Source organism: Oncorhynchus mykiss, chromosome 19, assembly GCF_057628025.1.
Source record: "Oncorhynchus mykiss isolate SJ-2025 chromosome 19, ASM5762802v1, whole genome shotgun sequence".
NCBI classification, from domain to species: Eukaryota; Metazoa; Chordata; class Actinopteri; order Salmoniformes; family Salmonidae; genus Oncorhynchus; species Oncorhynchus mykiss.
The window spans coordinates 64,305,912-64,375,596 of record NC_143040.1 but is presented as its reverse complement, the minus strand read 5'-3'; the positions used below and the strand labels follow the sequence as shown (position 1 = coordinate 64,375,596).

The following is a 69,685-nucleotide window of genomic DNA, read 5'->3' as shown; positions in this document are numbered from 1 at the left end:
TAGATTTGGTATTCACTACCCAAAACAGCTGGAATACAATTACACACACTGAAATGATTCAGCAATAAACCCAGCTTAGTATCAGTCCATGTCTACTGCCTGATGTAAGTTGCAAAATTCCTGAAACTTTCATTAAATTCCCTGTTGTTCCCAAAATCCCAGTTGGAGGATTTCAGGAATCAGGAGGGAATACGCAAGAAATCCGGAATCCTCCAACCAAGATTCCTAGAAAACCAGGGAAATTATTTAAAGTTCACAGAATTTTGCAGCCTTATGACTGGTCTTTGCAGTCAGATCAGTCTAGCAGTTTGTCAATAAAGTCGCACTAACATTGATGCCCGACAGATCAACCAATCTCAACTCATTAAAATGTTTCACATTACAATATTTTGAATGTGGACTGGGACATGATGTCACGTTCTGACCTTTATTTCCTTTGTTTTGTATTTATTTAGTATGGTCAGGGCGTGAGTTGGGTGGGCAGTCTATGTTTGATTTTCTATGATTTGGGGATTTCTATGTTTCGGCCTAGTATGGTTCTCAATCAGAGGCAGGTGTCATTAGTTGTCTCTGATTGAGAATCATACTTAGGTAGCCGGGGTTGCACTGTTTGTTTGTGGGTGATTGTCTATGTTAGTGGCTTGTGTCAGCACAGATCTCATTTGGAGCTTCACGGTCGTCATTGGTTTATTGTTTTTGTATAGTGTTGCAGTGTTCAGTACTTTCTCTAATTAAATATTCACTATGAACACATACCACACCGCATTTTGGTCCTCTGATCCTTCTCGCCTCTCCTCTTCAGATGAAGAGGAGGAAGACCGTGACACATGAAGTAATAACCATGTAGATGTAAACAGCAGGAAGTAATAACCATGTAGATACTTGTGTTTGTAATATGTAATAAAATGATTAATCATAAAAGATGGTACGTCAGTACCAAATCTCAGGACATAAAATTATGCCAGGAATTCACTGAATGTTTCACCTTAAACCCTAAAATATTGGGTAATAATATGAGTTTAAATCACCATACGTGATACACAGAACAAGAACAGAGTAGACAAAAGTCAGACACAGCAGAGTTAAATTAATTTTTATTGATGTATGACTTATGGCTTTCACTCCGACTTGAATAAAAAAACAAGTCTCCTCTCAAACTGAACTTTGTGAGTACTGCTAAATCTGTTCAACATTTTCATGAAGGAAATTTGAGTTTGGCGAGAATCGTGGGAAAGACCCCCTCCCCCACCCTCCCTTTGGAAAATCAGATCACACCTCCATTCTGCTCCCCCCCACCTGTAGGCAGAAACGTAAAAAGGAAGCACCCGTGGTAAGGACTGTTCAACGTTGGTCTGAACAATCGGAATCAAAATTGTTTTGATCACGTGGACTGGGAAATGTTCCGGGTCGCCTCTGAGAATAGTATCGACGTATACAGACTCAGTGACAGGGTTCATCAGAATGTAGAGGATGTAGCTCTCACTGTGACGATTAGAACTTATCCAAACCAAAAACTGTGGATAGATGGCAGCTTTCACCCAACCAAAACTGAAAGTGCGAACCGCCACATTTAAAGGTTCCGAACAGTCATTCTGATTCCCATGTAAAATAAGCCTTTTGACTGACTAAAATATCACCCATAATCATTTGGCATGTGTCTTGTGATGCAGTTCACAGCAGCACTGACGGATGTGTTGATATGAAAACAGCGTCAGAGTTTTGAACGACTCTTTCCCCCTTTTGTTCCATGCTGACTGAAGACTTATTTAGCCAGTAACTAGCTAACTCCAAACACAGATGAATGGCGAGACATATAATTACAGAATCTTTGCCATGGATGAATAGTGTAAAATTAAAATTATGTTTGTTGACACCCTACAGTGAAATTTTGGCACCAGTAGAGTAGCTATCTAGATATATAAACCCAGACCCTCCGCAAACACGCCTTCTTTGATGTTGGTTACAAGGCGGTACTTATTTAAATTAGGTAAGGGAATATCATGACACTATTGGTGTATTAAAATGAGAGTTAGGGTGATGTCACCCTATCCCCTTAATAATCCAGCCTCCTGAATCCAAGTGTTTGACATGGGGGAGGGGACCAGTCACTTTATGATCAAACTTTATCAATGAGGAAGCAATAGTAATTTTTCATACTTTGGTCATCATACTTTATTTGATCTGGTTTCATCCAAATATCATCAAACTTCATGAAAAACATGATTTTGACTGTTCGTGACCTTTAATCATGGCAGGGTGACTGGGTACATGGACGTGTACAAAAATACTAACTACGAGCTCCATAAGGCAATCAAAGAGGCAAAACGACAGTACAGGGACAAAGTGGTTGCAATTCAACAGCTCAGACACGAGACGTATGTGACAGGGACTCCAGTAAATTACGGATTCTAAAGGAAAAGGCAGCCACGTTGCGGACCCCGGCGCCTCATTCCCGGACAAGCTAAACACCTTCCCTTGCCCACTTCGAGGAAAACAACATTGAGCCACCGACGCGGGGCCCCCTGATGCTCACAAGGACAGTGTGTGTTCTTAAGAGACCACTGCAAAATTATCAGTTTATCTGGTTTTACTATTTATAGGTCTGTGTTTGGGTAATATGAACATTTTTGTTTTATTCTATAAACTACTGACAGCATTTCTCCCAAATTCCAAATAAAAATATTGTCATTTAGGTCATTTATTTGCAGAAAATGACAACTGGTCAAAATAACAATAATAATAAAGATGCAGTGTTGTCAGACCTCGAATAATGCAAAGAAAATCAGTTCATATTCATTTTTAAACAACACAATACTAATGTTTTAACTTAGAACGAATTCAGAAATCAATATTTGGTGGAATAACCCTGATTTTCAGTCACAGCTTTCATGCACCTTGGCATGGGGTTCAGGTCTGGAGACTGGGCTGGCCATGACAGGGTCTTGATCTGGTGTTCTCCATCCACACCTTGATTGACCTGGCTGTGTGGCATGGAGCATTATCCTGCTGGATCCGCCACCAAATTTCACAGTGAGTGCGAGACCTGGAGAGGCCGACAAGCCACAGTGTCTCGCACCCACTGTGAAATTTGGTGGAGGATCGGTGATGACCTGTGGGTGCTTCAGCAAGACTGGAATCGGACAGATTTGTCTTTGTGAAGGACGCATGAGTCAAGCCACGTACAAGCTTGTCCTGGAAGAAATCTAGCTTCATTCTGATCTGACAATGTTCCCCAACTCTGAGGATTGTTTTTTCCAGAGAAACTGATCATTTTGCAGTGGTCTCTTAATTTTTTCCAGATCTGTATTTATATTAGGATCTCTGACATTGCTCCTTCTGATACTTTTTTATGTGTGTATCGTTGTTGTTTTTGTATTGCTAGGTATTACTGCTCTGTAGGAGATAGAATCACAAGCATTTCTCTGCACCTGCGATAACATCTGCAAATCTGTGTACGCAACCAAAAAACTTTGATTTGATTTGAGATGAATTGAACATGGCATTATCCAGGATACAATGTGCACCAGTCTGTCTATGTGGTCTAAAACTGGATTTAAAAGCTTCTGTTCCTGTTCTGGATCTGCTTCCAGCAGTTCTGACCTACATTTCTAATCTACATTTAAAGAGCTTTAATTAATGCAATTGGATTCATGCAAACCATGCAAGTCATAATTGAAATTAAATGTAAGTAATTAAACCTGATAATGTCTCAAACATAATAATCTGATCTTCATGCACAAGTGCCATGCATGTATAGCCGTGGTAAAAATGGTAAAACTATGCAAGGGAGTTAATTTTTCCACAAGCCTTTTTCTCATGACAAATTAATTCAACTGTAAACACACTCGCTAGCTAGCATACTCGAGCCAGTAGCACACCGGACAACTAATTGAAATGTTTAAGCCTGTCTTCTCGTCTTAACGGAAAAACACTTAAGCCTACTTGAGTTGTAAGGTAGCCTACCTAATTTGCTGAATGAAGGACTGCAAATGCCATTTGAGTTGAGCCACGACTCGTGTTACCGAAACAGGTGTGACTTTCTCATCAATAGGCCTACAACTATTCACTGTTTACTTCCTTTTAACAGGGTGTAATTGACTTAATATTGGTATTGGTATACAGTTCAGCATTAGAAAGCTCAAATTCTTTCCCTTTTAACTATTACATCCTCTGTGTTTGATTTGTGAGCTTAAACTTGATATGATGGGCAGGCGTCTGTTAAACATGAAACAAAGTAGTAGACTAATGAATACGCTATTTGCCTTCATCAAAATATTATTTTTGTTGCATATTTTAGTCTGGATCTTGCCCAGGTTTAGGGGGGTTGTAACCAATGATGTATACAAACCCTAGATTGTTGATGCTATGTATTGGCCAGTGACATATATATATGTTTAGCTCACAAAATATAATTTAAGAGCATGCATTAAGGTGACTGTAATAGTATAAATGTGGCAAAAACAAATTTACGCAGTGGGCCTAAGACCTGATAAAGATATACCACCGTTCAAAAGTTTGGGGTCACTTAGAAATGTCCTTGTTTTGAAAGAACATTTAAAGAATTGTCAATTAAAATAACATCAAATTGATCATAAATACAGTGTAGACATTGTTAATGTTGTAAATTATTATTGTAGCTGGAAACAGATGCCTCACAAGTCCTCAATTGGCAGCTTCATTAAATAGTATCCGCAAAACACCAGTCTCAACGTCAACAGTGAAGAGGCGACTCCAGGATGCTGGCCTTCTAGGCAGAGTTCCTCTGTCCAGTGTCTGTGTTATTTTGCCCATCTTAATCTTTTCTTTTTAATTGTCCAGTCTGAGATATGGCTTTTTCTTTGCAACTCTGCCTAGAAGGCCAGCATCTCGTAGTCGCCTCTTCACTGTTGACGTTGAGACTGGTGTTTTGTGGGTACTATTTAATGAAGCTGACAGTTGAGGACTTGTGAGGCGTCTGTTTCTCTAACTACACACTCTAATGTACTTGCTCAGTTGTGCACCGGGGCCTCCCACACCTCTTTCTATTCTGGTTAGTGCCAGTTTGCGCTGATCTGTGAAGGGAGTAGTACACAGCGCTGTATGAGATCTTCAGTTTCTTGGCAATTTCTCGCATGGAATAGCCTTCATTTCTCAGAACAAGAATAGACTGACGAGTTTAAGAAGAAAGTGCTTTGTTTCTGGCCATTTTGAGCCTGTAATCGAACCCACAAATGCTGATGCTCCAGATACTGAACTAGTCTAAAGAAGGCCAGTTTTACTGCTTCTTTAATCAGGACAATGGTTTTCAGCTGTGCTAACATAATTGCAAAAGGGTTTTCTAATGATCAATTAGTCTTTTAAAATGATAAACTTGGATTAGCTAACACAATGTACCATTGGAACACAGGAGTGATGGTTGCTGATAATAGGTCTCTGTACGCCTATGTAGATATTTTTAAAATTTAAAAAATCTGCCGTTTCCACCTACAATAGTCATTTACAACATTAACAATGTCTACACTGTATTTCTGATTAACTTGACGTTATTTTAATGGACAAAAAAAAGTGATTTTCTTTCAAAAACAAGGACATTTCTAAATGAACAAACTTTTGAACAGTAGTGTGTATTTTTCTGGTTGAAAGTCAGGATGTCTTATAACCAGATCACAACCAGAATAAGAGGTATTTTCTTTTATTTTGGTTGACGTCTGGTTTATGGTTCAAATCTGATGGAATTACTGACCAGTTACCTAAATGCTACACAATTTATAGACACTAATCTATATAAACATGTGCATAGTGTTTGTGGGCCATGCACCAGGGCTTCCTTTAGCCGGTAATAGCCAGCTTTTTTTTGGATTAAAAAAAGAAAAAGCCGATAAATACAATTGGCACCGAAAAAATGTCATTGCAAAATAATGCTTTTTAGCCAATTCATTGATGGGAATACCAGTCGATGGAAATACATTTGACAGGTTATGCTTATCAGTCTATAAATTAATTAGCATATTTTTTTGCTAATTAAATTGGCGCGTGTGTACAGTATATTCGTTATGTATCTTATTTATCACATGAGTAAAGCATTCAGATACAGAGCCTTCGAATGGAAAATCTGTCAAGACAGCGGGAGAGCTGCTGCTTCAGCATCTCAAACAGCAAATGCACACTGAAGGCCGACTTCATCAACGTGTCACACACCACTTTGCAATGAGCCGGAGGCAGTACGCATTATGAAAACATATACTTAATTGTTTGAAACCTGACTGTTTTACTACATATTTTGAGGCATGTCTTACCTTGTTTCTAAGTGGCCTAGCCAAAATCTGACCATATCTGTGAAGGCAATTATTTTATATCAACTTCATTTAATTGTCCGGTGGTCAAAGGCACAATCTAATCATATTGTCAACCCATGCTAGTTGTTGCATATTAGATCTCCCTGCTTTCTCAATTTTTAACAGATATTTTCATCCCTGTCACATGAAACCGCTCGCATGTGTGGTGCTGTGGTGCAATGTTGTTTTCCATTAAATTGCATTATGGAATGAACATTCGTGCGTAGCCTACTGCCTTGTGCGCATTGCTGTGCTTATAATGTGAAGAAATAATAGTTAATCAACATTTTAAGCTAAATCAGACTCATTGCTTTTTAACGTTTTTTAAATTATTTTTTGCTTAGGCCTACTAGTTGTATGAATTTGGGATCTATCGTCTCACAACTGTCCTAGAGTCTGTTTGGAATTGGCTATTTCTTTCTCAACAAACTGACCAATAAAATAGGTCAACTTTTCTGTTGTTCTGTTCTGTTGCATGTTCTGTTGATATTAATTACCATAATTGAAATGTGATTTCGGAGAACCGTGGGTGGATGCCCTGATCAGGTTACGCACCCAATGCATCTAGGTCCGGTAAATTCAAATGCTGCCGGTCTAATGTCCAGTGCCACATTTTCTTAAAGGAAACTCTGCCATGCACCCATTGGATATAAGACACTAGAACCTTTACAATTATTCAAATCGTATTTTTCAGCAGGTTTTGCATGACTCGGCTTAACACAGTTGGCAAACAATAGCTGGCAGAGTGCACCAAATTGGGTTAGGGTCTCATGGCATACTGTACCCAGTCAACACACTGGGCTCGAGCCTATTCCGTTTGACACTCAGGGGACTAGGGATGGACTCGGACTCAAGGAGCTTCATGCGGGCCGAGCACTTCCCGATTCCGGTAGAATCATATTACTCTGGTCTCCGCATTGATGCGAGTAACCAGTCTTGTTCAGTACATTGCAATAGATCCGGATATCTCAAGCACACTGGTAAAAACACTGGAGTTGAAGTAATTAACATTTACCAACAGATGGCATCACCGTGCCATTTTACACCTATACCTTCTTCCCATTTATAAAATAGGACAGGAGCTGTCAATTCCTTAACAAAACAAACCTAGTAATAATTTCCACCATGAACAGAATACAGATTCAGTATTTTTGGTGGCTGGGACAGACACCCGTAGCTTGAAAAGAAAGGGGGCTTGTCTGCGAGGACACTTGGTTCCCGCACAGGCGTGTCACCTGACTGTCTAAGGGGAGCATTGATGGGCGAGGGAGCGGCCGACCTGTGATCACCTGGCTCTTCGCCCAGTACCTCAGGCCCCATGTGACTTGCTGGGGTTCTGTCTTTTGTCATGCGACCCCTATGAACATCAGGGTTCTGAGTAGGTGTAGGCTCTGCAATCCGAAGGTCAACCCTGTTACGATGGTACAGTGATCCATTCACTTTGACCAAGTAGGAGTATGGTGCCAACTTCTGTACACAGGATCCGAGTCTCCAGAGGCCTGTCCGTTCCCCTGGTAGTGGCTTCATTCGCACCGTTTCACCCACCCTGAGCTCAGGTAAGTCTTTTGTTGATTTGTTATAGATGAACTTGGGAGACCTGTCTTCTGTGAAGTAGCTTCAACAGCACATCTGTCACCACACATGGCTTCAAGAGAGTGCTGGCTACTGGCAGAGCTGCCAGTAGCCAGTGTCATGAGGCGCTATCCATGCCTTCTGTCGGGTTATTGTCGGGTTATTGCGCCACTGCAGGATTGCTTTCCAGGCATCTTTGCCCTATCGCAGAGCTTTTTTGCAGAGGTTCTTTGCGATTTTGAATGCCGACTCCGCCTTCCCATTAGGTTTTGGGTGTCGTGGTGATGAGGTGACGTGCTCGAATTCCCATTCTGCAGCAAATTCTCAGAACTCAAATTCAGAGAATTGGGGTCCATTATCTGAAATTACCCTATCTGGATGACTATAACTGGCAAACTGAGCCTTGCAGCGTTTGATCGTTGTCTCTGCTGTTGTCTCTGCTTGAGGTTGTAGTTTTGTAGGGCCAGTAGCATGCTCTGCAGTCATATCAGGGCATTCAGGAGAGGCTTGCTGAATATAGCAATAAGGGGCTTGTGATCTGTCTCCGTGGTAATGTTGTCGCTCCCGTACAGGTAGTGGTGGAAGCGTTGGCTTGCAAACACAATGCTGAGGCACTCCTTCTCTATCTGGGCATAGTTCTGCTCTGTTGGAGTGAGTGCCCTAGGGGTGAATGCCACAGGCTGGCCCTCCTGCTTGCCTCATAATATATAGTAAAACGTTCAGGTTCCAAACAATTAACTATATGTTTTCAAAATGCATACTGCCTCCAGCTCATTGCAAAGTGGTGTGTGACACATTGATGAATTTCCAAGACAGCGTTCACTTTCTCAGGATCCGCCTTCAATCCGGTGGAGGACAAGATGTGCCCATGAAAGCGGATCTCTGGCACTTTAAACTGAAGCTTTTTTTTATGCTTAGTCTGCATCTGTCCATCAGGGCCAGCAGCTTGGCGTCATGGTCACATTCTGCCTCCTCCTCACTGTCGTCATAGCTCACTACGAGGATATCAATCTGCCATGGGTTCCACGCCACTGAGTCCCACCAACAGCTCGTGCTATTTCCGCTGATACACCTCTGGAGCCACGGAGACACCAAACGGGAACTTCAACCACCTCTTCCAGCCCCAGGGTGTCCAAAAGGCAGTCATGTAGCTGCTGGGCTCGTTGAGCTTGTACTGCAGGAAGGCATCTCTGGCGTCCAAGAGCGTGAAGACTCTGGCCTTCGGGAGCTTGTAAAGAACATCCTCCAACGTGGGCATAATGTAATGTGAACGTCGCAGCCCGATTACCTTTTTCAGGAGTAGTGCCATTTGACCATTAACCATGATTATCTAATGGATAATCATGGTTAATGGTTCATCTATGTTTTTACAGTTCCTGAAACATGTCAATGACCTTATGCCTGGCCTCTACTGCAGTGCTTAGCCACCCACTCAGTTACCAGGGACCTATTCTGCCACATCCCAAGGAAAGGAGAGAGAACCACCCCTCCTTAAATCTATAGCCATCGACTATGATACACGCTAAGAAAAAAAGAACGTAAAATGGTTCTTCGGTAGACCCTACAGTAGAACCCTTTAAAGAATCCCTTTTTGGTTCCAGGTAGAACCCTTTTGGTTCTAGGTAGAACCCTAACCTGGAAACAAAAAGGGTTATCCAATGGAGACAGCCAAAGAAGCCTTTTGGTTCTAGGTAGAACAGCCAAAGAACCCTTTTGGTTCTAGGTAGAACAGCCAAAGAACCCTTTTGGTTCTAGGTAGAACAGCCAAAGAACCCTTTTGGTTCTAGGTAGAACAGCCAAAGAACCCTTTTTGAAGCCTTTTTTCTACTGTAATCTGATCTTCAATGTGGACAGAGGAGAAAGGGCCTTTGCTATCACTCGTGTGCACACTAGTGCAGTTGCTAAGTTAAATGTGAGCAGTTGAGACATTTAACATAGACAATGAGACATTTTTTGTAGATTCTGACTGTTAAATATACAGCATTTTACCGTGCGTTACTGTTCTGTGGTGTCTTGCATGTCTACATTATGCCAATAGGTAATTTATTGTCTTCTTTTTTTATGCTTACAGTGTCATGAAAAGCCAGAAAACTCAGGAGGTTGATTTGTTGTGGGCCCTCTGGACTGCCGTGATAAAGCTGATTCTCTTCACAGCAGATCTGACTCATTGCACCACTCTTGAAGAAGGCCACTACGCTCACGTTCGCCTTCTGTGCTCAGAGATCCTTGATGAGGATCTACCCCATCATACCATTCATCATTAATACAAAAAGCAATGGGCCTTTATATACTCTGTGTCCCAGTCTTTCTATGCATGTAATGTCTGTGGGAGAATCTTGAAACAATTACTGTATGCAGATGTGCAAAATATTGTGATGTAGATTTGTTTTTGCCATTGCTTGATCTAATGGGGGCGGCAGGTAGCCTAGTGGTTAGAGCGTTGAGCCAGTAGCCAAAAGGTTGCTGGATCAAATCCCCGAGGTTACAAGATAAAACTCTGTCTTTCTGCCCCTGAACAAAGTAGTTAACACACTGTAGGCCGTCATTGTAAATAAAAATTTGTTCTTAACTGACTTGCCTAGTTAAGAATATGTTGCAGATTTCAACTTTCATTGGTGCATATGGAAACAAATAGAAAGGTAACAAACAATGTATTAAATTTCCAACTTTATCCTCTGCAATACTTTTTTTGCAGCAGGTGGGCATTATCAGGTTATGATGAGGTCTTAACTATGACCACATAATATATAATATAGTGGTCAGAGTTAACAATTATGGAAATAATTATCGCCAACTGCTCGCATGGTGGTCAGAAAAAATATAGAATATTCTGGTCAGTAAAAGTTGTTCAAAAAACAACGTCCATTTCAACCAGTTTGTGACCAGAAGAAGACGTCTTTTCAACCAAGTTTTGCCCACTGGGTGGTCTTTTGAACATTTTAGTGTCTATAGCTCCTATGATATAAATGGAGCTATGGATTTGCTATGACAGCAAAATTCTGATTTTTTCTCTCAACTCCATAAGAGGAAAAGTGAAGTTATATTAATAAATATTCAATTAGCTACTGGGCATTGACTTGAATTTTTTTTTACAAAACATAGAGCAACAAATTGAATTCCAGAGAATCATAGAGCAACGAATTGAATTCCAGAGAATCATAGAGCAACGAATTGAATTCCAGAGAATCATAGAGCAACGAATTGAATTCCAGAGATTCATAGAGCAACGAATTGAATTCCAGAGAATCATAGAGCAATGAATTGAATTCCAAAGAATCATAGAGCAACGAATTGAATTCCAGAGAATCATAGAGCAACGAATTGAATTCCAGAGATTCATAGAGCAACGAATTGAATTCCATAGAATCACAGAGCAACAAATTGAATTCCAGAGAATCATAGAGCAACGAATTGAATTCCAGAGAATCATAGAGCAACAAATTGAATTCCAGAGAATCATAGAGCAACAAATTGAATTCCAGAGAATCATAGAGCAACAAATTGAATTCCAGAGAATCATAGAGCAATGAATTGAATTCCAGAGAATCATAGAGCAACAAATTGAATTCCAGAGAATCATAGAGCAACGAATTGAATTCCAGAGAATCATAGAGCAACGAATTGAATTCCAGAGAATCATAGAGCAACGAATTGAATTCCAGAGAATCATAGAGCAACGAATTGAATTCCAGAGAATCATAGAGCAACAAATTGAATTCCAGAGAGAAAAAACTCCAACACTGGGAGCTGATATGCAATTGGAGTAAGCTCTAAGAGCTTCAAGCTCGAACCCAAAGCATTTATAATGGGGTCTGTAGTGCTTTAGACTAGAGACAGAGCTCGAACCCAAAGCATTTATAATGGGATCTGTAGTTCTTTAGACTAGAGACAGAGCTCGAACCCAAAGCATTTATAATGGGGTTTGTAGTTCTTTAAACTAGAGACAGAGCTCAAACCCAAAGCATTTATAATGGGGTTTGTAGTTCTTTAGACTAGAGACAGAGCTCAAACCAAAAGCATTTATAATGGGGTTTGTAGTTCTTTAGTTTGTAGTTCTTTAAACTAGAGACAGAGCTCGAACCCAAAGCATTTATAATGGGATCTGTAGTTCTTTAGACTAGAGACAGAGCTCGAACCCAAAGCATTTATAATGGGGTTTGTAGTTCTTTAAACTAGAGACAGAGCTCAAACCCAAAGCATTTATAATGGGGTTTGTAGTTCTTTAGACTAGAGACAGAGCTCAAACCAAAAGCATTTATAATGGGGTTTGTAGTTCTTTAGACTAGAGACAGAGCTCAAACCAAAAGCATTTATGATGGGGTTTGTAGTTCTTTAGACTAGAGACAGAGCTCAAACCAAAAGCATTTATAATGGGGTCTGTAGTGCTTTAGACTAGAGACAGAGCTCGAACCCAAAGCATTTATAATGGGATCTGTAGTTCTTTAGACTAGAGACAGAGCTCGAACCCAAAGCATTTATAATGGGGTTTGTAGTTCTTTAAACTAGAGACAGAGCTCAAACCCAAAGCATTTATAATGGGGTTTGTAGTTCTTTAGACTAGAGACAGAGCTCAAACCAAAAGCATTTATAATGGGGTTTGTAGTTCTTTAGACTAGAGACAGAGCTCAAACCAAAAGCATTTATGATGGGGTCTGTAGTGCTTTAGACTAGAGACAGAGCTCTTGTTTTCACCTCTAAAAGGTCATTGCCACAGGCAGCTATTTTTGCTAATCCCTTACAACACATTACATTCGATAAAAGTAGTGTTTAGAGTAAGTTTCTGTAAACTAAGGCTTTTGATAATGAACAGAATTACTATTTTTGGTATTCTGAATCGTATACTGTATTCTTTCTCCAAGTAACTCAACATTTCTTCCAACTCCAAAGTTAACTTCTCTAACTGTGTATTGAGGGATACAGTACTTTTCACTCTACCTAAACTCACCCAGACACTGACGTTTTCTTTCCGCATCTTAATCCCCACAGGGATTTGGTGAGACCTGAATCAGAGGGAGAGAAAGACAGTGAAAGAGAACAATGGTTTGGGAAGAAAACATCCTAAACTTACCCCGTAGTCCTTACAGCTGCCTCTGTCTGGGAGCCCCACCTAGCAAGTCCACATCGTGACAAGACTGGGTCGGGGCCACCTCGGACACGCACCCTGATAGATAAGCCAGGTGACAAAAGCAAGGAGTTAAAATACGATAGAGAAGTACCTACATCACTCCTCCTGGAAGTCATCTGAAATTAATCAGATTCTTTTGTTGATTCCTTTTTGTTTTTTGGAACCACAGGGTTGAGAATTAAAACGGTTTGGTCGTGAATTTCTAAAGTTAGGTGTAGCTAGTGCATTGGCACCATTTGGTTGTTGAATCTTTTGTAGCATGGTAATAATCTTGTATTTGGCTTCTGGTTGAGTGATCATTTGGTTCTAATTGCAAAATTGCATTGCATTGCAAATTGAGCATAAAATATATATTCTGTATATGATGTTATCCAGTGTTTATCAATTCATTTGAAATTAGCAACATTCGGATCCTTATTCAGAGATAAGGGTGCTTGTGTGAGCCAAAGTTTGATGAATTTACATAGGACTTCCATTTCATAGTCATATACAGCATCAACAAGACAACTCTCACATACAAGAGATAACAGGGCAAAATACATGTGGAACAATATACAGTACCAGTCAAAAGTTTGGACACACCTACTCATTCAACGGTTTTTCTTTCTACATTGTGGAATAATAGTGAAGACATCAAAACTATGAAATAACTCATATGGAATCATTGTAGTAAGCAATATATTTTTAATTTTGTAGTAGTAAGCAATATATTTTTATTTTTTATAATATATTTTTGATTCTTCAAAGTAGCCTTGACAACAGCTTTGCACAGTCTTGGCATTCTCTCAACCAGCTTCAAGAGGAATGCTTTTCCAAGTCTTGAAGGAGTTCTCACATATGCTGAGCACTTGTTGGCTGCTTTTCCTTCACTCTGCGGTCCAACTCATCCCAAACCATCTCAATTGGGTTGAGGTCGGGTGATTGTGGAGGCCAGTTCATCTGATGCAGCACTCCATCTCTCTCCTTCTTGGTCAAATAGCCCTTACACAGCCTGGAGGTGTGTTGGATAATTTCCTGCTGAAAATCAAATGATAGTCCAACTAAACCCAAACCAGATGAGATGCCGTAATGTTGCAGAATGCTGTGGTAGCCATGCTGGTTAGTGTGCCTTGAATTCTAAATAAATCACAGACAGTGTCACCAGCAAAGCACCTCCACGCTCCACGGTGGGAACCACACATGCGGAGATCATTGGAACCAAAAATCTCAAATTTGGACTCATCAGACCAAAGGACAGATTTCCACCGGTCTAATGTCCATTGCTCGTGTTTCTTGGTCCAAGCAAGTCTCTTGTTCTTATTGGTGTCGTTTATTAATGGTTTCTTTGCAGCAATTTGAGCATGAAGGCCTGATTCACGCAATCTCCTCTGAACAGTTGATGTTGAGATGTGTCTGATACTTGAACTCTGTGAAGCATTTATTTGGGCTGCAATCTGAGGTACAGATAACTCTAATGAACTAATCCTCTGCAGCAGAGGTAACTCTGGGTCTTCCTTTCCTGTGGTGGTCCTCATGAGAGCCAGTTTCATCATAGCACTTGATGGTTTTTGAAAAAACTTGAAGAAACTTTCAAGGTTCTTGATATTTTCCGCAATGACTGACCTTCATGTCTTAAAGTAATGATGAACTGTCGTTTCTCTTTACTTATTTGAGCTGTCCTTGCCATACTATAGACTTGGTCTTTTACTAAATAGGGCTATCTTTTGTATACCATGTCACAACAAAACTAATTGGCTCAAATGCATTAAGAATGAACAATTCCATAAATTTACTTTTAACAAGGCACACTTGTTAAAATACATTTTGATTTGTTTAACACTTTTTTTGGTTACTACATGATTTCATATGTGTTATTTCATAGTGTCGATGACTTCACTATTATTCTACAATGTAGAAAAAAGTACAAATAATGAAAAACCCTTGAATGAGTGGGTGTGTCCAAACTTTTGACTGGTACTCTATAGGTATACAAATTTCACATAAAAATGCCTGGGGCCATATGTGTGCAGGGACCTTCATGTATTTATTTTAGCATAAGATAACACTTGCGCAGACGCACATTAGGGTACGGGTCAAAACTATACGATACGGAACGGTGGAGGGCTGATATGTTAGGAATAACACTGAGTAAAAATTCAAAGCCCACTCCAGGATATGACTCAGGATATGAGAGTAGCCTGAGATCTCCATTGAAAAGATAAATAAATAAGCATATCCAATAGATTGCCTCACAGTTGAATCAAACAGCAAAAGGTACAGCAACAGGATTTACTCTGGGGTTGGGTACGGTCAGATACTTAGCTACTTTTCATTTTACTTTTGAAATGTATTAGCATTGCTGGCTGTGAATGAGAGGACGTGAGTATCCAGCCTGGAGCGCTGTAAGCTGGATAATCAATTATAATAAATGTATTATGTAATATATAATACATTTCATTTTTGAACATTCAACTCTATATTAATAATGAACAGAATGTGATTATATTATCACAGTGGGCTCTCTTATAAAAGTCGACCATCAACTGTATTAGGACAAAAAAACTCATACCAGACGCCATTGTATTGAAAACACTAACACATCAAATATCACTCACTATTCACTAAACTCCAACATGGTGATAAACACTAGACAAGTGGTCCTATTCTAAACAAAACCTGTTCTGTCTATAATACAACAGTAACTGGCTTTATTCCGTCCAGCTAAATCAGCATGGAACTCTGTGCCCGATAGTCTGTCAGAAAACAGCTATCTGATCAGGGAAGTAATGTGAGTGTATAAACAGATGACTTAGGGGGGGATTGTTGGTTCAACTCCAAGGCGAATTGTAATTTCTGTGCCCTTAAACTGATTATGTTTGGCAAATTTGAATAGATGTATATCTGAATAAGCCCGAGACAGGGTGCCAGAGTAGAGACAATGAACAGTGATCATGAAGTCCATATGTACTTCCAAAGATCCATTATGGGGCAACAGTATCCAATCTGTCAGTACAAACAGACTAGCCAATCGTGTGGTCCTTCCACGAGACGTTCAGTAGACATAAGATTCCAATTGCATTAGTCCTCCAGATTCCAAATGGTGAGCAGGAAAACATTTATCTCTATCTTCAGATTTGTTTTGCCAAATTTAGACATGAGCATTTGGAACATGAGGCCATGATTGGTCTATAAAGCAGGATTGTCCCAAGTGCAGGAACGTAGTTGAATGTTGGCTTTAATTTACTCTTTTCAGGTGAACCCAAACAAAAAAATGGCTGACGCAGCACTTACACATAATCACAGGATAGTCTGTCTTTTTCATCTGCCCTCTTCTATGAATCTCATTCAGGATGGCAGTGAGCTTTTGACGTTGAACAATCAAGTGATATGCTAATACAGCATATACACACAGACTGATCCTTTTTCATCTGCCCCCTTTTTGTTTTTGTTAAGGACAGCAGTGAACTTTTGACTTTCAACAAAAGGTGACACCTAATCTGCATAACCTGTACCTACAATATGTCTTTGGTCTCTGGCAAGGTAGCCTAATAAAGGCAGCGCTAGTTTGGGGAAGCTTTGTGACTGTAGTCCTCATACGAGGAGAGCGCTATTTTCTATGTTCTGCTCAGTAAACACACCACTGCATATCTGTGTTCACGCATAAACCTCTAAGTATTTTCCATTCACCTTACCACAATTTATTTTACTAGAGGTGTTTACCAGAAAACTAATTTAGTCATTTTCAACATGAGTTAACATCAGATACCAGCTGATGTAATAAAACGGGTGCATTATTTTACTGAGCAAAACAAGTGAAGTGGGCTGAGGCCCCTCAGCAGAGGAGAGTAGCGCCAGTTTAGCGGTGAAGAGGTAAACCAGGCTCACCCTTCTTTGGGGAAGAACACAGCAGAGAATAGATGTGTTCCTCACTCACTCAACCCGCTGCCGTTCTCGCGTCTTCACCTGGGGTAATTCGGAATAAAAGGAGAAACTTAAACAAACAAAACACAAAATAAAACTGTTAAGTTGTAATAAAATGGGAGAGTAGCTAAATAAGAAATCAAAAGGATAAAAAAAATATCTGAAAAATATGCTGTACTATTTACATTGCCGGGAAATGGAGGGGCCAGGAAATAGCACATTTGCGTGAATTGCCAGGTGTACGGTGTAAATGTTTTGATGTCACTTTACACTATTTGGTGTAAAGATGCCCAAATTGGAATAGCAAAACATCAGTCAAATAACTATATGATCTTAATAAAAGCAGTTGCTTTGTGTCTTTCATAAAAAAATTCAGATCACTCACATTCAAGGCCAAACATGGAGGTCAAAATTAGTCTAATCATGACACGACTTGACACAACTGAATTTGAAATTGCTGATAATTGAATGAAGTATGGTTGAGTTTTATTGAAATGTAACAAGAACATTTTTATAAATACAAACACATCAAAGAGCAAATTGTCTTGGCGATTAAGGTTTTGCCAGACCCATTATCTAAAAGGGCAAATTTGAGAGAGCTGTAGTAATACGTTTAGAAAAACACAGTTTGTCTACTTCTACGAATGCTTAACATACAACTTTTACGTAACTATTCCGGTACATGAAAAAGTGCAATTTTCCTCTCCTTTTTCCCCCACCTCTGCAACAAAACTGAAAATAAAGCTTTCAGTTTAAAGCCTTTATGTACAAGCAAAGTCCTATGCCTACCTATCAGAAATCTGGGAGGGAAAATGTCCAATGGGGAGAGGGGTCTGGGAATGGGTTGCTGGCCAGTCACTGAACGATTCTCATGATTGCAAATGCTTTCTCAAAGAATTTTTCTCTTCTCTTTTTTTATGATCGTCCAATTTTTCCTGTAAATGCCAGCTTAAAAAAGCTAAACAAAAAAATCTTAAATTTAAAAAAATAATAAAATAATGGTAAAAAATGTCCCAAGTAGCCACAAGCAAAGCAAAAAAGGATTAGCACAAATTATTAAGCAAGCTTATGTATGTACATTCATATTTTGCTCCATATTGGTACTGTAGTGCAACAAATCCATATTTCTAATGTTATTTATGCATTTTGATTCATTTTTTATTTTGTTTCTATTTCTTTTGAATGTGAAGGGTGATATATACACACAGCCAATCAAAGGTTGCTGTCAAAGCCCAATCCGTTCATGTTTTGTCTACTTCCATTGGTGCCCATAAGAATCTTGGTAAAACTCCTGGTTGTCATTATTGTAACCATAGTTACCAGAGTAGTCGCCACCTTGTTGCAGGGGTTGCTGGGCAATGGGTTGGGAGCCCCAGTTCTGGTTGTTGGTCTGCCGGCGCTTGGAGTCCGGTTGGTTGTAACCGTCAGCCTTCCTCTTCCCGCCCAAGTTGTCCCCGCGGTTTCCCCTGGCCCCTCTGATGCCGCGGCCCCTCTGCTGGGGCGGACCTCCCCGGCTCCCACGGCTTCCCCTCGGTACACCCATAGGAGCCCCCCTTTGGACGTAGCCACCTCTGCCACGAGGGGGTGGTGCTCCTCGGCCTCTAGGGGGAGGGGGGGCACCTCGACTCACCCTGCCCCCCCTTCCTCTCGGCACGTAGACATCATCGTATCCCCCGTAGTAAGGGTCGTCGTAGCCACCTCGGTAGTCATGGTAGTCGTAACCACCCCCGTAGTAATCATCGTAGTAGTCCTCGTAACCGTAGTAGTCTGGAGGGTAGGCATAGCCACCTCTCCCACCTCGGCCCCTGCCTCGCATGGGAGGCGGCATGCGTGGAGCAGGATAATAGTAGTAATCATCATATCTGTGACAACAACAAAGCAAACGGGGACATACGAAATAAGACAAATGGCAAAAAAATATCATAATACAGTCATACCAGCCACTCCAAGCGGACTGGGCGTGGCTAGGTGCGGTCAACCTCTACTCACCCTGTGGTCCTAGTTGGCTGTCTCTGGGCCTGCCGCTCTTTCCTCTTCCTGTCCGGAGGCTTTGCCAGAACAATCTCTATCTCCTCGCCTTCCAATTCTTTGCCATTCATTTGTTGCATTGCCTAAACAGTGATGGGTTTCCCCAAGTGAATATCCCAGAGATTCTCTACAAGCACAAGGCAAACACATAGCATGCATACTCCAAGGAGGTGTAGAAGACGCCAGTACTCACCTTCACGGCAGCATCTCTGTCCTCAAAGTGCACAAAGGCATAGTCTTTCAGCTTCTTGACCCGCTCCAACTTCCCAAACTGGGAGAACGTTTTCTCTAGGAGCTCCTCTGTCACCGGTGTGGCCAGGTTCCTCACAAACAGCACCTTTACCTGGTGGAAGACCAACACAGTGAGTTTAGAAGTTGTTCTCTGGCATAGAACGGCCCGTTCTCTCAATGTAATGTTTCTACATGAAAGATATCTGGGTATTTCCTCTACTCCCCAGTATCTGTGATTTAACATCCTTTGCTGTAGTCAGACACTAGCTTGACGGAGGGGGGGGGGTCTTCAGGACCTTACCTTTGCCATAATCTCTGGGTCCGGTTCGTCTACTGGATCTGCCCACTCAACAGTAACAGGGTTCCCCCACACCTTCACCTTGCCACTCATGAGGCGGCGACGGGCCTGGGCCGCAGTTTTGTGGTCCTCGTATTCTAAGAAGCAGAAGCCACGGTTCTTCTTTTTATCATCTGGCTGGTGGTAGAGTATCACCTCCACGAGGCCCTCTGGTGGAGGCATACATAGGTGCATGGTCAAAAAGAATCACAGGAAAGGCCTCCATTACACTGATTATATAATATGAGTGTAATATGATAGACAAGGACATGAGGTCACCGGTAAGAATAGATTCATGAAATCATTTGGGATGAATGTCAGAACACACAGGGCTGCACCAACTAATATACGGTATGAAGATAGGGAAAGAATGGCAGATCTTTATATCTAGGTGGGGTAGCCAGGTATTCAAGCATGAATCAGATAACTTAAAAACTTGTTGAAAATCTCTATGAAAGTATGTAAGAATCTCCAATTTCCTTGTACTTGTCAGCCGATGTTTCAAATATAAACCCGTATTTAAATTGAGGGCACCAAAAAATATGATATAACAATGGTACTGATTTTCTCTAACCTGTGACTTTGCTGAAATCTTCCAATATGCTTTCTCTTGTCTTGTTCTTTGGAATTGACCCAACAAACAGCCGATTGTTTGCGACAGAGATGCAGACACCCAGGTATTTGCCCGACCGGATTTCATAATTATCACACTAGAACAAAAAGATAAACAAAAAGTGTTCTCCAAATTGACCCCGACACAGATAAGTCATGCAGTTACACTTCCCAGATAACTCTGGCATGATGAAACACAGTGACCAACCTGTCTACAACGTTCATGGCTAGCGAAGCAAACACCATAAATTACCAAGTCATGCTCTTTACTTGTGGCGATTAAAAGGGGAAATCTTACAAGCTTGACGGCCTCTAGGGCAGCATCTTTATTGCAGAAGGTGATGAAGGCATATCCTCTGTTCTGACCCGAAAGGAGGGGGTCCATCATTAGACGCAGGTCCCAAATGGGCCCGGCTTTCTCAAACAGAGGCACCAGCTCATCCTCATACAAGTCTCTGGGGATCTTGCCAACAAATACCTGCATTGACAAGATCAAATTGGCAAATTACAAGCATACTGTGTAGCTTTGATTGTATTCAATGCATTTTTGACTTGGACAAGATGGAGCACTCTAGGAACTTAAGAGGTCGATTTGTGAAAAGGCATATTAGATAATATCATAACTTTAAAGGCTGTTAGATGTTTCAGAAGCTTGTAGATTCATTACTTACCAACAACAGCTGCAAATCCCAATAAAACTACATCACGTTTTAAAGTTGACTTTCCTTCCTTTGTCTACCTATACTAAAAATGTTGTGGTTCAAAGTGAGGTATTTATTTAGTTCCAATAGCACCAATGTTTGCTAGCAAGTTTCTAACTGCATTGTGGCATTAACTAACCATTAATTATTTACATATAACAGATTTTAATTTGCATATATTTGTGGACGAAAATCTGACTTATTCCACCTTAAAAATGTTGAACCATAATAAAATTGCATTCATTTCCATAAGGTTGCAAATGTTTTTTTCAACAGCCCAAAATTGAGAGGAGGACACCTCCTTAACAGCCAATAACCTGCATGAGAAGACTGACAGACAATAGAAAATAGGTTGTGCTTCTTGCCTCTGTTCCGATTCCAGGCTGGGCCCCTGAGTACACCTCGTCAGGTGGAGGCCCCCCATACTTCCTCTGTCCTGTGGTGACGTCCAAAGTGTAACCTGTTCTTTCCAGAAGAGCCTAAACAGTATCAACCACAGATACATTCACTCAGAGACCTTTAGAGCCTAAACAGTATCAACCACAGATACATTCACTCAGAGACCTTTAGAGCCTAAACAGTATCAACCACAGATACATTCACTCAGAGACCTTTAGAGCCTAAACAGTATCAACCACAGATACATTCACTCAGAGACCTTTAGAGTCTAAACAGTAACAACCACAGATACATTCACTCAGAGACCTTTAGAGCCTAAACAGTATCAACCACAGATACATTCACTCAGAGACCTTTAGAGCCTAAACAGTATCAACCACAGATACATTCACTCAGAGACCTTTAGAGTCTAAACAGTATCAACCACAGATACATTCACTCAGAGACCTTTAGAGTCTAAACAGTATCAACCACAGATACATTCACTCAGAGACCTTTAGAGTCTAAACAGTATCAACCACAGATACATTCACTCAGAGACCTTTAGAGTCTAAACAGTATCAACCACAGATACATTCACTCAGAGACCTTTAGAGTCTAAACAGGATCAACCACAGATACATTCACTCAGAGACCTTTAGAGTCTAAACAGTATCAACCACAGATACATTCACTCAGAGACCTTTAGAGTCTAAACAGGATCAACCACAGATACATTCACTCAGAGACCTTTAGAGTCTAAACAGTATGAACCACAGATACATTCACTCAGACCTTTAGTCCATATGTCCATCATTGTTAAAACATAAGCTTATGGAACTTAATGAGAAAAGAAGAAACAATCTGTTCACCTTTATCTTAGTCTCATCAGGACCCTTTGTGGATTCTTGAACTTTACTTCCTTGCTTTTCTCGCTGTCGGTATGTCTTCATCACACCACAGAGAAATGCACTTTTGTTCTGAGAGAGGACCAATAGCGTTTAGTGTAAATCACTTGTATACCTTGTTGTGTCTTTGTATGACTACTCTTGAGCGACAGTGTGGACAGGACCACTCACCTGCACATGTGACAGGTCACTCTCCCTGAACTGCTGTAACACTGACAGGGCTCCCTCCTCATTGAACTCCCTCAGGGCGTCGATGGCTCTCTCGTCCAGGTCAGCGTAAGCCACCAGTCCTGGGATGCACACACACAACCACACAACACACAGACAGAGAGAGAGAGAGAGAGAGAGAGAGAGAGAGAGAGAGAATTCTATTTAGGCAGAGTCTGCGGATCCGTAGGTAATCGCCATGCCCCCTTGTTTTTTTTGCCCTGAGAGCTGAAGATCCAATGTATGTTCTTTCGCATGTATTAATTTACGGACACATTTTAAAAAAAAAACATAGTTACTGCTCAACCTCAACCTCCCCCTTCACATTTCTCTCTTTACCCACCCTCTTATGAACCCTCAACCAATTTTATCTACATGATCATGTAGGCTACGTCTATGCCTCATATTTCTGAACATGCGGCTATTAGAATGAACATTAAAAAAAAAAAATTTAAGTAGGCTAATTTAGGGTGTAGGCTACAACCTTCTCTGTCTGTTGAAACTAAGGATAATGCCGTAGCACAAGCAGGGGCGCAGTTTACACAACGCATTGGGGCAAAACAATCTGCGTTTTAGTCACGCGTGTACATTTCTGATAATGTCATCTTTATAGTTATGCTTCCATAATGTAGCTAAACAAAAATAACACTGCTACTTTGACTGCTTGTCTGCCCCCTGCTTTGCAAATGTTTGCAGTGATGGTGAAAAAAATAACATTAAATCGCTATATAGACTGCGTGTCTGTGTCTTGCTCCTGGTTGAGATGCTGTCTAAATTGTCGCATGTACAGCCTCCTGAAAAAAGAACATGAAATCTTTACTTAGACTGCCTTTTTGTGTTGTGCTTATGTTTGCAATAGCCTACTGTTACAACAGACAAAATGTTTTGTTGTACAACAAGTCAATCATGTCTATTGTACAACATGTCCAAGTCTGTAGACTACACCAGGCAAAGATGTCCGATCATCGACGCGGAGAGGAAGGGGCAGCGGCAACATAAAAAAAATCTACATAGAGCATCCTGTACATGCGCAGGCCCTCTCTGACCTTTAGTTGTCGGGAAGAACGGTTCAGGAAAAGTCGGATCGGCAGCCACTCCGTTCTATTTATAGGGTCACAACTAAGTCACACATTCCTGGTGAGAGTCACTGAAACATGATGATGACGCCCGGGGGAGAGGGCTGTCTCTGTAAGTCACCATTACACTGCTATGAGCTCAACGCTCACTGGCTCCTTCACTCTACGTGATTTACATCATACCGCTGACCAAGGTGGAATCCTTTGGTTGATAGTCTTCTTGAGCTTGCAGAAATATACATTATGATGTCTTAAGAAATAGCATGCAATGCAATCAAGAAGTAGTGAGAACAACCCCCGCCCTTTGCACTTACCAGTCTGAAATATCTTATCCAGGCTCTCCGCCACTTTCTGTGGAAGGCCTGCGTCTATGAGTGTCTGGTAGTTCTCTGTGTGTGTTACAGTTATGTCCATTGGTTCGTCTTCCTCCTTAACTGGAGCAGAACTGCCATTCACTTCAGCTGCCATTCTCCTTTGGGTCAAATGATGTGAATCAAAAGAGATACCAGGGGACTTAGACACCACATGAAGAAGCAGGCCTATACATCACCTATGCTGCGCATTCACAAACAATATGTAAGACATGATAATACAATACCAGCTACTCTACAATGAGTAGAATACTATTTACTGCCCAATTATGGATATGAACATGTTAGGTATTGGGTAAAATGCAACTGTGATGCAATAGGCCTATTTATTTGCCATTGCCACCTGACCCACCGTTAGCTAGCTAATGTCATCGTCATGCAAGAGTCCAATAAACCTCCACAGCAGGGGAAGAATTATCAAGCCTACGTCGACAGAAATTCAGTGGATACGTTTTTAAATGTGAATAATAGAAATACGGAAAATTCAGCTTGGTAAGTTAGCTAGCTAGCTGGCTATCTATCTACAGAGCATTGTTATAGAGCCAACCACTGATGTCTGACAGGGGGCACAGTACTGAAAAGCCACCAAGCAGCCATTCATACTCCTCCATTGTAAAATGTTTTTTTTTTTTTTAAATAATAGATTTTGGAAGCTATAAAGACGTGTTTATTAATGTCTACAGTCGTTTTTGCAAAGTATATTCTATTACAGACACCTTAATGCATATTTTTTTATTATATTATGTGAACTAAACAAATAAGTAAAAATAAAAAATATATATTTCAAGTAGGTTACTTTTAGTCAGTAGTTCTGAAAGTAGCACTCACGAGCCAAAAGTGGTCCCCAAAGTTGTGTACTACATCACATATGTGCACCGCAATATGTGCACCGTGTCATTGCTCTCTCACTCACTCTGATGTATGTGCATCTTGCTAGATGGCACTCAAATGGCGAGGGGCTGAAGCTCATTGGCTAGAACTCGAATTGCTAGGGGGCTGGCACACGTGGGGGGAAATGTAGGGAAATGGAGCAGAGATTTTGTGGCTAATGGGGAACATGCATAAAGATGGCAAAATTCAGATATGACGTCATTGGCCTTGTTCGAGAAGACCAAAACTGTAATGTATCATGGGCAAATTGTGATTGACTGACCTACAAATAACAATGTGTCATTATTTATGGTTCAAGGTTCTTTGTAGATCAGTCAGTCGAACAAGCTCATTGTCTTAGCACTATCTACTGAGTTTTTAAACTACTGCGCACGATATGGTTCAACGTGCCAATAAATCAGCACAATCTACATTTTAGTTTTTCCAAATTTGCTGGTGTCTTGAAGCTAAAATTGAGATCATGTATACTCTAATGACCATACAAAAAAAGCGCAATGGAGAGAGCTATGTACAATACTGCTAATTTAGCAAAACGAGGAATTTGTGGTAAGTACATGGGAAACACCATCTTTATGCAACTCCGCTATTGAGGTAAAACAGTAATTCTGCTCATAGATTATGCACGCATGAACTACACATTGACACATCCAGACCAAAGCGGGTGGTTTAAAAAATACTTAGTAGTCGCCAAAGTTCCGGAGGATGTCTTTAAAACTTCTTTGTGATCGGTGTCCAGTCCAGGGAACAGTTGAGCTAATGTAGGCTAATGTGATTAGCATGAGGTTGTAATAACAAGAAAATTTCCCAGGACATAGGGCAGTCTTGATACAAAATTTTGAACAGAAATGCAATGGTTTATTAGATCAGTCTAAAACTTTGCACATACATTGCTACCATCTAGTGGCCAAAATCTAAATTGCAGCTGTGCTGGAATAACACATGGATTTTCTCTGCATTATCTTTTACCAGATCTATTGTGTTATATTCTCCTACATTCCTTTCACATTTCCACAAATTTCAAAGTGTTCCCCTTCAAATGGTTACAAGAATATGCATATCCCTGCTTCAGGGCCTGAGTTACAGGCAGTTAGATTTGGGTATGTAATTTTAGGCAAAAAATGTATCCTTAAGAGATTATAGTATTTTTTTAAGGAGTACTAATGTTACTGTACCCAGAACAACAAATACTTAAATACATGTAATTTTGTCCTTGTAACATCTTACTGAACTACTGTGGAACTCAATTCATTCCTGTGGATGACTGCTGCTGAGGAGTACCAATATGGCAACCGGTGGCGTCAAAGCCTCTCATTGGCTATTACATTGCATCCGCAATACAGACTTTACACATCATTGGAGCCAACCAAGCAGGAGTTAAGTGCCAGTGTAATGTGATGTGTTATTTTACCCCCTAGCCAAACTGTCCATTGTATACTCTTTATATACACACACGTGTTCACCATGTACCTTTATATTGATTTGCCAATAACGGTTGCATACTGTAAAACCACACACAAAAATGAGTGCCAGTGTCGACCAGACAGCCACCTGGATACTTTTTCGCGCGCTATATTACAAGTATGAGGTAATACACCATTCACGTGCTAGATTGCTAACCGAGATGCACTTCAATCTATGAAATTCAAGCACGATATTACAATAACGTTACGTTTAACTGAAAAGTGCGACAAGTAGCTAAGCTAGTCGGTTGAAATATATTTTGCATGTGGGAGGTACATCTCGCTAACGTTACTACTAGCTGGGTTGCACGATGCATGTCTGGCTGGTATGTCTGGGACGTGGGCTCGTCTGTAGTACACAAAGCTAAGCAGACCCGCCCCCCTCGACTGAGCATAATTGGCCATTCGCTTACATTAATACCAGTACATATGCAATTACAAATGAAGATCAAAAGGCATCGATTACATTCCATTTGATTTCAGGTGTTTCCCCCCCATGATTAACTAGCGTCCAACACTGGGGCCTAATCGCTCTAGCTAGTTGCTACAGTATCGCAATTTCAACAGCCCATTTTGCTAATCCTTCCCGATCATGAATAATAAAACCTGGAAGCACTTACCGCTCCACAAATCCCAGTATTTAAAAAAAAAAAAAGTTACAATTGTCACGAAATGCCAAATGTGAACAAAAGTGTCCCGAGAAATGTGGTTCTTGTTTATTTGGGTTTGCACATCGGAGAATGACCGCTCTGGCGCTCGTTCACGCCCCTTTCTCGCGGTCAACCCGACCCTGCCAGCCGCGCGCACGCATTTGATCCACGGGGTTTCCGAAAGCATTTCACAAGGCGTTGAACAGGATTAACGCCATAGAAATATATTGTTACATTATTAACGCATTTAGCACTGACTAACAAGCACTTGTTACACGCAAAATGTGTCAGTTTTGACAAATATACAACCTGGACGTTGCTTCAATTGTAAATATAAACTGCATTTTGACGAGGAGTGCTTTCATTGTTTTCTAACTTTGATTGGAAGTAATACTGTTCATCTCTAGCAGTAGAGCGGCATCTCAAGATTCACTCATTTTTTTCACCTTTATTTAACCAGGTAGGCTAGTTGAGAACAAGTTCTCATTTACAACTGCGACCTGGCCAAGATAAAGCATAGCAGTGCTTGCACTCTACTTACATTTCCTTCTCAACTTGATGCAACTCAAACAAAAAAATGAATCAAGCGAGTCAAACATTCTATAAACATTTATTTATCTTTATTGGCCACCACGATCTAGCTCAGACAAGGACCCCATATTGTTTCAGGACAGCAGTGTACTTTGAAATCTTGCTCTCCATGTTCTTCTCTGCCAGCTTTGACAGCTTGGTCACGGTCTTTTTCTTGGTGTACCGGATCTTGGCCTTCTCCTTCCTCTTCTCCTCCAAGGTGGCTGTGATGGCCTGGTACTTCCAGCCAACCTCGTGGGCCAGACGCCCGAGGAGGGCAAACTGGGGAAGGCAGGTTCACACAAAGTAGAAACAATGTCACAAATCAATCATTAGCCCAACAACCCATATAAAAGGTCATAAGAAAAGTTTCCACTACTTAGGGTTCTAATTATTCTTTGGCTGTTGTCTCAGATGGTAGTGCATGTAAAGTATTCTCATGGTCGTTAAACTCGAATATTTACTGACGTAAACATCACTGACAATAAGAAGAGATGGGTACCTGGCTAAATACATTTTGGCCAATGTCTGGCTAGCAAGAATGTGGCTAAGCATTAGCTCAACTACAGTGCTTGCCTGCAACTTTGACAACTACCTACTAGTCAATGAACAGTTAATCAATTCAGTGGTGTTATTTGATAAACTGATTTTAGGCTTACCTTGCGAGTGGGCTTCAGACGGACAATTTTCAGGGCAGCAGGTACGACCATGCGCTTCCTCTGTGGAACAAAATAAACGTCAGCTCCAAAAGCAACAGCAAGTCTGTTAGAAGTGGAAGACATTCACTTCTCATATTCTCAGTCAATACTCAAAAGTATTTTTTTAAAAAAGGTAGCATCACTGACAGCACAAGATCAGAGTTATGCTGGATGATTGAGACACTCACCTTGTCATAAGGAGGTGGGATACCATCGAACACCTTCAGCCTCTCCAGTGCAGCTTGTCCCCTCTTGGTTTTGTGAGGCAGCATGCCTGTTGGGTTCCAAGGGGGATCAATGAAGTTAGGATGTTACTAGGCAATTAGGTCAACCCACATAGGCAATACTCTAGCACAAGGGAAGCCAAGGGAGAAAAAAAATCTATATATACACTTATGGAGATAGTGTCGCACACATAGGTTCCATGCCATTTTTAGATTGTAAATATGAAATAGGTATAAATCCCAAATGTGCAGAAACTTCCCTGTAACTGTTGACACCAGCACAACATTGTGGCCCTGACTAAACTCAGCAGTCAGATCCGAAAGTTTGTCTCATCAAAATGATCAGCTTCGGGATAAGTGTTCATCACAGTCAAGTAGGAACCATATGTTGTGCAAGGTGGAGTTCAGAATGTGCATACTCCATGCCACTGACTCACCCCATAGGGATCATTTAAATCAATGTCCATAAAGGTGAGGTCCAAGCAAGCCCCAGGCCTAGTAAGACATGCAGCTGAAAAAAATCCCAGTTTAAAAGAAGCGACTGTGATCTTACCCCTTACGGTCCTCCAGAAGATTCTGCTGGGCGCTCTGAAGTGATAGGGTCCACGTGAGGGGTTGGTGTTCATCCTCTTACGCAGGAAAGCCAGGTACTTCACTATTCATAAATATAGGCGCAATACATTCAAGCTATACCCGTGTCTAAACCGTTTCACAACAGCCACAATTTCACAACTCTGGTCATACCATATTGCTTTATGTCTCAGATGGTAGTGCATGTAAAGTATTCTCATGGTCGTTAAACTCGAATATTTACTGTGGTAAACATCACTGACAACAAGCAAATCTTAAGATTTAGCTCAAAATAGTTACCATGAATCACACAACACATTACAATTACATCAAATGGGTTAACCTGAATATATACAAAGTGCCAATAACTTACATTTGTTACGGTAGAAGTTTCCAGAGATGTTGATACCCTCACATCTCACAACTACCACCTTGTGGCCTGAAACGGGACAAATCATGACTTACATATTGAAATAAGTACAGGCCCATTGTATAATATCCACTGTTTCGGATGATAATGCGTGTTATCGTTGTAGTTACTCGAGCAATGTAGGTTAAAAAGCGTCACTGACCGTTGTAGCAAGCTAGTCAAACATTACAAGGACCAAATCGAGGTGCAATTACACATCAAGCAACATGAAATTCTTGGATTGGATATTGATCAGTCACAAGATGGGTATTCATTTATTGTGACATGACTCACCAAGCAGAACTTGCTTCGCCACAATGGCAGCGAGACGACCAAGTAGATGGCCTCTGCCATCAAGCAGCAGAACCTGGAAAGGTAAGAAGCACATCAAGTAATTGAGAATAGTTGCCCCCCCCCCCCCCCCCCCCCCCCGCCACCTGTGGTTCAAATGATTCAACAAAGTTGCCTACGTCTCAAATAGTAGTGCATGTACTGTATTCTCATGGTCGTTAAACTGACAAGCAAAACAAATTAACTTGGATAAATACATTATAGCTAAGGTTTAGGGCCAATATGACCAAATCTGGCTAGCAAAAGCATCCTTCAAGTGAAGATATAACATTCAAAATGGGTATTATTTTTGTGCATCTTTGTGCAGCGTTCCAGCGACTCCTTGACAAATTTAATGTTCACGTGAATCTGAGTTACTGCCATTCAAGCAGGGAGAAATTAGGCTCGTATGACGTAGCTATGAGATGAAGCCACTCACTAAACTGTTAATAGGAAAACAACTTTTAGATCTAAAATGTCCATCATACATGTCAGATTTCAATATTGCCATATGTCATAATGCAGGAGGTTGTTCTCGAATGGGCCATTATTCATATTTTTGTTGCATTCCTACCTCGAAACGTCTAATTCAATATGGGGTTTAAAACATTTCTCCCATTTGTTTGCATTCTCAGTTCCGGTTGCGAATGCCAGACTCCACTCTGAGGCACATCGATCTTCATGCTGAAAATCGTGAAATTGTAGAATCCTAAATTGACAGTAGTTTGAACTATTTTACAGTTAACTACTCCACAGCACGCTGATAATGACTTGATATTATAGTGTGTTGCTACGTTTGCTAGCTAGCCCATAGAGAGCATTGCATTGTGGGGTTAGTAGTCGATTTGAGTTGCAACAGATATCCACATGTTGCTACCAACCGTATCACGACAAAATGAAACGTTTGTTCACAAAATAAATTATGGTTCACACAGTGTTAAGTGACCCTTTAAATTATAGGAATGAGTGGTTTTGGGTGGATTTCATTTTAACTGGGTCTAAACATTAACTTGCGCAAACGTGGCCTGTAGCTTACCCAACTAATGTTCTATAGTTAACGTTAAATAGTAAATTCAGTGTTAAGAAATCTTCAAAAAAATAGACTCATTTGACCTAAACACTTCGCCAAAAATGCCAACGAACCAAGGATTTATTCTGAAGGGTTTTTGTAGCTAACTATCCAGCCAAGTCGGAGTTAACTAGATAGCCGCGTCGCATTCATTTAGCTAAGTTGAGTTAGCCAACACGACATCCTGGTTGTGTCAAATAATACGAAAAATGCTACGAAATGATCTTCATTTACAAAGCACAGAGATATATTTATCAGGAGTCAAATTAATCTATATGGACGTATTATTTACAAATATAGATATGTTGGTTCTTCCGCGCTTACACACCTTATTGAACCGGTCCGCCATGATGTGCGAAAAGAAAGACAGACGGGTTGTCCCGCTGTAAAAGACAGGGGTTTCTAGGCGGAGCTAAAGTTTTAGAGGAAATGACGAAATGTTTATTCTTCTTTACGGTATTCATACAGGGCTTTATACGCAGTGTACAATGTGCTAATTGCCACCCTCTGGACAGCGTGAGGATTACAGAAATCATTGCTCTCCCTAGACATTCAATGGCCCCTCTTTATCTGGGTCCATTGGACACTCTTACTGACTGTTGTGGCTGCGTTGCTTGATGTATTGTCTCTACCTTTTTGCCCTTTGTGCTGTCTGTGCCCAATAATGTTTGTACCCTGTTTTGTGCTGCTACCATTTTGTCATGTTGCTCCCATGCTGTGTTGCTGCCATGCTATGTCTTAGGTCTCTATTTATGTAGTGTTGTCTCGTCATGATATTTTGTCCCATATTTTAATTTGATTTATTTTTAATCTCAGCCCCCATCCCCCCAGGAGGCTTTTCGGTAGGCCGCCATAGTTAGATTTTTTTTTAACTGACTTGTTAAATAAATCCATACAGTCAATGAGTTAGATGCATGTCAATATCAGAAATAGACATGTCTCAAGTGTATAATACTCCACAACAAGCATCTCCTTCACGACTGTTTTCACAAGTGTCAGCTTCATGGTTTCATAGATTAACATGACTATTGTGTGTCTCTTTCAGGAAATGTCTTGCATAGCAACAGCACAGCATCAATACAATGAAAATCAAACAATATTACATGTGGATAAGGTTAATGGGGGGGGGGGGGGGGGGGGGGGTGATTTCTGTGCTCTGGTGGATTTGTGTACATGGGATCTGTATCTGCAGCCTGATGGTAATAGCTGGTATCACCTTCAATTAGCAATGTTGCATGATTGTTTCTTCAATGGAGGATGTTATGGCACTGGCAAAACAGAGAGTTGTGTACGGACACCAATTCATGGGATAAGTTTTAACAAAAGACATGGCACCAAATTTTGTCGTCTCTTTGCCATTCATATTGCCGGAATCCATTTAGACAGTACAACTACACTAGCTGTAATCATCCTTCTGTAATGTGGCAAACAGTCATCCTCCATAATGGCACCCCACATATCAAATCTTAATTTTACCACAAACAATAATTGAAAGCAATAACCATGACAAAACAATAATCATTTCAAATAAATGTTTAATAAGCTCAAGCATATACAGAACAATCAATCACATGTACACAGAGCTGCCCAGAGACAGTGCAGGTGATGACTAGGATTTGGCAATAGAGAATCCCTGGCCTTTATTCTAATGGAGTGAGTCTCAGTCATCATGCTTCAGTTTCCTAATTTTTCCCTTGTGACGGTCAATCTCACTCTGCAGCCTCGATATCTCCTTCTTGTGGTGGTCAATCTCCTCTTGGTGATGCTGCTTTAGTGCAGCCAACTGTTCTTGCTCTTTACGCCTGTAGAGGGAGATTGGAAAGTGTTAGGTACAGTGAGGACACAGTATGAATACAGGCCAGGCAGACTGCCACAAAGCCTCAATAAATAAATATAGTGTCAATTTAGGCAAACAAATAGGTCTACCACCTTTTGGTCGTACAGTACACAGTAAGTCACAACTAACCGGAAGTACATTTCCTCCTCTGCTGCCTGTTTCTTTCCGAGGGCTCCTCCTGCCTCTCTGACAGATCCTCCGCCACCACCTCCTTTCCCTGCACCTTTGCCCAACTCACCCAGCTGGTACATGGAGAAGATTAAGCAACAGGTGAACATATAAGAACAACAAGATATACATAGTCCTACTAAGGAACGAGATTGAAACTCGGTCTCAACCTTTAAGTCTCTACTGAAGACTCATCTCTTCAGTGGGTCATATGATTGAGTGTAGTCTGGCCCAGGAGTGGGAGGGTGAACGGAAAGGCTCTGGAGCAACGAACCACCCTTGCTGTCTCTGCCTGGCCGGTTCCCCTCTTTCCACTGGGATTCTCTGCCTCTAACCCTATTACAGGGGCTGAGTCACTGGCTTTACTGGGGCTCTCTCATGCCGTCCCTGGAGGAGGTGCGTCACCTGAGTGGGTTGAGTCACTGATGTGGTCATCCTGTCTGGGTTGGCGCCCCCCCCCCCCCCTTAAGTTGTGCCGTGGCGGAGGTCTTTGTGGGCTATACTCAGCCTTGTCTCAGGATGGTAAGTTGGTGGTTGAAGATATCCCTCTAGTGGTGTGGGGGCTGTGCTTTGGCAAAGTGGGTGGGGTTATATCCTTCCTGTTTGGCCCTGTCCGGGGGTGTCCTCGGAGTGGGCCACAGTGTCTCCTGACCCCTCCTGTCTCAGCCTCCAGTATTTATGCTGCAGTAGTTTATGTGTCGGGGGGCTAGGGTCAGTTTGTTATATCTGGAGTACTTCTCCTGTCCTATTCGGTGTCCTGTGTGAATCTAAGTGTGCGTTCTCTAATTCTCTCCTTCTCTCTTTCTCTCTCTCGGAGGACCTGAGCCCTAGGACCATGCCCCAGGACTACCTGACATGATGACTCCTTGCTGTCCCCAGTCCACCTGGCTGTGCTGCTGCTCCAGTTTCAACTGTTCTGCCTTATTATTATTCGACCATGCTGATCATTTATGAACATTTTGAACATCTTGGCCATGTTCTGTTATAATCTCCACCCGGCACAGCCAGAAGAGGACTGGCCATCCCACATATGCTCTCTCTAATTCTCTCTTTCTTTCTCTCTCTCGGAGGACCTGAGCCCTAGGACCATGCCCCAGGAATACCTGACATGATGACTCCTTGCTGTCCCCAGTCCACCTGACTGTGCTGCTGCTCCAGTTTCAACTATTCTGCCTTATTATTATTATTCGACCATGCTGGTCATTTATGAACATTTTGACCATGTTTTGTTATAATCTCCACCCGGCACAGCCAGAAGAGGACTGGCCACCCCACATAGCCTGGTTCCTCTCTAGGTTTCTTCCTAGGTTTTGGCCTTTCTAGGGAGTTTTTCCTAGCCACCGTGCTTCTTCACCTGCATTGCTTGCTGTTTGGGGTTTTAGGCTGGGTTTCTGTACAGCACTTTGAGATATCAGCTGATGTACGAAGGGCTATATAAAATAAATTTGATTGATTGATTGATTGGTGTGTTATGCACAACTTTTGTTAGAGAAAAAAACATGCCCTTCACATTGCATAAAGCTTTCATTTTACAATGGTAAAGGCTAGGCTGTTATCAGCATACAGTATATAGAAGTAAAGGGTTCTCACAGAGATAGAAAGAGGTATAATCTTGGCATCTGTGCCATTATGGCATCTGACAGCATGGGCAGTGACAATGAGCTATCTCCATTTTAAAGTAGTCAATTATTTTTCTGTTTGAAAAAAGGTGCAAAGCTAATATTAGTGATTAACCGCCACCTGCAGTCCTGAACCAAATCTTGTCATTCATATGTTGTGGCCACTAGATGCTGGTATCATAGTGGAGATCATTTCATAGCACCCCATTTGAAGAAGACAATGCTCTGATCATTGACTCTCTGCTCCCAAACCATATACATCCCAGCCCAGTTTACTACTTTAAAATGGTGGAAGCCTTCAATGGCAATGTCCATGCTAAAACTGTTATTTCCAAGTTGAGTCCTTTATACATCTCTATGGATTATCCTCACGTGACATGCAGCTGAACTAGCTAAAGCACATATTGAAGTGGGGAGCTTTAGGCACGAGGAACACTAATCTATGTCAATGCATTGCAAAGTGTTAGGCTATGTAGCCTCAAAACATTCATACACTCAATTTTCATGTTCCAATGAAAAACTTCCCCGCTTTAATGTTGACTGAAAAGACCAACATAATTGACCAGCGAATCTAAACACTGCCTTTAAAAAATAAAAACTCTGACCATTGTGGGCAACAACTGTAGCGTCAGAGACTGGCTTCAATAACCATTCATAGATGGAAGCATTCAACCAAATTCCACACACACATTAGACCAAAGTGTATGATTGAGCTGCTTACAAAGCCATTTCATCTTCATAGAACGGCGTCAGTAGAGTCGTTTGTTACAATTTGTATCAGAACGTTCCAAATACCAGCTAAACATTGTAACATACTGACTGACATAGTAACAAGAGCATTACAAATTGTCCAAGGCCATCGCGAAATCACTTGACAATTGAATACCACTCGTTTCATTTTAACTTTGGACTGTATTAGCAGCTAAACGTGGTGGTCTAATCATATGCGGTGCGTTTTTACCTGGTCAGATGCCATCCTTAGCTGTGTGGTGAGGAGACTCCTAACATCAGCTCTCAAAAACCTTGCCATTTCGTCCCAAAAACAACTAAAACTAGACCGTTTGCCCTTGTCTACCAAAATAAACCAAATTAGGGCCTAACCATTTAATACAATGGGGGTGTTTGTGGATGAGTGTGAACTGAGTCTTTATTATTTTTCTATGAAGGATCAATAAGATACAGCGAAATAGATGAGCATCTGTGAAAAGTGGGGTTTTATCAGTATGAACGTTTCAATAAATGGTGATCGGTCTCAAACAACAATTATATTTGAAAAAACGTTCACCCCTATGCGTAATGGTACGGTCTCATTACGGACAGTATACCAAAGATGTTTTATCATATTGACAAGATAGAGGAGTGACCGCTTTTACAAGGGAAAAACATGTCCTCAAAATGGAAGGACGTCTGAATGACGCAAGATCAGTTGGGACCATTTTATAAAGTCGTTTTTTATCAAAGTTGCCGAAATGCCACGTGCGTCTACTTACACGTGCATTCATAACAACCTAACCAATTCACAACTTATATTCGATAAAATAAGCTTCACTTAGAAAATGAGCAATTGCATGTTTTGTTGACCAAATTCGACACTCATTGATCTCCATACAAAAATGATTTACTTTCAGGGCGGAGTAAACTCCTTCGCTTTGCCTTTCTGATGACACCGCTATAGCTAGACCGTTTGATATCGATGGACTGCGCACTACGTAGTGGCGTCTGGAGTGGCCTTTTGTTGATTGTATTCGTCTACCGTGAGCACTTCTGCTAAATTATGGTTTTGATGACAACATATGCATGTTGTCAAACACACAGTAGGCCTACACCACAACTATTTGACATTTCAAAATTACATTTTCTATTTCGAAATTAAGGGATTGTATTTATAGCCTACTATTATACAAATTCAGTCATCAGAAAGCAAGCAGGAAAGCCATGCATGACTCTTTACCCAGTAGTAAATAATTTGGGTAACTGACATTTTCCATGGCCAACATTCCAAGTATCACACCTTAGAGGCAGTGTAAAAACAAAACGTTTGTTTTATGCTGTAAGAAGTGGTCAGTTAAAAGGGCAATCAGCAGGTGCTACAGCAATTTTGGGCCTTAAGTATATTAAGGATGTACCCATTGATTCTTAAATAATTAACTTGTGCCTCATTAGCTTAGTTCAACTGTTGTACTGCATCCGAACCCAACATTTAAGTTTGTTTTATTCCAATGTTTGTAAACAAACTAAATGTAACACTATGTAGCCTCAAAAATGTACATGTAATATAATGTATGGCCAGTCTTTTGAGAGTGGTTACATTTCTCCAGCCCCATCCCTCAGCTTTTTACCGAAAGAGATGTGGGGATTGAGAACACTTTGTTTCAGGTGCTGACTGCCACTTTAAAGTCAGTAATGAGATTATGTGGTCTGTAATTTACTGTAATTGGTCCCTTATTATGTGTAGACATAATTATTGTTTTGATAGCCATAATCTACTTCGCTATACAAAATATTGGGCTAAAATATGTACCCTCAGCCTGGTCTCATAGACTAGACGTAACATAGTAAATGTAAATCCAGGATACTCATTAGTATGATATGTTACGTTTGGCATGATGGTCACTAACAAAAGTAGGGTGGTTGGTCGGGGTGGGCATAAAATGCAAATGTCTAGCAACCCAAAAGTTGAGTTCAAATCATCACCGCTAACCCTTCCCCCAACTCCTAAACTTAACCCCAAACGTAGCTAACGTTAGCCACCTAGGTAGAATTCATAACATATCACATGGTTTGAAAATTCATATCATACGAAATGTAATTCGTAACATATCACACAAAATGGGTGATGGACATCCACAAATAAATACCAACGAAACACCAAACTAAATGAGTGTCTCAAATTTACATACACAATAATATGAAAAGCTCAGACGAAGTTGGCATTTTGTATATGACTATACAAAATGGGCTATATTACAGTTAGTGCATCTGTCACTATATGTGACTCTCACTACCCATAAAAAGGCTGAGACACAAATAGGAAAAGGCAGCTGCTGTGAGGGACTTTATTCACAATGCTGCAAGAAAAGTATGTCCTTCTATAACAAACCAAACACTTGATTAATCTGATGTAGCCCCCCCACCCTCTTCAGTCAAAACTGGGTTCACTATCACACACACAGGCACCAGAAGAGAAAAAACAAAACACAATAAAAGGAGTCCAAACCACATTCATATATTACAAATGTATTCACTTTTTCTCCCTTTGCCATTAAGCTATTCAATGATTTACAAGTATAGTATGCTCAGACCATTAAAAGTGCATTAAAAAAATAGAAAATGTGTTGTAAAAAGAAATTTAACCTAAATTGAAAATTCCTTTGGTCCATCATTGGCCCAAGTATTACTTAAAAACTATCACCACAAGTGATAGATCCCTGGGAAGTCACATGCACTCAAACCTTAATACAGGTAACTGCCAAAATAAAGGAAACCCCAACAAAGTGTCTTAATAGGTTAATAGGGTGTTGGGCTACAATGAGCTGCCAGAACAGCTTAAATTCACTTTGGCATAGCTTCTACAAGTATCTGGAACTCTATTGGAGGGACGCAATACCATTATTCCACAAGAAATTCCATAATTTGGGTGTTTCAATGGTGGTGGAAAACGCTGTCTCAGGCACCTGATCCAGAATCTGCCACAAGTGTTCAATTGGGTTGAGATCTGGTGACAGACGGCCGTGGCATATGGTTTACATAGTTCATGCTCATCAAGCCAAGTCTAGGTCCAAAAGGCTCCTTAACAGCTTCTACACCTAAGCCATAAAACTACTGAACAGTTAATCAAAAGGCTACCTGGACATTTGTAATTGAGCCCCTTTTTTACGCTACTGCTACTCGCTGTTTATTATCTATGCAGTCACTTTACCCTTACCTAAACTCAGCAAAAAAATAAGTCCCTTTTTCAGGAGCCTGTCTTTCAAAGGTAATTCGTAAAAATCCAAATAACTTAACAGATCTTCATTGTAAAGGGTTTAAACACCGTTTCCCATGCTTGTTCAATGAACCATAAACAATTAATGAACATGCACCTGTGGAACGGTCGTTAAGAGAGTAACAGCTTACAGACGGTAGGCAAGTAAGGTCACAGTTATGAAAACGTAGGCTACTAAAAAGGCCTTTCTACGACTCTGAAAAACACCAAAAGAAAGACGCCCAGGGTCCCTGCTCATCTGCGTAAACGTGCCTTTGGCATGCTGCAAGGAGGCATGAGGACTGCAGATATGGCCAGGGCAATAAATTGCAATGTCCGTACTGTGAGACGCCTAAGACAGTGCCACAGGGAAACATGACGGACAGCTGATCGTCCTCGCAGTGACAGACCACGTGTAACAACTGCACAGGATCAGTACATACGAGCATCACACCTGCGGGACAGGTACAAAATGGCAACACCATCTTCCCGAGTTACACCAGGAACGCACAATCCCTCCATCAGTGCTCAGACGGTCTGCAATAGGCTGAGAGAGGCTGGACTGAGGGTTTGTTGGCCTGTTGTCAGGCAGATCCTCACCAGACACCACCGGCAACAACGTCGCCTATGGGCACAAACCCGACGTCGCTGGACCAGACAGGAATGGCAAAAAGTGCTCTTCACTGACAAATCGTGGGATCTCAATCCCATTTAGCATGTCTGGGACCTGTTGGATCGGAGGGTGAGGGCTTGTGCCATTCCCCCCCAGAAATGTCCAGGAACTTGCAGGTGCCTTGGTGGAAGAGTGGGGTAACATCTCACAGCGAGAACTGACAAATCTGGTGCAGTCCATAAGGAGATGCACTGCAGTACTTAATGTAGCTGGTGGCCACACCAGATACTGACTGTTACTTTTGATTTTGACCCCTTCCCTTTGTTCAGGAACACATTATTCCATTTCTGTTAGTCACATGTCTGTGGAACTTGTTCAGTTTATGTCTCAGTTGTTGAATCTTGTTCATACAAATATTTACACATGTTAAGTTTGCTGAAAATAAACAGTTGACAGTGAGAGGACGTTTCTTTTTTTTGCTGAGTTTACATATTACATCAAACACGGTCCAAGCACACCAAGACAGTTGTGAAGAGGGCACGGCGAAACCTATTCCCCCCTCAGGAGACCGAGAAGATTTGGCATGGGGTCCTAATATCCTCAAAAGGTTCTACAGCTGCCCCATCGAGAGCATCCTGACTGTTTGCATCACTGTCTGGTATGGTAACCGCTCGGCTTCCGACCGCAAGGCACTACAGAGGGTTGTGCGATTGGCCAAGCTTCCTGCCATCCAGGACCTCTATACCAGGCGGTGTCAGAGGAAGGCCCTAAAAATTGTCAAAGACTCTAGCCACCCTAGTCACAGACTGTTCTCTCTGTTACAGTACGGCAAGCGGTACCGGAGCGCCAAGTCTAAGTCCAAGAGGCTTTTAAACAGCTTCTACCCCCAAGCCATAAGACTCCTGGACATCTAATCAAATGGCTACCCAGACTACTTGCATTGTCCCCCCCTCTTAATCTGCATTGTTGGTTAAGGGCTTGTAAATAAGCATTTCATGGTAACGTCTACCTGTTGTATTCGGCGCATGTGTCAAATACAATTTTATTTGACCACTCTGTGGATAGGGGCATTGTCATCCTATGGGGGCATTGTCATGGTAGCCAAAATAATGGCCTGTATTTTTATACATGACCCTAAGCACAATGGGATGTTAATTGCTTAATTAACTTAGAAACCACACCAGTGTGGAAGCACGTGCTTTCAATATACTTTGTATGCCTAATTTCCTCAAGTGTTTCATTACTTTGGCAGTTACCTGTATAACTTCAACAACGATCCATCTTAAGCATAGTCTTGACTAAATCTGAAATGGTGTGTATCTTTTAAAGTTCTAGTGTTCACACACACCTCTCATAATAAACAGTTGTAGATGGAGCCAATCGACCAGCAGGATATACTACTAATAATAAATTGATGGCCCATTCGCTGTACATCCTATTGACACTTGATATTTTTTTCTCAACCCCCCCCCCCTAAAATGGATTGGATAGGGATAGTTCCACCCCTACTGGCCAGGGATAGTTCCACCCCTACTGGCCAGGGATAGTTCCACCCCTACTGGCCAGGGATAGTTCCACCCCTACTGGCCAGGGATAGTTCCACCCCTACTGGCCAGGGATAGTTCCACCCCTACTGGCCAGGGATAGTTCCACCCCTACAGGCCAGGGATAGTTCCACCCCTACAGGCCAGGGATAGTTCCACCCCTACTGGCCAGGGATAGTTCCACCCCTACTGGCCAGGGATAGTTCCACCCCTACTGGCCAGGGATAGTTCCACCCCTACTGGCCAGGGATAGTTCCACTACTGTACAACGAGGTTTTATGAGAAAACATTTGGAATGACAAATTCTTAGGGGAGTAAATGAAATTCAAATAAAACTTCAGTAAAAATTTAAACCTTGCTGAAATATGAGAAATCCTTGATCAATGTGACCTGTACTAGTGGCAAGTGCTTAAACTAAAAATGTTTGGGTAATTATTTATGCCCACAATGGTATTGCATGTTCATGTTTGCCTATGTTACGGATGTCACGCCGCTTGCTTAGTGAGTACAGGTTCCTCCCGATTCGGCTCGCACTGAGCTCCGAACTCAGGACCTATGCCTGGCTAGCACACGTGACCGCTCTCCTTGACAACTTACCAACCGTTTGAGCTATCGGGAAAATGTATAAATCGATAGCTCCATCGGCGACATGTCAAGCTAGCTGTGAGCTTATGGTACATTCTTAACTCCATTACACCTAGAATAAGCATAGCCGATAGATCTGGTCTCACACTAGATTTCTGAAAACTTTTGGTATTTTGCAAGTTTGAAACTGGGGAAAAAATTTTAACCAAAAAAGGAACATAATGGCAGGGATAAAGGAGAACAAAAATAGGGAAACAGAGAGGAAAATAGGGGAGACTACATTAGAGTGCCAGAAGAGGCATGTGGAGACCCTTTGGGAGAGGCAGCGGGCGTGGCTCTCCTTTTGGGACTCATCAGTCCTGCTTGGTGCTTCCCAGGGCCCGTAGGCGCTCCAGGAGGGGAGGGTGGGAGTAGTGCCACATGGAAAAGAGCCAGTCAGCCACAGGGAAGCCCAGGTTGTCTTTGTTGAGCTTGATGAGTGCAGAGCAGAGCTCCGAGGCTCGACCCATGCCCCGTGCAAAGGAGTCCGCCTGGAACTCAAACCTGCGGCTCAGGACAGTCAGACAGAAGGACAGGACCTGGAGGTAAGAATGGGAGAAATGTCAGTTTTCCTCAGCGGGCTGTAGCAGGTACTCATCTGCTAAATCACCATCTCAAAAACACTTTCTGTTTAAGCGGAGTTAAGAAATATATTGTAGCTTTAGATGTATATTTCTTTGGCCAATATTTACTACTAGTATGCTCACGGTATTTTCACCAAACAAACACTGGACACAATGAGAATAGCTGCCACAGCACTTGTAGGGCCAACAGATAAGGCCTCCACTGAAGTGTATTAAGAGGTCACATATACACAGAGTCTACAAAACATTAAGAACACATGCTCTTTCCATGACAGACTGGCCAGGTGAAAGCAATAATCCCTTATTGATGTCACTTGTTAAATCCACATCAAAATCAGTGTAGATGAAGGGGAGGACACAGGTTAAATAATTATTTTTAAGCCATGGACGTTAAGACATGGATTGTGTCTTTGTGCCATTCAGAGGGTGTATGGGGAAGACAAAACACTTAAATGCCTTTGAAAGGGGTACGGTAGTAGGGGCCAGATGCACCGGTATGAGTCAAGAACTGCAACGCTGCTGGGTTTTTCACTCTCAACAATTTTCTGTGTGTATCAATGATCTACCACCCAAAGGACATTCAGCCAACTTGACAACTGTGGGAAGCATTGGAGTCATCATGGGCCAGCATTCCTGTGGAACGCTTTCGACACCTTGTAGAGCATGCCCTGACGAATTGAGTCTGTTCTAAAGACAGAAGGGGGATGCAACTGAGTATTAGGAAGATGGTCTTAATGTTTTGTCCACTCAAGTGTAAATGCATTGTTTAGGAGATGGAGTCACTCACCTCATTGTATGGGGAGAAGATGAACTGGAATATGATCATCAACCCAATCAAAGTGGGCTGGCTGTTATAGAAACCAAAGGCCATGAACAGCTCCTTCTGTCCAATTAGCACAGCAAAGAGGAAGAAGCACAGGAAGGAGTTCATCTGCAAGGACAGAGGCAGGGGAGAAAATTGTATCGATGACATTTCTGCATCAACATGAAAGTGGCCTATTGGTATAGAGGTGACGTGCAGATGCATATCAAGGGAATTCCCAAACAAACCTGACTGATTACTATGTTTTTCACAGTGTGGCCCAACTTCCAATGGCCAAGCTCGTGGCCCAACACCGCCAAGACCTCTGGATTGTTGCAGCCTTGCTTCTTGTTCTGAAAAAAAAAAAAAAAAAAGTTAGAACATAACTGGTTTGATTTTTAAAATAATTATGCATGAAATATTGACTACAACTTCTAGTACACCATGTTAAGTTTCTATGATAGGACCACCACAACAAATTAGATGTATAACATGAAAGTTGTTATGTGCTGGCAGTGCTCTAACCAAGACTACAGGAATGGTATGTATGGCCGAAGTGGTGCTCAGTAATACTGGAGACCTTTGAAGAAGAAGCTTGCTTCAGCAATAAATATTATTGAATGGAATCAAGTTGCCTTCCTGAATCTTTTTTCAATATTGTATAACATTTTGACACCCAGTTCTCTGCGTAACCGAGTAAGTCTGACCTTGAGCTTGGATTTGTCCTCGGTTAGTGTGTCAGTCTCTGGCTCGCCGTCCTTGTTGAGGGGAGAGTAGTCCTCCAGCAGGGTGTCGAACAACACTATGCGCTTGTTCTTGAAGAACCCATAGAAGTAAGCGTTACTGTGAGAGGAACGCTTGGAACCTGGAAGAGTAGGTCAAAATGGATCATTACAATACAACTTTATAGTCCATAAGTAACAGCGAACATCGGAAAGGTGTTTCTGCTATGTTTTCAACCCCCACACATCACCACACACAGTTGAGACGAACACAGGGTCAAGCTGCAGAGTAGCGCCCATTATGCCTTGCTCTCCTCTGATGTTAAACAATTATAGATACAGTCTAAGGTGTTACATCTTTGGGACAAAACAAGTTATTACCTTCTACAACATAGACCTTAGTGAGAGGGAAACTGATAGACTTCGACATGCTTTCAATCTCTTCCTTCAGCTCACCCTCTGGCAAAGGGGTGAACTTGTCAAATAGGGGCGCAATGTAGTCCGCATAGATGGTCACCAGAACCTAGGAGAGAGAAGGAACGACCAGAAAGAAATACATTTGTAATCTATTAGGATATATTGGAAATTAGTTAAGCTCCATTAATTCCTCTTTAGAGCCTAAACAACTGTTGTTTGAATATTCCCATCCAGCCAGTTACGAGGTGAAAGGACTGACAAGCGAGACAGCCAGTGTGAAGAGCCAGGCGTAGATGAAGAAGAAGTCTCCACCAATCTTGATGATGTAGAGGAGCAGTGAGGTCACAGGCAACAAGATACACTGGGTCACAATAAACTTCTTTACAGCATCCTTTAGGAAGAACCCCAGCGTCTGGAAGGAGGACCATAGACAACAAATAAACGGTGTTACAAACCATGCCAGTGAAAAAAAAAAAGTGTAATTGATTCAATCTAGGAAACTGTCTGTATAATAAGAATGTCCTCAGAAAGTTGACAGTCTACCTGCTGGTTGAAGCCATGCTTCTCCTCAATAACAAAGGTGTTGTAGATACTCCAGGGAAGGCCAGTGAATGCACTGAACAGGGTTGCTAGTATCAGAAACGAAAGAGACTGGAAGATCTAAAAGAAAAGACAGAGCCACGGAATGATTCAAGAAAATTGCCAAAACATTTGTAATACTGGACTGCCTATTTTAACCGTGGACCATGCACACACCTCATACTCTGGACCCAATCCAAAACGAGCAGTCACTGTCCCAGCAACTTTCCAAACGAAAGGGATTCCACCAAACAGCAGGATCAGCTATGAGAGAACACAGCAGTGTTATATCGGGGAAAAATGAAATTCCCTCTGTGTGGAGGTGATACTCTCTGTCAGCAGATAAATTGAGGTAGACAACTAGGTTGTAATATAGCAAAGTAGGTCCTAACAAATCAATGGATATTTTAGTTGTACCCACCGTCCCCTCAGTTTCTGAATACAGTCCAGACCAGAAACTGAAGTTGCTCTTGTCCAGTTGATAAAGGCGTGACTTCTCAAAGGTATCTGTGTCCATGATCTTTCCCAACTCTTGTGGTACGTGCATGGTCAACCTGTATATTCTCCGCTGGGTGTTAGAAGAGACACTTAAACATATGTTTATATTCAACATAGCTAATCAAAAAAAAGAACTGTCCATGTTACAGAATGATTAGTGGGGCCTCGAGTTGCAGTAGGGCAATTCCATGTTTGCGGAATTACACCAAACAAAAACTATTGATTTCAAAGTTTAACAAACCATATAACTCTACTCACAATGAGTACTTTAAACAATTGACACAGTAAATAAAATAACATTTACTGGAAAAACTGCAGATGCAAAGTTTGGTAACAGAATTAAGGTAACTTCTCCCTCAGTTTTATTATGTTACCAAACGTTGTATGTGCAAAGCAAAGTTCTTTCTGTAAAAAAATAAAAACAAATCTGTGGAAATTGTTAAAAGTAGTTATTGTGGATAGAATTGGTTAACCTTTGAAATCAATGGTTTTTGTTTCGATGTTTTATTTTATTTAACTAGGCAGTTAATTCTTATGACGGGCTACACCGGTCAAACCCGGCCGACGCTGGGCCAATTGTGTGCCGGCTGTGATACAGTCTGGATTCGAACCAGGGTGTCTGTAGTGACGCCTCAAGCACTGCGTTAGATCGCTGCGCCACTAGCGAGCCCAGTTTAGAATACATTTTAGAGCGAAAAACCTGTCTCAGCGTAATTATGTTACCATGGAATTACACAGTACAAAGACGACGTCACTCCCGAAATCAGCTTTGTTCTTGGTAAAAATATTGTAGACAAACAATAATGAAAAGAGTCAGCATGCGGCTAGCTAGCAAGCATTGAAATGCAGTAAAGAAAGCCTTCTTATTGACAAAGATGACCGTTACGAAACAAAGTAAAGTTCAACAATTACCTGTCTGTAGGCAAGGTAGGCCTCCCATAGATACACCGTCCATGAGAACACCAGAACAGCATAAAATATCTTATTTTCGATTGGTAGGTTAAGTATTGTTTCCATCTTTATTCTGGCCTTGGTCTCTTTTTAAAGTTAGCAAGCTAGCATGTGTTGCTAGTTGGACTCACTGGTTGAACAGCCGCCCGTTCACACGCCTTCCAGGCTTTATTCAGAAGATACAACTGTTTATATTTAAATAACTTAGTATGGTTTATATCCCCAGATTAAATTGACTAGCATTCACCAGTCCACTCAAAATGATAGCAAGCTCATTCGCATCCAGTTTCCATTCATACTAAATGTTCTTCTTCGATAACGTTCAACGGCGGTTGCCATGCTAAATGTCAGTGCAGCAGTTAATTTTGTTCCCAGTGAAACTGAACCAGTCTTCTAAATAACTAAGGTTCCATGGTCACTGTATTATCTCTCAAAATATACTGAACAAAAATATAAACGCAACAATTTAAAAGATTTTACTGAGTTACAGTTCATATAAGGAAATCAGACTATTTAAATAAATTAGACCCTAACCTATGGATTTCACATGACTGGTCAGGGGTGCAGCCATGGGTGGGCCTGGGAGGGCATATGCCCACCCACTTGGCAGCCAGGCCCAACCACTGGTGGGCCAGGCCCAGGCAAACATAATTCGTTTTTCCCCACTAAAGGGCTTTATTACAGACAGAAATACTCCTCAAAATGCATGTGTGTGTGTGTGTTTTGTGTGTGTGGGTGGGTGTGTAGGAGTGTTAGTGTAGTATGTGTGAGTGTGTGGTTAGAGTCCAGTGACTATACATCGAGCCTGTGCAAGAGAGTCAGTGCAAGAAATAAGAATAAATTATAATAAAATAAGGGGGTCAATGCAAATAGTCATTTGATTAACCGTTCAGCAGTCTTATGGCTTGGGTGTAGAAGCTGTTAAGAAGCCTTTTGGTTCCAGACTTGGCACTCCAGTACTGCTTGCCGTGCGGTAGCAGAGAGAACAGTCTATGGGTGGCTGGAGTCTTTGACAATTTTTCCTCTGACACCACCTGATATAGAGGTACTGGATGGCAGGAAGATCGGCCACAGTGATGTAATGGGCCGTACCCACTATCCTCTGTAGCGCCTTGCGGTCGGATGCCAAGTAGTTACCATACCAAGCGGTGAAGCAACCACTCAGGATGCTCTCGATGGTACAGATGTATAACTTTTGAGGTCCCATGACAAATCTTTTCAGCCTCCTGAGGAGGAATAGGCATTGCCATGCCCTCTTCATGACTGTCTTGGTGTGTTTGGACTATGATAGGTCCTTAGTAATGTTGACACCAAGGAACTTGAAGCTCTCGACCCGCTCCACTACAGCCCCGTAGATGTGAATGGTGGCATACTCGGCCCTCCTATCCTGTAGTCCACGTTCAGCTCCTTTGTCTTGCTTACGTTGAGGGAGAGGTTGTTGCCCTGCACCACATTGCCAGACCTCTGACCTCCTCCCTATCGGCAGTGTCGTTGATCAGTCTTACCACCAGTGTCGTCTGCAAACGTAATGATGGTGTTGGAGTTGTGCGTGGCCACGCAGTCGTAGGTGAACAGGGAGAACAGGAGGGGATTAAGCACGCACCCCTGAGGGGCCACCATGTTGAGGGTCAGCGTGGCGGATGTGTTGTTGCCTACCCTTACCACCTGAGGGAGGCCCTTCCGGAAGTCCAGGATCCAGTTGCAGAGGGAGATGTTCAGTCCCACGGTCCTTAGCATAGTGATGAGCTTGGAGGGCACTATGGTGTTGAACGCTAAGCTATAGTCAATGAACAGTATTCTCATGTAGGTGTACCTTTTGTCCAAGTGTGAAAGGGCAGTGTGGAGAGACCGCGTCATCTGTGGATCTGGAGTGGGTCCAGGGTTTCTGAGATGATGGTGTTGATGTGAGCCATGACCAGCCTTTGAAATCATTTCAAGGCTACAGATGTAAGTGCTACGGGGAAGTAGTCAATTAGGTAGTTTACCTTGGCATTCTTGGGCACAGGGACTATGGTGGTCTGCTTGAAACAGGGTCCGGGAGTTGTTGAAAATGTCAGTGCAGGGCCTCCGAAGTGGCGCAGCGGTCTAAGGCACTGCATCGCATCACTACAGACCCGGGTTCGATCCCGGGCTATATCACAACCGGCCGTGATCGGGAGTCCCATAGGGCGGCACATAATTGGCCCAGCATGGTTTGGCCGGGTGGGCTTTACTTGGCTCATCGAGCTCTAGTGATTCCTTGTGGTGTGCTGGGCGCCTGCAAGCTGACCTCGGTCATCAGTTGAACAGTCTTTCCTCCGACACATTGGTGCGGCTGGCTTCCGGGTTTAGCGGGCGGGTGTTAAGAAGTGCGGTTTGGCGGATCATGTTTCAGCGGACACATGACTTGACCTTCGCCCCCCGAGCTCCCCGAGCTCGTTAGGGAGTTGCAGCAATGAGGGAAGATCCAAATTGGGGAGAAAAAGGGGGTCAAACACAAAAAAATAAAAAATACCATACTTGCCAGCTGGTCAGCGTATGCTCTGAGTATGTGTCCTGGTAATCCGTCAGGCCCTTACTCACATCGGCTACAGACCGTGATCAGACAGTCATTCGGAATTACTGGTGCTCTCATGCAAGGTTCAGGGTTGGTTGCTTCAAAGCGAGTATAGAAGACATTTAGCTGGTCTGGTAGACTCACATCACTGGGCAGCTCGTGGCTGGGTTTCCCTTTGTGATCTGTGATAGTTTGCAAGCCCTGCCACATCCGAGCAGAGCCAGAGCCAGTGCTGAAGGATTCAATCTTAGTCTTGTATTGACGCTTGCCTGTTTGATGGTTCGTCGGTGGGCTTAGCTGGATTTCTGATGAGTCCGGATTTGTGTTCCACTCCTTGAAAGCAGCACCTCTAGCCTTTAGCTCAGTGCGGATGTTGCCTGCAATCCATGGCTTCCTGTTGGGATATGTACATACAGTCAATGTGGGAACGACATTGTCGATGCACTTATTAATGAAGCCAGTGACTGATGTGGTATACCCCTCAACGCCATTGGATGAATCTCTGAGTATATTCCAGTCTGTGCTAGCGAAACAGTCCTCATAATAATGAGTGACATGTTTATATGTTTGTCAGATTTTTTCCCTGTATGCATTGCTGTACCTTTTTTGGTACTGTACATGTGTATATACAACTCATGGGGAGGGCGGCAAAAGTGTATTATTAAAGCAACTAATGGCGTTGTGATGATATTTTATCTTCTTACTTTACACATGCTAATAAATACATTGATATAAATATATATATATAATAATACCATGAATGTAAAATGACTGAAAACAAAGTCATTTAGAAAGTACCATGATTATGAGCTTGATAAACCAAGTCAACTGAGTAGGTAAACCTATTTTGGATTTATTCCATGCTATGAACATTACAGATAATCAGTAATAATCTCCTGTGGGAAGGCATTGATTTCAAGCAATTAGATATTTATCCGATGTATTTGTTGTAGTACGATTACGAGTATGACCGATTACTTAGCCCTTTTAAGTGGTTCCTATCATTTTGTTAGTCCAAGAATGAAAGAGACAGCAGAGATATTATTGAAAGAAAATATATTTAGAAAACAAGTGTTTTCTCATGCCAATGAAATGCTGTATACACATAAGTGTCCTGCAGTCTAAACTGCAGAGTCAATGAAATAACCATTTAAATGTCTCCTTTGGAGTAGAGTCCATGTTATCTTTATGACCTATGCAGCACTCTCCCAGTGTGAAGAACTGTTGGCGTGTACAGAGCCCTTGGTCTGGAGAACGTGTTGAGAGCAGTGTGGGGAGGAACAAGATGGGGAGGTTCGATGTGAACCATGCTTCATCAAGGTTCTCTTCATAGCAGTCACTTTCAATTCTAGCCGCTTGACTTTGATCAGCAGAGGGCTTTGCTGCCTTTTACTGGACCTTCGCTGCTCCATCTCCCCTGAGTTCTTCCAGCTAGCTGGACATTTGGTCACCCAAGTCCAGGCAGCCTGAATGAAAACGTTGAGAATGTAATACATCAGTAGCCTATAAAAGGATAATTACATTTTAAATTAACACATAACTATTAATGGACAAAACATGAACATGGGATAACGAGTGGCTGAATCAAATATTTGGTTACAGAAAATGAGTTTGTGGCCTCCTTTCATGATCATTTGACTGCTAAATCATTCAATAATGGTAATTCATTTTGATTAAACATAGCATCAAGCTGCTTGAAGTAGTCAACTGCCACTCTGATGGTGGTGGTGATGCCCACTGGTTGAATCAACGTTGTTTCCACGTCATTTCAAGGAGATTCCGTTGAACCAACCGCTGAATAGACATTGAATTGTCTTCTGTGCTGTGGGTGATGATGATGGATGAGACAGGAGTTAGGACCACACTTACCTGTGAAGCAAGTTCTATTCTGTCCCAGTAGATAAAACACAGGTAGGAGAGAGCAGCCACAAATAAAGCTGTGAAGCATTTCCATCCTTCAAAGACAGTCTGCGGCGACGGGACAACCATATTGAAAGTTGCATGTCTGAATCTGTTGCTACCAGTGAAGCCTGTCGTTATTGCACAACGTATCCTTGACCACTCAGATGATTGGGGTTCAGCTCCTTCAATCCAATCCATTTCAATCAATGTTTTGACATTTTAAATGGCTAGATGGATGAAATGCACTGATAAAACGTGTTGTGGCACAATTGAATTTCCCACAAATTGGTCGACATTCTAGCATCTAAAATGAGATTCTAGTAATTCTATAGCATGACTTCACAAACGCTGCAGATAATTATGACAGGGCCTTATTAGGCGTCTTTCTCCACAACATTCCATCCATTATTTCCATTGAATGTGTTTTTCTTAACATCATGTCCACACATTTGTGCTTAAGGCCTATCTTATCCAGAAATAAATGAAAATATCTGACATCTTAAAACGTCCCCCGTTTCTGAATATTCGGGATATGGCTGAGACATAAAAGAAAGAAATGGGTATTGAAAATAAAATCCAACTGACACTATAGGCGGAAATAATAGCCTAAACTTGAAACCAAATCATCTCAGAATTTCTGTTGCACAGATTCAGGTCCCCGTGATTTGACGTTGACATATTTGTTTGGAGGTCCCTATAGCAACCATCTAAAACGTTCGTACGCCACAGGACCATGGACGAATTTCAATTATCTGAAGAGGTAGGTTTAAAGAAAAAACGCGACATTAAATTATCTTCGGGAAACATTTGAGTTCTTTCCCGGCCTATATTGTTGCATTGTATCTTTTTTTGTTGTTGCATTATATCACATTTCCTACATTATGTTGCTGTGACGTTATGTCTATTATTTGAGCGGGCCAGATAAATTGACCTCTAAAATCCGGTGGCTATATACTGTATGTGGGAAATAAAACAAGAGACAAAAACACCAAATGTCGTGCTGCAAATGTTACTTTCCTAGCTAGAAAAAAATGATATTTTCACTCCCTTTTCAGACTGCATTTGTCGTTGATGATATAACTACAATCATAAAAGATGTAAGTATTTGCGCAATTGGTGATATTACTACAATCCTAAAATGTATTTGCAGTTTCCAAAACAAGTGGTGATTGACATGTCAGTGTTAACGGAAATAAATACTTAGACTGTGGAGACAACTATTGGAAGCAGTGCCTATCAACAAAATCGAATTAACCAATGGACATCCAGTGTGGTGGAAACAAGTCTGAATCAACTGTCCAAACTAGGAAAACCCTTTAAATACATAGGTAACCCTTCTTGTTATGTTGTGTACAGTACATTTGTAAAATTTAAAAGTATGGCAATGAAAGGACCCAACAAAATCAAGTAATGATTTACGCATCTTTACTGTGTTCATCATTAGTGACTTGCATCATACTGCAGAAAAATGGAGCAGGCCTGCACACTGCCAGCTCTTGCTTCTGGGACAACACTATGGACAGTAAGCAACATAACAATGTTTTGCAGACAGTGTCTACAAAGCTAAGTAACAGCAGAGGCCCACAATGGTTTTTCATAATCTGTAGAATGTTGTAATGGGAACTATCACAATCTGTGTTTGTTTCTCTTCCAGGAAGCTGTACGGTGAGATGGGAGAACAAAACCACATACTGTATAGTCTGTGTCTTTGGGTTGGCTGTCTGACTTGAACAACCACCATCTTCTATCTTCCCCTGTTTTGTAATCAGACATTTTCCCAACCCCAGTGAAACCAGTCTAATAAATGTAGCCCTTGGTTTTGAACACAACTGGTCAATCATTGAATACACCTGTCTTATTCCTTATCACGTTAAGCGGTTTAGCTAAATTCAACAAAAAGTTAAAAAGACATTTAAATTATTTTTCTCCTTTCTTCCCAAATGATAACTGCACATTACTGCAAACTGATCATTGCAGATTTAAAATCACTGAATAATGAACAGTTTAATACCACTGATATGCCTTTTTATAAATATACCTTAAAGATAGTCTCAGCGATATGACGTAGATGCAGAAAATAAACAGCATAGTGGGTCAATTTACACATCAACTAAGAGCATTGACGTATAAGGCTCAACTTCTCCCTTGTTTTGGTTCTGTTCCTACCACACTAACCAGTGTTTGTGCATCTGAAAACATAGTTGAAATAGTTTTTTTAAACTAGGCAAGTCACTTAAGAACAAATTCTTATTTACAATGACGGCCTACCCCGGACAACCCTGGGCCAATTGTGCGCCGGCCTATGGGACTCCCAATCACGGCTGGATGCGATCCAGCCTGGATTCAAACCAGGGACTGTAGTGACGCCTCTTACACGGAGATGCAGCGCCTTAGACCGCTGCGCCACTCAGGAGCCCAGTTTACCAAGCCACCAATTACTTCAACCTGGAAAAGTTAAGCTATCCTTAAGAAACAGTTTACTTAAAGTTATTTTGAAAAAGTATACTTTACAAAATATAAATGCAACATGCATCAATTTCAAAGATTTTACTGAGTTACAGTTCATATAAGGAAATCCGTCAATTGAAATAAATAAATTAGGCTCTAACCTATGGATTTCACATGACTGGGCAGGGGTGCAGACAATCATAATTAGTTTTCCCCCACAAGAGGACTTTTATTACAGACGTCCTCCCTCAAAACATCTGTGGCATTTTGTTGTGTGACAAAACTACACACGTTAGTGGCCTTTTGTCCCCAGCACAAAGTGCACCTGTGTAATGAGCATGCTGCTTAATCAGCTTTTTGATATGCTACACCTGTCAGATGGATGGATTATTTTGGCAAAGAAAACTTTCTCGTTAACCTGGATGTAAACAAATTTGTGCACAACATTTGAGAGAAACAAGCCTTTTGTGCATATGGAACATTTCTGAGATCTTTAATTTCAGTTGATGAAACCAACACTTTACATGTTGTGTTTATATTTTTGTTCAGTGTAGTTCACTACAACCAAACTGCTTTGTTAAAAATTATCATTCCTAAATCTGAAAAGTCAAACCAGGTTTTCATTCAACCGTATGCAAGTAAAGTACCTCATGACAGGCCTGACAGAAACAGACATGGTCGCTAAACTTTCCAAATGTGAAGAAAACCCAACTGGTGTCGATAAAATGAATTATGTGAGAGAAGTCAGTGGAAACACTTTTATGTACAAATATTGATATAACCATAACATTGAAGAAAACTTGGGAGTATCGCGATGACGTGTGGTCCTTCCACTACGACTGGTCGGGAAATCATGCAGTTTATTAGGCTACAGATTAAATAAATTAGAATAAACTTCACAAGGCGGTGAAAGTGCAAGCTTGATGCTCATTTCCAATAAATAGAGGGTCTTATTCTGGAGACATTCTCATTGGATGCTTAGCTGCCATTTGACAAATAAAAATAATCTTGATCTTTTGTCCATAATAATCTCACCATATACAGTGCCTTGCGAAAGTATTCGGCCCCCTTGAACTTTGCGACCTTTTGCAACATTTCAAGCTTCAAACATAAAGATATAAAACTGTATTTTTTTGTGAAGAATCAACAACAAGTGGGACACAATCATGAAGTGGAACAACATTTATTGGATATTTCAAACTTTTTTAACAAATCAAAAACTGAAAAATTGGGCGTGCAAAATTATTCAGCCCCCTTAAGTTAATTCTTTGTAGCGCCACCTTTTGCTGTGATTACAGCTGTAAGTCGCTTGGGGTATGTCTATCAGTTTTGCACATCGAGAGACTGACTTTTTTTCCCATTCCTCCTTGCAAAACAGCTCGAGCTCAGTGAGGTTGGATGGAGAGCATTTGTGAACAGCAGTTTTCAGTTCTTTCCACAGATTCTCGATTGGATTCAGGTCTGGACTTTGACTTGGCCATTCTAACACCTGGATATGTTTATTTTTGAACCATTCCATTGTAGATTTTGCTTTATGTTTTGGATCATGGTCTTGTTGGAAGACAAATCTCCGTCCCAGTCTCAGGTCTTTTGCAGACTCCATCAGGTTCTCTGATGTTGTCCTATGGACAGAGTCTCCCACCTCAGCTGTAGATCTCTGCAGTTCATCCAGAGTGATCATGGGCCTCTTGGCTGCATCTCTGATCAGTCTTCTCCTTGTATGAGCTGAAAGTTTAGAGGGACGGCCAGGTCTTGGTAGATTTGCAGTGGTCTGATACTCCTTCCATTTCAATATTATCGCTTGCACAGTGCTCCTTGGGATGTTTAAAGCTTTTTGTATCCAAATCCAGCTTTAAACTTCTTCACAACAGTATCTCGGACCTGCCTGGTGTGTTCCTTGTTCATGATGCTCTCTGCGCTTTTAACGGACCTCTGAGACTATCACAGTGCAGGTGCATTTATACGGAGACTTGATTACACACAGGTGGATTGTATTTATCATCATTAGTCATTTAGGTCAACATCGGATCATTCAGAGATCCTCACTGAACTTCTGGAGAGAGTTTGCTGCACTGAAAGTAAAGGGGCTGAATAATTTTGCACGCCCAATTTTTCAGTTTTTGATTTGTTAAAAAAGTTTGAAATATCCAATAAATGTCGTTCCACTTCATGATTGTGTCCCACTTGTTGATTCTTCACAAAAAAATACAGTTTTATATCTTTATGTTTGAAGCCTGAAATGTGGCAAAAGGTCGCAAAGTTCAAGGGGGCCGAAAACTTTCGCAAGGCACTGTATGCTATACGTGCTTTCTAGTCAACAGTGTGAATGGTACAGAACTTTACCTGCACTCTTTTTGCTAGAGCGCACGTGCCACTTTGCTAGTGGGAACACTTGTTATTGAAACACTTTGTGAGAAAAGCCACTCTATCAAGTAAAATGTGTTTATTTTCATAGTATTAAATAGTCCACTATATTTTTCACTGACTAGTTCCCTGAAGAGTTTAAAGACTAATCAATGTAAAGGCATGACAAGGAAAATAAAGATAGACAATGCAATTTCATATTTTTGAAAGGGCCTATTCAAACATTTATTATTCTGATAAAGCATTACACATCTGCCCACTGCATTGAAAAAAAGAAAGGGGTCTTAATATTCAGAGGGGACAACATTTTTCCTCAAGTTATTAGTGGGCAAATGAGATGTTCCTGTCCCATGAAAGCTTTTTTTTTCAGACAAATTAATAGCATTGAAATGGTACAATGAGCTACATCGTTCTAAATAATATTTGAAAATGTTTTATAAAACTTCATTTCGTAGTGAGAAGACGCATATATATATATACACATTAGAACGTTCATCACCTGACAAAAATGTAATACAAATACTCTAAAGAAGTTTTAAAAAATCAGGGGAAGGATCATTTTACACACGTATCTGTTGTATGTCAATTAAGGTACTTGAGCTAATCAGTTTGGCAACTTAAAAAAAGATACTGATAACAGAGTAGTAATTACATTAGAAAAAAAACACTGGGATAGTCTTTATATTGGAGACAAAGGTACTCAGTTCTACGAACAGTCGAGAAGTAGCTTATCATTAGTTTTTGTGGGGAAGAGGTCAAGCAAGGAGGTGGAAAACCTTGGCCTCTCAAGAACTACCACGGGCCTGAGGTACTGCAGCTGCTTAATGGCTAGGTCACCACAACCCGTCAGAGCCTTGTCCAAGATGAGGCGCAAGTTCTGGACTGATGTGTATTCCCCTGTCCTGGGAAGAGGCTGAAGTGGGGAAGATCGAGCCCGCCTGCTACGGGTAGTAGAGAGGCCCATCTGGCTGTTCTCCTTTACAGAACAGTTCCGTCTGTAGGAATCCCGCCGCCGAGCAGACACCACAGGTGGTTCAGGCCTGTGGCTGTTGCAGTGAGAAGCCCGGGGCCTCACATCATCCTTAGTGCTCTCCTGTATGAACTTCAGGAAAGATGACTCGAATCCCATAGGTTTATAAGCAGCCAGGTCAAATGTGCGAAGGGGGGGGCTGTGAGGCTGGGAGTCCTTTGGAATGGGAAGGAGCTCAGAGAGCTCGTTCTTACGTTTAAGTGGCTGGCGGGCTTGAGGGGAGGGCAATGGCACAGAAATTGTTGGTTTGACACCATCTTTGTCTGAACTGTCCATGAAGCCCTCATCAACACTGAATCGGAGGGAGGATGGTGGAGAGAGATCAAGAGCGGGCGGGTTTGAGGATTTTCGCCTTGGCCTCTCCTCTTGGCTGTTTTGAGTAACAGGCTCTTCAGTGTGCCCACTAGGTTCTCCATAAAGCAAGTCATCGGCACCCACCAAAACATTCCTCTCAGCAGGTGGCTCCTCTTTGAACCCCAGTGGGTCATGCTCATCAAGTGTGTCTGCTTCGATGGAGTGCAGACTCATAGGGACAGATGGACCACCAGGGTTATCTGGCTCTGCTTGATACTCCATCTTCAGAACTCCGTTAGGTGCCCTCGTCATATCAGGGCAAGCAGATAATACAGTATTCCTCTGAATCAGCTCGTCCAGTTTCTCTGCACTAAACACAAGCTTATCCTCATTCAATTCAAAAGCATGATTGGTTAATTTGTGGCAATTCAGATAGTGACGGCGCATACTACGTATCAATTTGACTACAGAATCACAACCTTGCACCATGCACGGGAAGGCTTCACGTTGACAACGATCTTGGCACATCTGCAAGGCCTCCTCATGGGAACGGAATACCATATCTTCAAACCTTCTGGATTTCTTCTCAGTTGACAAATTTTCAACGTCATCTTCATCTTGCTCTTCACTAGTTTCTTCAGCCTTAACATCTTCAGGAGACTTTGGGCAGTGTCTTAGAGATTGCCTGAGGGGTAGCTTGGTTTCATCTTTCTGTGGCGTAGATGTGATGATCAGCTTCTTTTGGCATCCAGTGGCTGACGTGTCCTTGTGAGTATTCTGGAGACGTAATACGAGTGAATCATAATAATTGAGGTGGCTAGAGAGTACATGTTTTTCCAGACTACTGCTTTGGGTGAACACTTTTGTACAGCCGTCATACTTGCAGCACAAGGTCGCCTGGTAAGGATGATCACTTTTTCTGTGACGTTTTAGACTACTGGTCGCCTGGTTAGGATGATCACTTTTTCTGTGACGCTTCAAGCTACTGGTCGCCTGGTTAGGATGCTCACTCTCTGTGTGTCGCACCAAGCTACTGTTCAGGAGGTAAGATGCATTACAGTTGGCGTAGCTGCACCTAAACTTCTGTAAAGCTGGGTCTTCTGAAAGCACGGAAGGATGTCCCATCACCTGCGGATGAAACTTCTTCTGGTGGCGATAAAGACTGGAGGCGTGGGAGAAAATAACCCCACAGTCCTTGTGCTTGCACATATAAATGCCACCTTTGCCTCTTCGCATACCTCTGTCTTCACTTTCCTCCTCTTCGAAGTGATCCTGCACAGATGGAGCATGACTGCATTTCTTACGCTTGTCTCCAGATTTAGCAAATTGTACAATATTTTGTCGCATTATTTTCTTTTTTTGGTACTTCTGCTGCCAGGAGGGGTGTTGCCAGGTGGGGGTCTGAGATTTTTGTGTAAAGGAGGATGTTTGCTCGGTGTCATCTGGGGGCTGTGTAAAGGAGACTGTTGGCTTGGTGGGTTCTGGGGGTTGTTTTATGGAGACGGTTGGCTTGGTGGGTTCTGGGGGTTGTGTTATGGAGACTGTTGGCTTGGTGGGTTCTGGGGGTTTACCCTCAACCCGCTTTTTAGACCAACAGCTCATTTGCTCCACAACTGCCTCGCTAAGTCTATGTGTCTGAAGATAATGAACCCTCAAGTCCGTCTTCTCTCTATGGCATTTGAAGCAGAGGTGACACTTAAATGGCTTAAATGTCAGTGATTTAAGGATCTTCATTCCTTTCGCCTTCTTTTCTGAGAAATTATGCTTGTTCATGTAGTGGCGCATTAGGGTTGTGCTGGTCACACTTCTAAAGTTGCAATCATTAAGCTCACAAAAGTATGGTTTAGTAGAGGCTTGCAAAACAAAGGGGCTGACCTGGTCTGCATCTAAGTGTTGCTCTGTGGGTAGACTGTGGGCTACTGATGGTTCCGTGTTTGATGTCAGTTTCACCCTCTTGCCAACAGCGGGTTGCGCTCTCTTTTGCAAAAACACAACTGGGGACCTGGTACCAAGACCCTGATGGCAGGATATTTTTGATGTGGATCCTGAGATTGGATGGAAGGGCTCACAAAATCCATTTGTAGAGCTGGAGAGAGTCAGACTAAGCTGGCTAAGCCCAATCAAAATCTCTCTCAAAGGGTCATTGTCCAGGCTTGAGGGAGATGTTGCTGTGTTCTTAATAGGACAAGCATTTTCCTGGCTTGACCCCTTCATTAGCAGACAAGTTGCAAGTTCATGTTTGTTCTCGTCATCGTTGTTCTTCTCTGTTTTTATCTTTAGACCTTTCGATTTCAAACCCTTCTCTTTGACAAGATTTTTGCGTTCCTTATTCTCAGACTTGAAATGATCGGGATGAACACACCTTAGGTGTTGGTGGACATCTTTAGCTTTGGAGAAGGTTAATCCACACCTTTCAAAACCACAAGTGAACTTTTTTCCATCAAAGCACACAGCAACAGATGCCATTGTGCCCTTGGGCTCCTTGCAACTCTGTGAGGAGGAGGCACTGCATGTAGAGAAAGTAGCATTGTTTTCCCCGTTGACTACCTCCTCCAGTACAGTCTTTATGTCACACGACTTTTTGGGGCTGGCTATATCCTCTGTTATGGAGTCAAGATGTTTTCTTTTGGCCTTCCTCTGTGCCTCAAAGTCTTCCTCAGAGAAGGTAATGCCGTGTGTGGCTAAATGCCGGCCAAATTCCTTTTTAGAAAAGTAGAACTTCTTGCAATCAAGGCTAGTGCAGCTATATGCTGCATCACGAAAGTGCTGTGCTTCATGGTGGTATACCTGCCCCAAGTCACAGAAAGAAAGACTACAACCTTTGAGCTCACACTGGTAGCTAAGTTGAAAGCCATGGCTCTGCTTATGTGTTACAAGCTCATTGGAGGTGCTGAAACGAGCACCACAATCTGTGACCATACACATGTAAGGCAGGTCACCGTAGTGCACACGCCGATGCCTGCGGTGGTGATAGGCAGACATGAAGTGGCGCCGACAGTAAGTGCACTTTTCCCTACGGTCTCTCATTTCACAATAATGTTTCACGTTCTCATCGCTAACATGGTCTTCTGATTTAAGGTGAACACCCAGGTACTTGGAATGCTTAAAAGTCTTTGTACAGTGAGTAGCAGGGCATGTGTATATGTCACGATTCTGCAATTCAAAATGAACGTTAATGTATTCAATTGTGATGTTATCCTCATGACCAGGCTTCCTGGGTGCAGATGAAGCTTGTTCTAGAATGTGCTCCAGAACATCAGGATCATGTGTGGACTGGTAGTACAGCATTAAGGATGGGTCAAGGGCAATCTCACCAGGCTCCAAGTCATCCAAGTCATCCTCCTCCATTTCCTTATCCAAATCAACCCTCTTTTTGTCCTTTTTCTTCTGACGAGTGCTTCTGGATGGCATCTGAAGGTGTAGTTTGGTGTGTGGGATAAAATCCTTTCTGCTCTTAAACTTCTTCAGGCAGACAGGGCAGGTGGAAACACCGTTTTCTTCATGCCTCTTAGAGTGAAGAAGGATTCGAGTCTCAGTAACAGATTTCTTACAAATCTTGCAGAAGAACTTGTATTTCTTCTGCAGTGAACCCTGCTCTGAGGTACCCTCAGAATCTGGCTTTGAAGGTGGTTTACTGTCCCGGTCATTTTCTTCATCTTTCTCATGACCATCAATGCTTCCACTTGTCCCATTTACATATTCTTTTGGCATATCAACAAATCCCTTCTCCACCGCCTCCTTTACATCCTGCTCAAGACTAACCTCCTCCTGCCCCCTCCCTTTCTCTTCTTCCTCCTCCGGCTCAGGTTCAAGCCCCAGCAGCATGATGCACTGATGCTTGAGTGTCTTCCAGTCCCAGAATTCAGGGTCGAAAGGCCAGTGGGCTTTAAGTGCCAGGAGCAGTTCACACCGCAGCGAGTTGGGGATAATGGCATTTTCCTGGTCATACTTCTGATCGGGCCGCAGATAGAGCTCTTGAAGGGTACTGAAGGCCACATGAGAGAGGCCTAAGAGAAACTCTGTCAGCTGGCAGGCCCGCAACACCTCAAGATCGTCTGGTAGGAGGCAGGATACAGTTTTGCACACAGATATCCTCGTTTCTGTGTCCTCTTGCTTTGGGAGCTGTAGTGCTTTAACACATAACTCCACAGATGAAGCCAGACCCAGCTCCTCTGCCTGTAGAATAAACATGAGATCGTTTTTTACATTGGTGTGACAGTGGCATACAATTTAAAGTAACTGCCCAGTGAAAATTTCACTTAAAAAAATAAATATTCTGTTAAACCTTTTAGGGATAGGGGGCAGCATTTTCACATTGGATGAATTGCGTGCCCATAGTGAACTGCCTCCTACTCTGTCCCAGATGCTAATATATGCATATTATTATTACTATTGGATAGAAAACACTCTGAAGTTTCTAAAACTGTTTGAATTATGTCTGTGAGTATAACAGAACTCATAGGGCAGGCAAACTTCCAAACAGGAAGTGGACATTCTGGGGCTGGTTGATTTTCAACTCATCGCCTATTCACTTCCAAATAAGATATGGATCTGTTCACACTTCCTACGCCTTCCACTAGATGTCAACAGTCAGTAGAATGTGGAATGAAGCCTCTAGTGTGATGTGGGACAGGATGGCAGCTATTTGATTCACTGGTCTGGCAGAATGCCAGTTCCTGGTTACGCACAGTACTTATTATATCGCCTTGCGTTCCATTACGCTGTAGACAAAAACGAATGCTCCGGTTGGAACGTTATTGGATATATATGATAATAACATCCTAAAGATTGATTCTCTACTTAGTTTGACCAGTTTATTCGACCTGGAATATAACTTTTTTACGTTTTCGTCCGAGCGCCTGGACCGGCGCCAGCTTTTGGACATGTGAGCTAAACGTGCTAGCAAAAGTAGCTAATTGTACACAAGTAATGGACATTATCGAACAAAACAACGATTTATTGCAGAACTAGGATTCCTTGCACTGCATTCTGATGAAAGATCATCAAAGGTAAGGGAATATTTATGATGTAATTTCGTATTTCTGTTGACTCCAACATGGCGGAGAAATATGTTTACTTCTGAGCGCCGTCTCAGATTATTGCATGGTATGCTTTTTTCGTAACGTTTTTAAAAAAAACTGACACAGCGGTTGCATTAAGAACCAGTGTATCTTTAATTATATGTAAAACATGTATCTTTCAAAGTTTATGATGAGTATTTCTGTTATCTGACGTAGCTCTGTAATTACTCCGGATATTTTGGAGGTATTTCTGAACATGGCGCCAATGTAAACCGAGATTTGTGGATATAAATATGCATATTATCGAACAAAACAAATGTATTGTGTAACATGATGTCATATGAGTGTTATCTGATGAAGATTATCAAAGGTTAGTGATTCATTTTATCTCTAATTCTGCTTTTGTGACTATCTTTGGCTGGGAAAAATGGCTGTGTTTTTTTGGATTTAGTGGTGATCTAACAAATATATGTTGTGTTTTCGCTGTAAAACGTTTTAATCTATCCATCGTGTCCGATTTTTAACAATATGTTTATCTTTCATTTGCTGTATTGGACTTGTTAATGTGTGAAAGTTAAATATTTCAAAATATTTGTTATTCTAAATATTATTTCTAAACATTCCGCTGCCTTTTCAGCGGAATGTTGGGGGGGTTAAGTCATATCCAACTGTTGTTGACCCGCCATATACTCCTGGCCAAAGTAAAATAAATAAATAAATAAAACACTTCAAAAACCCCACCTCAAACAGACCATTTTTTAAAATGTTGCTATTTTCTCAGAACATGTCATCTCACTGAGGATAGAGCTGACCAATTAGCGGTTTACTTACAAGAATATCTAATGACCAGTATAGACGGGTTGGCTGACAACGGCATTAAAATGATGCGTGCATTGATGTCTAGCAACAATGTCAAAAATCTTCCTTGTGGGAAATTGCAGATGGCTCATTTCGTATCTTGTTTTGAGGTGTTTTGACTGATGTCATGTCTTACGCTAATATGGCTCAAACTCACTAGCTAACCAACAATTGTAACAATGTATTTCAGAGACAATAAGCACTCATTGAGCAAATGTATTTATGTTGTCATTAAACATTGAGACTAATTATATAGTTTACATGTTGTCAACAGTGTAAGCCATACCGTCCGTTTTACCCCATAGTTGCGCACACGTTGCTTTTGTTGCTAAACAACCAACCCGTCTTTACACCCACAACATTTTGTTGGGGTACGTTGACATCATTCCAACACAGAAAAGTAGCTTTTTAACATACTTAATTACCATTTTTTGGGAGGAAAACCATTTCACTCATATTGTAAGTAATTCTAGGTCATATTTCATAGAAATCTGCAAACACTGGGCAGTTACTTTACATTTTGGGAAATTGTAACTGATATTTTACAAAAATAAGTTTAAACTTTATATTGCAATGACATATCAAAATCAGAGGTAGAAAAGTCTATTCTCCTACCTCTGTCCGGATGACACGCACAAGGAAGAGCAGATGGTAGACAGTCTTAGCAATGGCACCTAGCTGCAGGCAACGCTCCAGCAGTGACTCCAAAGATGGGTCGATCCTTCTCTGCAGCTTACTCCACAACAGTGTGAGCTCCCTAAAAGACAGAAAAGATGAAATAGCATAGAAAAATATAAAATTGGAACAAGACCCAAAAACACACCAGCGCAGAAATAAGAATTTCAATTTATCCATATGCTTTGCAAAACTCTTGACATTGACCACTGAAAACTCACCAGGAGCAGTACAGGCTCTGCTGCTGCAGCTGTTGAGTTAAGAAGGTAGTACACAGGATGAAGGCTGTGTTATCCTCCCCCTCAGTCTCCAAATTGCATGTAATATCCAGCACATCCTTACAGTCCAGTCTGGATATCTGTGGGATAAATAAATACAAGGCCAAGTCGGTGGCCTTCAGAAAGTATACATACCCCCTGACTTTTTCCACATTTTGTTGTGTTACAGCCTGAATTTTAAATTGAGATGTGCCATTGGCCTACACGCAATACCCCATAATGTCAAATTGGAATTATGTTTCTAGACAATTTAACAAATAAATTAAAAAACGAAACGCTGAAATGTCTCGAGTTAATACGTATTCAACCCCTAAATAAGTTCAGGAGTTAAAATGTTCTTAATAATTCACCTAAGTTGCATGGACTCACTGTGTGCAATGATAGTGTTTAACATGATTTTTGAATGACTACGTCATATCTACATCACCCCACACATACAATTATATATAAGGTCTCTAATCAAGCAGTGAATTTCAAACAGATTTAACCAAAGACCAGAGAGGTTTTCCAATTCCCAGCAAAGGGCACCTATTGGTAGATGGGTAAAAAAATAAAGCAGACATAGAATATCCCTTTGAGCAGGGTGAAGTTATTAATTACTGCAAATATTGTACAATCCAGGTGTGCAAAGCTCTTAAAACATCTGGATTAGTGCCACTTCCATGGGACGGTTGAGCTAACATAAGCTAATGCGATTAGCACAAGGTTGTAAGTAACAAGAACATTTCCCAGGACATAGACATATCTGATATTAGCATATTGTTAATCTAATCGCACTGTCCAATTTACAGTGGCTATTACAGTGAAAAAATACCACGCTATTGTTCGAGTACACAATTTTGAAAATGAAAAGTTAAACAAATGAGGCACATTTGGGCAGTCTTGATACAAAATCTTGAACAGAAATGTAATGGTTCATTGGATGAGTCTAAAACTTTACATGTACACCGATGCCATCTAGTGGCCAAAATCTAAATTGCACCTGGGCTGGTATAATAAATTATGGCCTTTCTTGCATTTCAAAGATGGTACAAAAAAAATGTTTTTTTCTTTCTTTGTATTATCTTTTACCAGATCTAATGTGTTATATTCTCCTACATTCCTTTCTAATTTCCACAAACTTCAAAGTGTTTACTTTCAAATGGTACCAAGAACATGCATATCTTTGCTTCACAGCCTGAGCTACAGGCAGTTAGATTTGGGTATGCCATTTTAGGCGAAAATTTTAAGGGGCGGATCCTTAAGAGACTTACACAGAAAGACAAATTTGATTCTAACATTGACTCAGGGGTGTGAATACTTATGTAAATGAGATATTGCTGCATTTCATTTGCAAAATGTTGTAAAATCATGTTCCAATATGTAATTATGGGTATTGTGTATAAATCTATTGAATCCATTTTGAATTCAGGCAGTAACAACATGTGGAATAAGTCAAAAGAGGTACAAATACTTTCTGAAAACACAAACTACAGTATTGTGGAAAATATCACTTACATTTTAAGGGCAAAGGGGTTCAAACAAACAACACTGTCAAATTCACTAAGCCATCACATTTATTTCCTTACATAACAGCATTCTCTGAAAGCTATTTAAATAGCAGTATGAATAATAATGCAACTGAGCTGAGCTCAACAACACATTGACAGACCTCCATGATGGCCTCCTCGCCCGGCAGCAGTTGGCAGAGGAGAGAGACATAGGTCTGGCGGAAGGTGGTTTGGTTGGAGACAAGATGGCATTCAGCACAGGCCTTAGCCAGTACCACAGCCTTCGCCACCTCCCCCACTTTCTCCAGGTGTTTAACCCGCATCTCCATGAAGCCCTCCCCCTCCAAGGAGACGTACGCGTCAACTACAGGAACATGACAAAGCAACAGATGCTAGTTGATTGGCTGACTGAAATCATAGTAAAATATGTATATGTGTATATATATATATATATATATATATATATATATATATATATATATATATATATATATGTGTATAATTGATTTATTATTGCACTGTTGACAATAGAGTAAGGTTGTGATACTGACCTTCCTCTGCAGTTGTGGGATGACCGGTGAGAAGGGCGCTTAGGACAGGGTTACTCCACGCTCCACCCTCCCCTGTGATTTGGAGGAGGGCTTGTAGATCTATGCTCCCATACTCCAACAAGGCATCATGTGCCACCTGCAAAACCGTCAAGAACACACAAAAAGGGGGTTGTGTCACAAATGTCAGGTGCGGTAACAGTGACAGCATGGTAAAGTAATAGGGCTGTGACGATACCAGTATTGCAATACTTTTTTCCACAGCAAAAAAAATGAAAACATGAAGCAGACCAAACTCTTTGGTATTTTAAAAACATGCAGTATATAAAATATTGTGTGCTATAGGTTGGGAAATAAATGTGACTCTGGATGACAACACGTTTTTTCTAAGATTAGGGACGTTTTCCTAAAGAAGCTATAATCCGCTGTGTGTTTTATTTCCTTGCCATGATACTAATGAGTATCGCGATACTAGTATTGTCCCGGCCCAATAAAGTATGTAATGTAGGACAGGTCCTCACTATATCAAGATTTTGATTGGATTTTTTTTATTTTATCCCTACTGCAACTTGTCTCATTTCCCCCTGCTAATGTGTTGTAACGCTTTCACTCCCTTCTTCCAGAACACATTTACTTTCAATGTAAAACATTTACTCAAACCCCTCTGGTGGATTCCCAACTTCCTATCAAACAGGCCCCAGGTGGTCAAGAACCACGGCACGTTATCAGACAGCACCAGTGTATAACGTAGTATTCTCCAGGGAACATTGCTTGGGCCACTGCCATTCATCAACAACACAGCATGTCAATAGTACCACCAAGCGAAAGTAAATAAACCCCTCTTTGAACTATAGAGAAGTGGATGCAGTATAATCAGTCGACCAATCATTATTTTTCCCTTCCATCTCCTCTCTCTCTCATTAGCTACTATTTCTTAACATCTCACAGCCCATCCTTTACCTGAACAGAGCGGTGAAATTGAACCCAGGCCTCATAAGGGATTTCGTTTTCAGGCACAGATAGCAACAGTTCAAAACAGCTCCTGGAAGCAAAATAACAGAGACAACGAAGGACAACTTGTGAAACTTCATGACACAACGTTATCTATTTCTAACATGCAGCACAAAAAAAAAAAAAAAATGTGAAGCCATGTCAACAACAAAAGAAGGCTATGCATTGGAGCACACAGTAGAAATGTGGTGATCACTATACTTCTCTGACTTAAAAATAATCATCTAAGTACAACCCTAACAGTGTAAAGCACTTTGTTACTAAGTTGACTCACAGTGCTAGTCTCTTCAACACCAGGGCAACAGTGTCGGAGTCTGCAGTGAGATGTGGCCTTGCAGCAGCAAAGCAGTTGATGGCCAGGCAGTATACCTCCAGGAGAGGAAGACCATGTTCCACAGAATTCCTGCTCCCAGCGTAGTCCATCAGTGCCTGCAAAGACAGACATGGAGAAGTCAAAAACACTTTCAATTACAAAAAATTAAATAAAACAGGCAGCTGGGTTGTGGTTATTAAAAAATATGTTTTTGCACTTTCACTTTCATTAGGATTAAGACAACGAACAGCTATCTTATTTAGTTACGGAAAACACCCTGAATGCCAAAGACATTGTGTTGATGGCAGGCAGGGCAAGCACCATATGTCACTGTTAATTAGTCTTCCTGTGAGGTGTGGCAAGGCTCATTGAGGAAAGAGGCTACAGAGTGTTTCCCCTAGGATTTATTTTATTCTCCCTCCTAAATTGCGTGGAATTTGTTGTTTCAGTTTCTTACAAAAGGCCCATTACTTTTTGTCCAAAGTGATGAGTCTTGTTTTTACGCCATCTATGTGTAGAAAAGTAAATCTAAAAATAATATATATAAAAAGTTATATATATATATATATATATATATATTTGAATTGCCATGGCGGGGGGGGGGGGGGGGGGGGGGGGGCTGTCTGATTGGTCCCAGCTTGCACTCTCTTTTTTACCTTGATTGGGCCTGGGGGAGCCGCCTACGTATTTGACAGCTCTAAGACAAGGTGTACCTAGAGAGCTGTGGACCCCCAGTCTGTCACATCAACATTTCCCCAAAGCCCCTCTTGCCAATAGTCCTCAGTGTGCACTTCTTTACCACCATTACAGTGGGTTGGCTAAATTTAACCTCCATCTAGGGTAAATATGAGAGTCGGTCCTCCAGAGAATAAAGCTCCAGCCTGAGTATATCTAACACCCAATTAACTTCCAATTAATGGTTAGCAGCTATAATTAACCCAGTTTAGGGTTTTTGGTAAAATAGTTAAATGGGAAATCTGCAGTTCAAACAATAAAGTAATCTCCCCACCACTGATTCTGTAAACAGCTGAAGAATGGGGCTGGAGAAAAGTAAGCACCATCAAATTCATAGACAGAGCTATAGACGCAAGGACAATCAATTATATCAACATAGATTAAACCATGTTGAGGTTATACAGTGTGTGTTTAAAATGACATTGTTTACAAATACATTAGTTTAGAAAAAGTCTATAAAACAAACAAGACAGTTAAACTAATATTGAGGCATTTTAAAGTTATATTCAAGAATGAATGGCTATTTCATGAATTTACAAGTAAAAAAGGTATGTAGCAATCTGATTGTCCCTTTAAACTCTCAACTTTACGAATGTAGATAAAACAGCATAGCAAACTGATACTACAGAACAGGCAGTTAAAAACAAAAGTCTTAATTTTCAAATTATTTATACTTGAATATTGATTTTGACACAAGTGTTACTTGGTGTTAAAAACAAAATGAACGTGGATGAACCACGTTGCCATCAACTGGCGAGAAAGCATGTTTTTGTAGAGTGAGGGTCAAATAAACTCCTTAACCCGATAATGAAGCAAGTAAGGTTTAAGTTGTAGTTAACAAATAAAATGGCTAATAAATAAACTAACTAGGCTAATTGATAAGTAGGCTGACGAAAAACACTTGCACTGCAGGCCTATTTACATGCATGCCTGCAAGTGCCTGAAACAAAACGTGAAACACCCCGCCCCGCTTACTTTAAATATTCTAAACGTTGCAAATAGCAGCGCGATAAACTAGTTAACTACTAGTTTGTACAGACTGGACATAGTACTCAAATATTTTGCATGCCTGGTTGTCATCCTGGACCACTGCATCCGTCTCTCTCTCGGACAAGCTTGCACAACAACCATGACAACATTGGTTGCTAACGTTAGCTAACTGGCTAACTATTAGGTAGCCCAACTGATGATAGCATGGCTATGTTTTGCACATCATTGGTGGTTATGTCATGCAGTTATGTTATACTTTGCTGGGATCGTTAATTGTGCATTAGATGCATATTGTTTGCTTATCCTGATCAAAATGTTCCAGCTAGCAGCTAAAGGCCATATTGGCGCTGGCGCATACACAGCCAACATCGCTAGCTAGTTAAGCTATGCGAAAAAAACATTGCTTTTCCTTTGAGTTTTGCATGCACGCACGCTAGCTAGCTACCTGGCAGAAGTTGTCGCAATATTCGGTGGATGATATTTCCGAAATGTCTTGTTGCCTGAGCGTTGCTTCAAGCGCTCTCAAGGTGGTGAGCAAGCATTCCATGGCGACGAGAGTGTCCTCGGCAGTGTTGGAAGGCCGATTACTCCAGTCGGGCTCTGGTTCAACATCACTATCCGCCATCTTCAGTCCCCGCCACCGCGCGTATGCATCCCCTTCATGTGACGCGCGTGCACCAGCGTGCGCTCACCACTTCTTCTTCGTGTTGTTTTCCGACAGACTAGATGCTTTGTGGCGTATTGCTGCGTTTTTCAGGTCGGAGTGGAAATTGCACATTTTGTTCACAAAAAATGAACAAATCTAACTGCAAATACGCCACTATCCCCAACAAAACCACCACTTTGTTCCTAACAGATCCACCAGGCAGTTGGCCTGGGAGGCTGGAACTCCTTCTGTACAATATAATTGGGGCGGCAGGGTCCCCTAGGGGTTAGAGCGTTGGTAACCGAAAGGTTGCAAGTTCAAATCCCTGAGCTGACAAGGTGCAAATCTGTCGTTCTGCCCCTGAACAGGCAGTAAACACACTGTTATTTGTTCTTAACTGACTTGCCTAGTAAAATATTAAATAATGGATGACTAGAACAATCACTCTCAGCGGGCCTACTCGGCCAACCCAACATGTGACTAACATAAATTGAATAATGTGTCCTCGAACAAAGGGGGGGTCAAAATCAAAAGTAACATTCCGTATCTGGTGTGGCCACCAGCTGCATTAAGTACTGCAGTGAATCTCTTCCTCATGGACTGCACCAGATTTGCCAGTTCTTGCTGTGATATGTTACCCCACTCTTCCACCAAGGCACCTGCAAGTTCCCAGACATTTCTGGGGGGAATGGCCCTAGCCCTCACTATCCGATCCAACAGGTCCCAGACGTGCTCAATGGGATTGCGATCCTGGCTCTTCGCTGGCCATGGCAGAACACTGACATTCCTGTCTTGCAGGAAATCATGCACAGAATGAGCAGTATGGCTGGTGGCATTGTCATGCTGGAGGGTCATGTCAGGATGAGCCTGCAGAAAGGGTACCACATGAGGGAGGAGAATGTCTTTCCTGTAACGCACAGTGTTGAGATTGACTGCAATCACAACAAGTTCAGTCCGATGATAGTTTGACACACCGCCCCAGACCATGACGGA

General features: G+C 41.6%; 6 protein-coding genes and 3 non-coding genes across 12 annotated transcripts; 1 reads left to right on the top strand and 8 right to left on the bottom strand.

Moving 5' to 3' along the window:
• Positions 1 to 10,543: 10,543 nt before the first annotated feature.
• LOC110498147 (heterogeneous nuclear ribonucleoprotein R) lies at positions 10,544 to 26,924 on the bottom strand. Of its 4 annotated transcripts, none has more exons than XM_090211511.1 (13): positions 26,732 to 26,920; positions 23,704 to 23,861; positions 22,278 to 22,396; positions 22,071 to 22,178; positions 21,186 to 21,299; positions 20,418 to 20,597; positions 20,082 to 20,217; positions 19,472 to 19,677; positions 19,133 to 19,282; positions 18,901 to 19,022; positions 18,232 to 18,773; positions 16,876 to 16,953; positions 10,544 to 13,047 (listed from the first exon to the last, which is right to left on the bottom strand). In XM_090211511.1, the coding sequence occupies exons 2-12, from the start codon at positions 23,855 to 23,857 to the stop codon at positions 16,925 to 16,927; spliced, it is 1,860 nt and encodes a 619-aa protein (XP_090067637.1). In that variant the 5' UTR covers positions 23,858 to 23,861; positions 26,732 to 26,920; the 3' UTR covers positions 10,544 to 13,047; positions 16,876 to 16,924. The 4 variants fall into 4 exon arrangements, with proteins under 4 accessions (XP_090067637.1, XP_090067638.1, XP_090067636.1 ...); XM_090211512.1 differs by having other exon boundaries at positions 12,705 to 12,886; XM_090211510.1 differs by lacking the exon at positions 10,544 to 13,047 and having other exon boundaries at positions 15,554 to 16,953.
• A 435-nt stretch (positions 26,925 to 27,359) lies between these two features.
• rpl13a (ribosomal protein L13a) lies at positions 27,360 to 30,997 on the bottom strand. Its single transcript, XM_021574753.3, has 7 exons — positions 30,960 to 30,997; positions 29,527 to 29,599; positions 29,197 to 29,262; positions 28,807 to 28,908; positions 28,218 to 28,303; positions 27,991 to 28,050; positions 27,360 to 27,613 (listed from the first exon to the last, which is right to left on the bottom strand). Exons 1-7 carry the CDS (start codon positions 30,978 to 30,980, stop codon positions 27,404 to 27,406), a joined length of 618 nt encoding a protein of 205 aa, XP_021430428.2. The 5' UTR covers positions 30,981 to 30,997; the 3' UTR covers positions 27,360 to 27,403.
• LOC118941554 (small nucleolar RNA Z195/SNORD33/SNORD32 family) lies at positions 27,736 to 27,817 on the bottom strand. Its single transcript, XR_005037851.1, has one exon. It is a non-coding gene; the product is annotated as a small nucleolar RNA Z195/SNORD33/SNORD32 family (small nucleolar RNA).
• On the bottom strand, positions 28,555 to 28,626 carry LOC118941561 (small nucleolar RNA SNORD50). Its single transcript, XR_005037858.1, has one exon. It is a non-coding gene; the product is annotated as a small nucleolar RNA SNORD50 (small nucleolar RNA).
• LOC118941555 (small nucleolar RNA Z195/SNORD33/SNORD32 family) lies at positions 29,008 to 29,089 on the bottom strand. The gene has a single exon (XR_005037852.1). It is a non-coding gene; the product is annotated as a small nucleolar RNA Z195/SNORD33/SNORD32 family (small nucleolar RNA).
• Positions 30,998 to 32,146: 1,149 nt separating the features above from the next.
• Positions 32,147 to 35,374, bottom strand: atp5if1b (ATP synthase inhibitory factor subunit 1b). The gene is made up of 3 exons (XM_021574754.3): positions 35,217 to 35,374; positions 32,598 to 32,710; positions 32,147 to 32,433 (listed from the first exon to the last, which is right to left on the bottom strand). The coding sequence occupies exons 1-3, from the start codon at positions 35,283 to 35,285 to the stop codon at positions 32,292 to 32,294; spliced, it is 324 nt and encodes a 107-aa protein (XP_021430429.1). The 5' UTR covers positions 35,286 to 35,374; the 3' UTR covers positions 32,147 to 32,291.
• A 1,923-nt stretch (positions 35,375 to 37,297) lies between these two features.
• Positions 37,298 to 46,128, bottom strand: zmpste24 (zinc metallopeptidase, STE24 homolog). The gene is made up of 10 exons (XM_021574751.3): positions 45,515 to 46,128; positions 44,526 to 44,672; positions 44,282 to 44,368; positions 44,069 to 44,185; positions 43,785 to 43,937; positions 43,490 to 43,631; positions 43,094 to 43,251; positions 42,635 to 42,739; positions 42,372 to 42,515; positions 37,298 to 41,539 (listed from the first exon to the last, which is right to left on the bottom strand). The coding sequence occupies exons 1-10, from the start codon at positions 45,617 to 45,619 to the stop codon at positions 41,315 to 41,317; spliced, it is 1,383 nt and encodes a 460-aa protein (XP_021430426.1). The 5' UTR covers positions 45,620 to 46,128; the 3' UTR covers positions 37,298 to 41,314.
• A 3,854-nt stretch (positions 46,129 to 49,982) lies between these two features.
• dynlt1a (dynein light chain Tctex-type 1a) lies at positions 49,983 to 51,815 on the top strand. Its single transcript, XM_021574750.3, has 5 exons — positions 49,983 to 50,751; positions 51,047 to 51,088; positions 51,196 to 51,319; positions 51,436 to 51,513; positions 51,646 to 51,815. Exons 1-5 carry the CDS (start codon positions 50,725 to 50,727, stop codon positions 51,714 to 51,716), a joined length of 342 nt encoding a protein of 113 aa, XP_021430425.1. The 5' UTR covers positions 49,983 to 50,724; the 3' UTR covers positions 51,717 to 51,815.
• A 3,188-nt stretch (positions 51,816 to 55,003) lies between these two features.
• Positions 55,004 to 68,946, bottom strand: rlf (RLF zinc finger). The gene is made up of 8 exons (XM_021574749.3): positions 68,492 to 68,946; positions 66,283 to 66,437; positions 65,958 to 66,039; positions 65,001 to 65,136; positions 64,611 to 64,813; positions 62,903 to 63,039; positions 62,622 to 62,763; positions 55,004 to 60,303 (listed from the first exon to the last, which is right to left on the bottom strand). The coding sequence occupies exons 1-8, from the start codon at positions 68,669 to 68,671 to the stop codon at positions 55,510 to 55,512; spliced, it is 5,829 nt and encodes a 1,942-aa protein (XP_021430424.3). The 5' UTR covers positions 68,672 to 68,946; the 3' UTR covers positions 55,004 to 55,509.
• Positions 68,947 to 69,685: the final 739 nt, after the last annotated feature.

Bases quoted from the DNA above. Each gene is read 5' to 3' on its own strand.
- LOC110498147 (XM_021574755.3), bottom strand. From the start codon at position 23,857: ATGGCAGCTGAAGTGAATGGCAGTTCTGCTCCAGTTAAGGAGGAAGAC. The intron at 22,397-23,703 runs GTAAGTGCAAAG...TGTGCATCCCAG, and splicing joins GGATAAGATATTTCAGACTG to GACTGGTGGCTTACGCTGAC. The intron at 18,774-18,900 runs GTGAGTAGAGGT...TTGTTGTCACAG, and splicing joins CAGCCAACTAGGACCACAGG to ATATGATGATTACTACTATT.
- rpl13a (XM_021574753.3), bottom strand. From the start codon at position 30,980: ATGGCGGACCGGTTCAATAAG. The intron at 28,304-28,806 runs GTAAGATCACAG...GGAACCCAACAG, and splicing joins CTTCTGGAGGACCGTAAGGG to GCATGCTGCCTCACAAAACC. The intron at 28,051-28,217 runs GTGAGTGTCTCA...TTTGTTCCACAG, and splicing joins TCCCACCTCCTTATGACAAG to AGGAAGCGCATGGTCGTACC.
- atp5if1b (XM_021574754.3), bottom strand. From the start codon at position 35,285: ATGGCAAGGTTTTTGAGAGCTGATGTTAGGAGTCTCCTCACCACACAG. The intron at 32,711-35,216 runs GTAAAAACGCAC...TCCATGTACCAG, and splicing joins TAAGGATGGCATCTGACCAG to CTGGGTGAGTTGGGCAAAGG. The intron at 32,434-32,597 runs GTTAGTTGTGAC...CTCCCTCTACAG, and splicing joins GAGGAGGAAATGTACTTCCG to GCGTAAAGAGCAAGAACAGT.
- zmpste24 (XM_021574751.3), bottom strand. From the start codon at position 45,619: ATGGAAACAATACTTAACCTACCAATCGAAAATAAGATATTTTATGCT. The intron at 43,252-43,489 runs GTAATAACTTGT...CTACTCTTCCAG, and splicing joins TAAGGTCTATGTTGTAGAAG to GTTCCAAGCGTTCCTCTCAC. The intron at 42,740-43,093 runs GTCAGACTTACT...TTTTTTTTTCAG, and splicing joins AGGACAAATCCAAGCTCAAG to AACAAGAAGCAAGGCTGCAA.
- dynlt1a (XM_021574750.3), top strand. From the start codon at position 50,725: ATGGACGAATTTCAATTATCTGAAGAG. The intron at 50,752-51,046 runs GTAGGTTTAAAG...CTCCCTTTTCAG, and splicing joins AATTTCAATTATCTGAAGAG to ACTGCATTTGTCGTTGATGA. The intron at 51,514-51,645 runs GTAAGCAACATA...TTTCTCTTCCAG, and splicing joins CTGGGACAACACTATGGACA to GAAGCTGTACGGTGAGATGG.
- rlf (XM_021574749.3), bottom strand. From the start codon at position 68,671: ATGGCGGATAGTGATGTTGAACCAGAGCCCGACTGGAGTAATCGGCCT. The intron at 64,814-65,000 runs GTCAGTATCACA...ATGTTCCTGTAG, and splicing joins TCCCACAACTGCAGAGGAAG to TTGACGCGTACGTCTCCTTG. The intron at 62,764-62,902 runs GTGAGTTTTCAG...TCTGTCTTTTAG, and splicing joins CAGAGCCTGTACTGCTCCTG to GGAGCTCACACTGTTGTGGA.